Source organism: the organism of the source record quoted next, unplaced genomic scaffold (assembly GCF_019419815.1).
Source record: "Pyrus x bretschneideri cultivar Hongxiangsu unplaced genomic scaffold, Pyrus_bretschneideri_v1 Contig7, whole genome shotgun sequence".
NCBI classification, from domain to species: domain Eukaryota; kingdom Viridiplantae; phylum Streptophyta; class Magnoliopsida; order Rosales; family Rosaceae; genus Pyrus; species Pyrus x bretschneideri.
Genome location: NW_025999809.1, coordinates 5,106,210 through 5,177,588, shown reverse-complemented (window position 1 = coordinate 5,177,588; position 71,379 = coordinate 5,106,210). Strand labels below are relative to the sequence as shown.

The 71,379-nt window shown below is 36.4% G+C and overlaps 6 protein-coding genes, 2 long non-coding RNA genes and 1 pseudogene across 10 annotated transcripts in view; 7 read left to right on the top strand and 2 right to left on the bottom strand.

Moving 5' to 3' along the window:
• LOC125472332 (B3 domain-containing transcription factor ABI3-like) overlaps positions 1-149 on the top strand; it is a 3,234-nt gene extending 3,085 nt beyond the window's left edge. The window contains 1 exon segment of the mRNA XM_048573623.1: positions 1-149. This exon segment is cut by the window's left edge and continues 43 nt beyond it. Coding sequence (XP_048429580.1) covers positions 1-119 — 119 coding nt within the window. The 3' untranslated portion in view covers positions 120-149.
• An 8,335-nt stretch (positions 150-8,484) lies between these two features.
• On the bottom strand, positions 8,485-12,497 carry LOC103941382 (LRR receptor-like serine/threonine-protein kinase RGI2). The gene is made up of 2 exons (XM_009351573.3): positions 9,421-12,497; positions 8,485-9,050 (listed from the first exon to the last, which is right to left on the bottom strand). The coding sequence occupies exons 1-2, from the start codon at positions 12,392-12,394 to the stop codon at positions 8,533-8,535; spliced, it is 3,492 nt and encodes a 1,163-aa protein (XP_009349848.3). The 5' UTR covers positions 12,395-12,497; the 3' UTR covers positions 8,485-8,532.
• A 9,547-nt stretch (positions 12,498-22,044) lies between these two features.
• LOC103941379 lies at positions 22,045-26,092 on the top strand. The gene is made up of 5 exons (XR_007254535.1): positions 22,045-22,522; positions 23,275-23,336; positions 23,512-23,599; positions 24,547-24,622; positions 25,811-26,092. It is a non-coding gene; the product is annotated as an uncharacterized LOC103941379 (long non-coding RNA).
• A 4,979-nt stretch (positions 26,093-31,071) lies between these two features.
• On the top strand, positions 31,072-36,904 carry LOC103941381 (putative disease resistance protein At1g50180). 3 transcript variants are annotated; one of them, XM_048573743.1, is made up of 3 exons: positions 31,072-32,264; positions 35,257-35,879; positions 36,351-36,904. In XM_048573743.1, the coding sequence occupies exons 1-3, from the start codon at positions 31,145-31,147 to the stop codon at positions 36,648-36,650; spliced, it is 2,043 nt and encodes a 680-aa protein (XP_048429700.1). In that variant the 5' UTR covers positions 31,072-31,144; the 3' UTR covers positions 36,651-36,904. The 3 variants fall into 3 exon arrangements, with proteins under 3 accessions (XP_048429700.1, XP_048429701.1, XP_048429699.1); XM_048573744.1 differs by having other exon boundaries at positions 36,382-36,516; XM_048573742.1 differs by having other exon boundaries at positions 35,257-36,904.
• A 6,831-nt stretch (positions 36,905-43,735) lies between these two features.
• Positions 43,736-45,697, top strand: LOC125472534. Its single transcript, XR_007254498.1, has 4 exons — positions 43,736-44,889; positions 44,975-45,052; positions 45,136-45,204; positions 45,308-45,697. It is a non-coding gene; the product is annotated as an uncharacterized LOC125472534 (long non-coding RNA).
• A 5,944-nt stretch (positions 45,698-51,641) lies between these two features.
• Positions 51,642-53,963, top strand: LOC103941378. The gene is made up of 4 exons (XM_009351570.3): positions 51,642-51,873; positions 52,874-52,935; positions 53,061-53,165; positions 53,366-53,963. The coding sequence occupies exons 1-4, from the start codon at positions 51,642-51,644 to the stop codon at positions 53,513-53,515; spliced, it is 549 nt and encodes a 182-aa protein (XP_009349845.2). The 3' UTR covers positions 53,516-53,963.
• A 1,931-nt stretch (positions 53,964-55,894) lies between these two features.
• LOC103941380 lies at positions 55,895-58,281 on the top strand (annotated as a pseudogene).
• A 3,392-nt stretch (positions 58,282-61,673) lies between these two features.
• On the top strand, positions 61,674-64,736 carry LOC103941376 (putative kinase-like protein TMKL1). Its single transcript, XM_009351568.2, is given in 5 exon segments — positions 61,674-61,692; positions 61,695-62,387; positions 62,390-62,637; positions 62,639-63,056; positions 63,794-64,736. Coding segments are annotated over 5 exon segments (2,019 nt in total). The 3' UTR covers positions 64,435-64,736.
• A 694-nt stretch (positions 64,737-65,430) lies between these two features.
• Positions 65,431-70,603, bottom strand: LOC103941377 (probable pectate lyase 8). Its single transcript, XM_009351569.3, has 7 exons — positions 70,362-70,603; positions 70,214-70,267; positions 69,557-69,622; positions 66,778-67,420; positions 66,560-66,663; positions 66,249-66,387; positions 65,431-66,020 (listed from the first exon to the last, which is right to left on the bottom strand). The coding sequence occupies exons 1-7, from the start codon at positions 70,493-70,495 to the stop codon at positions 65,805-65,807; spliced, it is 1,356 nt and encodes a 451-aa protein (XP_009349844.1). The 5' UTR covers positions 70,496-70,603; the 3' UTR covers positions 65,431-65,804.
• Between the last annotated feature and the right edge of the window lie 776 nt (positions 70,604-71,379).

Sequence of the window (71,379 nt, the reverse complement as noted above, 5' to 3'; positions counted from 1 at the left end):
AAAGCAACAAAAGGCCGGGAAAGACACAAAGGAACCAGCATGCAAGCACTCCAGCTGTCAACAATGGATCGTCACCTTCTTCAGCCACAACCGCACACAAGAAAATAACAGTAAAGTAAGAGACAGAGGAAATGAAAGAGGAAATGAAAGAGAAGACCAACTGCAACATAGCCACCTCTTCCGTTTTTTCTTCTCTCTTCCATGCATGAATCGAATCGAAATGGATGGTGAAGATAGCCTAGGGTTTGTTGAATCTCAGTTGATCGACGACTCTCTGCAAATCATAGCTAGCTAAGCCTCCTTATCTTTAATTGGTCAATTTTTCTCACCGGTCAAAGTTAAAGCTACTACTTCATGGATGAGATCATAATGCGTTTGAAAATAGTGAAGCTTTTTACGCAGGTTGGTTTCATTCAGTTGGAAGCGCAGCACTTTTGGTTTTTGGGTAAAATGGTCTGATCAGTTAAAACGTACGGGCAGTTTCCAAATACTGTTTTGGTTAATTAGGGTGGTTAATATTATGTGATATTATATGTGTTTCGGGTGACGCACCCAATTAAGTTTAGTGTATGTTGTGCTTGTTAATTATTGATATGTATTTTGTAGAAGTAAAGCTCGTAAATGATGTATATGTACTATAAAAAGCATGTTTGCATTGCTGTTTGCTAGCTGCATGTTGTTACAAGTGGTCTGCTATTTGATCATATTGACTATATAAACTGAACTGCAGTATAAATGTACAATCTTCATTGGTGGTTATCAGTGATCTATCTGTCATTTTATATATTTTAATGAATATCATCTCATTATACTAGAATCATGGATCCAGTAATGTAAAAGGTAATTGTTCTTTCAGAACAAGAAATATATGGTCATCATTTTGATTCTTCATAGGAAATTGGATTTTATCATACAAGAAAACTTTTAGAAGAGACGACATAAATATCATGGAGAGTGCTTGAGTTCTTTCATGGAGTGCCTACTTTTTCCTCACTTATGATTAAGGTATATGTTAAAAAAAGGGATAATTTCTTATGGGATAGTTTAGTTGCGGTCCTTAGTCCCTAATTGTTATAGACTCAAACCTTATACATTTTAAGTTTTTTATTGAATTGCCTCCCCTACCACATAAATGACATAATAATAAAAGAGATGCAATAATATCAATATAACTCAACCATTTTTTTTTTTTTTTTTGCTTTCATTTACACTACTAATTCAATTATTCAAAATTGCTTATGGGTTTTCATAGATAAAAAAAAAAAATTTAAAATGCTTATGGGTGCATTCTAGGTTATAAAAAAATGGGATTTTATTTTATTTTTATAAAATATGAGTACATTTATATAGGCTACACTTCACAAAAAATGGGTACAATTTGTATATAAAAAATAATGGTACATTCTAGATTAAAAAAATAAATAGATTTTACATTAAAAAATAGATACATTTTACATAAAAATGGTACTTAAAACAAAAGGATACATTTTGCATATAGTAAAGTCGTACATTTGTAACGAAAAATGGGTACATTATAAATAAATTATGAGTACCAAATAAAAAGTTAAAAAAAATTCTGAGTACAAATAAAAATTTTAAAAATAAGGGACAAAAGAAATTAATATATGGGTGCAAATTAAAATTTAAAAGAAAATTGGTACAATTTAAAAAAAGGGTTGCAAATTAAAAATGGGTACAAACTACAAATAAAAATATATTATAAAAGTTTTAGCTATAAATATAAATATACAAAATGTAACGTTTCTAACACTAAATATGTCACATCCCGACCCGGGGCGGATCACTTCCCGGGCCCGACTACACTACCATAGCACGATATTGTCCGCTTTGGGCTTACCATTCCCTCACGGTTTTGTTTTTGGGAACTCACGAGCAACTTCCCAGTGGGTCACCCATCATAGGATTACTCAAGCCCCCTTCTCGTTTAACTTCGGAGTTCCGATGGAACCCGAAGCCAGTGAGCTCCCAAAAGGCCTCGTGCTAGGTAGAGATGGGAATATACATTTAAGGATCAGCCCTGGGCGATGTGGGATGTCACAATCCACCCCCCTTAGGGGCCCGACGTCCTCGTCGGCACACACGCAACCATGGTTAGGCTCTGATACCAAATTGTCACATCCCAACCCGGGGCCGACCACTTCCCGGGCCCGCTCCACCACCGTAGCACGATATTGTCCGCTTTGGGCTTACCATTCCCTCACGGTTTTGTTTTTGGGAACTCACGAGCAACTTCCCAGTGGGTCACCCATCATGGGATTGCTCTAGCCCCTTTCTCGCTTAACTTCGAAGTTCCTACGGAACCCGAAGCCAGTAAGCTCCCAAAAGGCCTCGTGCTAGGTAAGGATGGGATATACATATAAGGATCACACCCCTGGGCGATGTGGGATGTCACAATCCACCCCCCTTAGGGGCCCGACGTCCTCGTCGGCACACACGTGACCAGGGTTAGGCTCTAATACCAAATTGTCACATCCCGACCCGGGGCGGATCACTTCCCGGGTCCGCTTCCACTACCGTAGCACGATATTGTCCGCTTTGGGCTTACCATTCCCTCACGGTTTTGTTTTTGGGAACTCACGAGCAACTTCCCAGAGGGTCACCCATCCTGGGAGTGCTCTAGCCCCCTTCTCGCTTAACTTCGGAGTTCCTATGGAACCCGAAGCCAGTGAGCTCCCAAAAGGCCTCGTGCTAGGTAAGAGATGGGAATATACATTTAAGGATCAGCCCTGGGCGATGTGGGATGTCACAAAATAAATGACGTTTATTAAAACCCAAGGACCTTGATCAAAAATTAAAAAAAAATAAGGTGTTAATCAATGAAGTATAAAATTCTCACTTCTTATTCAATTGGCGAGTGTTGGTTATAATCTCATATGTTTGGCGAGTGGTGTTGGTATCCTACCTTTATGGTCTATCATATTTGTATTTAAAACAATAAAATAGTTAAGATTGTTTTAGTTTGAAAATGGGAAACTGTTTGCATTTCTCATGCTTGATAAGGCCATGTTTGCTATGGAAAATTATTGCAACATTTTCCTTATTCGGTAAGAGGCCATGCTTTGGGATTTGGAAATGATTTTTAGGCCCATGCTAAAAAGGAAAAAAACGAAGCCCTTCATGGTGGATAATCATTTCTTTTTGGGTTTTATCACAAATGGTTTTTTAAATTGACCATGATCATCAAGATAGTTCCTGAAATTAAAAATCAATCGATGTAGTCCCTGAAAATAGGTGTTGCAAATCTATGTGGTCTTTTCGTCACAATTCTGTTAAAAATTATGTTCAGTACTGATGTGGCACATAAATGGGCTCCACAAGATTTACGGGTTTTTATCACAAATGGTCCCTCAAATTGACCCACACCATCAAGATTGTCCCTAAAATTGACCCACACCATTAATATGGTCCTTGAAATTGAAAATCAATCAATGTAATCCTTGAAAATAGGTGTCGCAAATCAATATGATTCTTCCGCCACAATTATGTAAAAATAAAAAGTAAAAAATAAAAATTTGTTATGTGCCGATGTGGTAATAATTAAGTAAAAAAGTTGTCTAAATACCTTTTTGCACAATGGAATTTTTTTTTTCTTATAGTAAGGCCTACTCCGAAGAGAGATCCCTCAAACGCACAAGGCTTAACCAAGGCCCAAGAAGGGGTGTTAAAATAGTTTTCAACCAACAATAGACACACCTCAGTTATAACCTCATTATCTCAAGGCAGGGCTCGTCGTTCTTTGCATCACCAAACCACCAGGGAAGTGTCGAACAAGCTTTCCAAGAGTAAGGTTGTGAGGATATTAATCGCCTATATGTTAACGATGATGTATTGATTCATGTTCAATTCGGTGAAGGGTGTTGAAGTGCGTAAAGATGGGTGTATTGAGATTCTTTTTAGAGAATAGAAAGCGAATGAGGCTAAATAAATGTGGGATGGGATCAGAGATGATTGCAGGACTGGGTTTTTAGTAGACAATTTTTTTATTAACTATTAAATTATTAAGCCTATTTGTAATTTTTGTTTAATTTAACTAGACTTGTGTGATCCATTATGTGTCACATCAGCACATAACAGAATTTTTGATAAAATTGTGACGGAATGACTATATTGATTTCAGACACTTACTTGCGGGACTACATTGATCAATTTTCAATTTCAGGGACCATTTTGATGTCGTGGGTCAATTTCAATGACCATTTGTGAGAAAAAAATGACTTATGGGCCCATTTATGTGCTACATCAGCACTTAACATAATTTTTAACAGAATTGTGACGGAATAACCACATTGATTTGCTACACCTATTTCAATGACTAAATTGATAGATTTTCAATTTCAATGACCATCTTGATAGTGAGGGTCAATTTCAAGGACTATTTGTGATTAAAACCCTTTTTTTTTGGTCAAACGTTTACTTTATTTATAACACAACAGATTACATAAGAAAATGTCCAAATACAATAAGCACAAAACAAAAAAGATGGACCTCTATGGTAACCCAACAGTCCAAAACATAGTTTTGAGCCCTAAACAAAAAAAAAAACACCAAAGCAAACCCTAGTAGCATCCTACCTCCGCCGCCAACCTGCTTGTCACACCAAAGCAAACTCTAGTAGCATCCTAGCTCTACCGCCAACCGGTTTTTCGAATGAACATCCCCTGCACCCATTTGAAATCAAAATAACTAGAGCTCCAAAGTTGGATGAAGAATGAGCCACAGCAGGACCCCAAAACAAAGCCCCAAACTCCTCCACATAGCACCACAGCAGTAGCCACCACAAATCAAAAGAAGCCAGCGGGAAAAAATCCACTAACAACAGTGCCAACAAAGGCAAACCAAAGGAAGAGGTGGTGTGAACAACCAAGCTAAAGCTCTACTCACCTTCCGGGAGAAGCACAATAAATCGTGTTAAAAAAAAGTGGGAGTCGATCTAGATTATGGAGTCAAAGAAGGATGAAGCTGATTCGGATTGGGGAAAGTGGGGAGAAAGACGGGGAAATGGTGGAAAGAAATAAGGGGAAAAGGTGGAAAGAAGGGGAAAATATGGATAAGGTGGAAAAGGTTGAAGGAAGATGAAAGGAAACAAAGGGGAAAATGGAAGGAAGGAAGAAACAGGAAAAGTTGGAAAAGGGACTGAAGTTAAAGAAAGTAGATGCACAGGGGGTTAAGTGGCAAACAAGCCACTGGGAAAGGGATAACGGAAGATGAAGGAGAATGAGAAGGAAAGAAAAAGAAAAAAGAGAAAGGAGAAGAGAAGGACTGCCACCGACCCTGGCCATAGCTAGTGTTAGTGGCTGCGATAAGAACAAGGCGGAGGCCACACTCACACACTGGTGAGAAAAGCTTTCATAATGAGAGAAAATCTCTCCCAAGGAGTGGAGATTTTTTCAGTCTTTCCAGACCTGGATGTTTTCTTGTTTTAGGGTTTGGTTGCAGAGAGAAAGAGAGGGTGGAGAATCATTTCTTTCACCATGAGAAACCAACGTAAATTAATTAATTTTTTTAATGATCAAACTACTCTAATTGATATTGAAATGTCCATCTTATCCCAAAAAGTGATATTATTTCCAAAGCGCTAGGAAAAGATCGAAGAAATTATTCACATGAATTCATCAAACATAGTCTATAAGGATAGGGTTTCTTCTACACACCAAAAGTTCCTATAAGTTTAGGGATGGAGTTTCTTCTAGACACCAAAAGTTTTTCAATCTAAACTTGATTCCATATTGACTTGCTATAAGAGCATCTAAAAGAGGGGGATGTATATGGGGCTGCAAAAATGGTGAATATACCAATATAGCTCATTTTAAAGCTTGAGGAATCTTTGGGACTATAAAAAAGAATCTCTCACTATGGAGGTTGTATACCTTCCGAGTTCTGAGAAATCCTAAGTGACTCTCTATGGTGTCTATGATACTTCATGTTTTTGGCACAATACTTTATAAGTTGACATGAGAATTGACAATGTTAGATTTCATCACTTATCAACCGTTTAATTAGGTTCTTTTATCTCAAATCTCATATGTTAGTTTATTTCGCTATTGGTGCAAGAAATATGAAAGTAAAAAAAGGAAAAAATGATTGTTGCTATAACAAGTTTGGCAAAAGAAACAAGAATTGAGAAGCTTGTGAACGATACAAATTTTTGAAGAAAAATAAGTGATCAATATGTATAGCAGTATAGGCAAATAGGCTCACCCTTTTTTACTTTCTACACACTCTTCTCAATTTCCGATCGTTGGATCAAATGAATTGAAGAAGATTAAAAGACAGAAATTAACAAAGGGTATGTGAGAAGTAAAAAGTTACAATATATCAACAATATTTATACTAATTATAAAATGGTCAATCATGTATGTAGTACATAAATGCATTTAAAATAAACAAAAGTTAAAAAATATGTCATTGCAGCTGTCACTCTCTTTCTCATATTTTTATATTTTTTTAATAGGTAAATATGGATTCCGACACTGCATTGTAGTTTATGTTATGTAGAATTTTTATATTTAGCCTATTCATTACATTTTCTGCAGTACCATAGTCAAATTAAACAACTCTGATATTCGAAGAGTATATTAAACAAAAATTCAACATAAGATGTGACTAATCAAACATGTTGAAGATCAACACCAGCCTAATAAGCCCATGTTTAATCAAGCCCAATCTATTTGTGAAGAAACTCCTACAAAACTCTAGAATAAGAAGTTGGCTAATAAAATAATATTCTAAAGTAATCTAAAATACTTGAGCTAGGAAGAGTCTAGAAGAATAGTGAGGTTTTCACCAACATGCAAGATTGGTGTAGATAATTATAACAAAGGAAGTTAATGAAATTATCTAGATATCTCTAGCTTGATGTTTCCATGCTTCACCAAATTTCCATCCATGCCTATAAGGAGAAGGCATCCATCCCATTTGTATTAACCAACCAAGCAAGAATGAGAACTAAAGAGTGGTCTTCTAAGTGAGTAATATTAGTGAGGAGTGTGAGTGTTTTAGAGTGTCTCTAGCAAGTGAGAGTGTTATAACTTCTAAAGTGTGTCTTTGAAAGTTGTTGTGTAGTAATATTTTGTGAGTTAATACAAGTAATTTGTTTACTTATTTTATCTATCCAACACTTATGTTAGAGTTGTGTACTTTAATTTTTCTCAACAATTTACACTGCAATGAATAGTCTGAATCCACATAAAGACAGAATCACAAAATAGACATTGCAATGTAGTGTCGGAATCCGCAACAAAATTTGCAAATTAACCTTTAACCCTTCTTTGCCATGAACTGATCTTGCAAGTGTCCCAACAATCTCACCTTGATCAGTTCCCCAGCTCTCCAGTTTCCTCTCACCATCTTCCAAATTCGATTTCAATTGTTTTGTGTCTCAATTAATTTTGTTCATGCACTGCTTCCGTAATGGCTTCGACTTCGGTGGAGCCGAATGACGAGTCCAAATTCGGCGAGTCGTCATAGCGAGCTTTACGGACGTTGTTTCTGACCAAGACGTGTCAGCTCGTTAACGATCCCTCAATCGACGACGTCATCTCTTGGGACGGCGACGGATCTAACTTCGTCGTCTATAACCCCCACCGTCTTCTAACTAATGTCAAAAAGAATAATTTTCTTTGTTAAATTGTTTGTTAGGTGGCCATTAATGGATGTCAAGTTCTTGCAGGAGGAAATAAGGGAAGGGAAAAAAGTGAAGTGAGGGAGAGAGAGAGAGAGAAGGGTAAATGATAAAAATAAAACCAAAAAATAAAAGAGAGAAGGAGAAGGGTATGTAAGTCATTCTCTAACCATTTGTACGGGCCTAAAGTTTATATGGCATTTTTCATTGACATGTGTACTAAGTAATACAATTCCTAATTGATTAAGTTCAAAATGAAAATTGGTCATTTATATAACGTAATTAGTAAAGTTTTTATTGATTTTTGACTAAATAACTTAAAAATTGGTTATTGATATATGACTAATTAGTAAAATTTATATTAATTTTTGACTAAATAACCTAATGAAAATATATTATGTGTTAATAAACGCATAGACAATCAAAATTCATAATAATTAGAAATTTACAACACTCATGTTAGGCAATTAAACATGCAATTAGTTGAGTATATAATGGGATGTGTTATCCACACACCCCATTTTATTTCTCACACACCTCTTGATAATTTATGTCTATTAATCTTCTTCAATTCATCCGATCCGACGGCCTAAAATTAAAAAGGTGTGTGAGAAGTAAAATAGGGTGTGTGGACATCATACCCCTATATACCTTTGGTGAAAGGTTGCTTTCAATTTTCACATTCTAAATGGTTCCATGCCACTTGAAATTATGCAACCGAACTTTAAGGATATCACTATAAAGAAGACTAAAAAGTAAATTTTTGCTACTCCTGGTTGTTAAACAATTTGTCCCTTTTACACAAGAAAACCTGAGATTTGTAACCAAACTTAAAGCAGAAAACAAATTTCCTAGCTGAAGTCTGAAACAACTTCTTATTTGATGATTAATTATTTGGAACTTTTTCGGACATTAGGAGAAGGAGAAGTGTTTAGCAATGAGGATGCTGAGAAACTTGCGCTGGTACTCGAAGGGTACGAATGTTGCTGCACCGCCATAGCCGATGAGCTTCCTCCACTGCAAGTTATGTTAATTTCTTGTCCACCATTTTCAGAAGATCCGTTTCGAAGCATGTTAGCTTTCATGCACTCCTCCCTCTCCTGCCTTATTTCTTTGAGCATTGCCGCTACGTCTTTCATGGTTGGTCTGTCATCTGGGTTTGAGTTTATGCAGAGCAACGCCACACCTAGAGTCTGCAGCATTTCTTCAATTTCCGACTCTGGCCTGGCAAGTAGGCTTTGATCGAGGACTTCAACTCCCCCTCTTTTCTGCCTAACCCAATCTACAATGTGCAACCCGTCTGGTATGGTTGGATCAATCGGTTGTTTCCCTGTTAGTACTTCTAACACAACTACACCGTAGCTGTATACGTCACTTTTCTCTGTTATCTTCATCATGTATCCATATTCTGTAAATCACAGGAAAAGGGTACATTTAGCTGAGAATATTGTTTCTTGCTATGAATGAACATTTTTGTGATGGTTTGAAGTTTATATGCCCCTGTGCTTTGATGAAAATATAACTTTTTGCAACTGTGCGACTTTGGCTCATGTTCATTCATTTCATGTTTCACGTTACCCCATTCCCGTCAACCGAGTCAAGAAAATTGTTAACTTAGCTGATGTGGCACAAGGGCGTTTGGTTTTTGGTCTGTCATACAGTTAATGATTTTCTAGACATAGTCAATGCAGTTTATAATCACTTTGTTTATATATAGAAATTGAGAGTATGCAAGGAGGTTTCTGATTGTGATGAAATAATGTATGATTTGTACTAACCAGGAGCAATGTAGCCATAAGAACCAGCAACTGTGTTGGAGGATCGAGCAAAATCTCCTTCGTCAACAAGCTTGGCAAGCCCGAAATCAGCAATGCAGGGCTCAAAGTCCGGACCAATGAGGATGTTATTGGCCTTGATGTCCCTGTGAACAATCGGAGGAACGCAATCGTGATGCAAGTAGGCCAAGCCTTGTGCCGCTCCCAGCACAATCCGATATCTCAATTCCCATTCCAAGCAGTTACCACTTCTTTCGTGAAGTAAACCGCCCAAGCTCCCATTCGACATGTACTCATACATTAGCAGTCTCGTGTTTCGATTCCAACAGCAACCCAAGAACCTAACAATGTTCTTGTGGCGAATTGAGCCGAGGGTCTTCACCTCAGCTGAAAAGGAATCACGAACGCCTGCATTGATTCCAAACCTGTCACGTTGACAGTCATATCTAGTAGCGATCTTTGTTGGCCAGAGCTTCTTTACTGCAATGTCCTCGTTCTCCATTTCCGCCCGGTAAACAACTCCTGAACATCCCTTTCCTATTACATTGGTTTCCACCAAACATTTTAGTACTTGATCCACCGAAAAATTTACCTTCTGGAAGGGAGTAAACTGCCAAGGCCACGAGTCCCCTCCCATCTCAGAATCGTTTTCGTATCCCATCATCTTTCGCGTTCGATACACTGCAACAGCCCCGAAAATTGCTAAGGCAATGGTCAAGGCAATCAACAATCCAATGGCTAACTTAAGCCTCCATGACCTCCTGAAACGGCCACTATTTGTCATGCTCATTGGGGTCCCATTGCTGATGAAACATTGGTCATGGCCTCTAGAGCACAACCCTTTGTTTCCTGCCAGGTCTGTTGGTGACAACTGTCGAAAGAGCTTTTCATCGGGGAGATAGCCGGTAAAATTGTTATATGAGATGTTCAAGGAAACAAGATTTGCAAGCCCGGATAACACCAACAAGTCACCTTCAAGCTTGTTGTGTGAAAGGTCTAGTATGGACAGCTTGTTCAGAGCAGAGATCTGCCGTGGGATTACACCGGATAGGGCATTGAAACTCAGGTTTAGAGCAATGTCAAGAGCTTCAATCTCAAACAAGTCCTCGGGGATTGCGCCACTGAGCTTGTTGCTGCTAAGATCAAGTAGCTGAAGGCTTGAACAATGACCAAGGGAAGAGGGGATCAGTCCAGAGAGGGAGTTCCCGCTGAGGATGAGCCGGTTAAGTGAAGCAAGCTTGCCATAACTCTCGGGAATCTGACCCAAAATTTGATTCACAGAGACATCCAGTACCTCAAGCCGTGTGAGGGAAGAGAAAAGGCTAGGCAATGTACCTCCAAGGGTATTGTTACTTAAGTTCAGCAGCTGCAGTGAACTGCATTTTCCAATTTCATCAGGCAGCGGACCAACAAGATTGTTTTCGGACAGATCAAGGAAGCTAAGGTTGTCGAGAAACCCAATTTCTTTTGGGATCTCTCCACTGATTCTGTTGTTTACAAGGCGGAGACGGATAAGAGAGCTGCAATTTCCAATATCAGAAGGTATTGAACCGGAAAGTTCATTAGAAATCAATAGAAGCTTGGTTAAATTTTGGAGCTGAAATAGGCCAGGAGGTAAGCTACCGGTGAGAGCATTGTGTGAGAGATCAAGAGCCTGAAGGCTCTTACAGCTAGCCAATTCGGATGGAATGCTGCCTTCGAGTTTGTTCTGCCAAGCGAAAAACACTGTCAGCTCTGGCAACATTCCAAACTGAGTTGGGATTAAGCCCGAAATCTGATTAGTGTCGAGCTGAAGTTGCAAGAGTTTTGTAGCATTGGAAAGAACTGATGGGATTGAACCAGAAATGTTATTGTTGCTAAGCATAAGCTCTTGGAGATTCGAGAGGTTCCCGAATGATTGTGGTATGCTTCCAGAGACAGAATTCAAAGAGAGATCTATGGTCATCAAGCTTCTGCAGTTACCAATTTCCTCAGGAATAATACCATCCAGATTGTTTTGCCACAGTAACATCTTCTCCAATTTCTGAAGCTTACCTAACTCTGATGGTAGCGAACCGGACAGATCATTCTCGTACAAAAACAAGTTCACAAGCTCCGAACAGTTGCCAATCTCCGGCGGAATCTCACCCGAAATCATTGTGGTATAAACAGACAGAGTTTGCAGCATGCGTAGTTTACCTAATGAAGCAGGTAAGGAGCCGGAAACTTTAGTATCAGCAAGGCCAAGCACCTGCAAGTTCTTGCAGTTTCCAAGCTCATCGGGGATTTTTCCCGAAATGTCTTTGTTCCCACCGGCACGAATAACTTCCAAGTTTACTAGTTTGCCAAGCTCGGCAGGAATACTCCCGGAGAGATAGTTGTCAAATACGTGGAGATTCTTCAGGCTGGTGCAATCTCCAAGCTCTTCTGGTATCTGCCCAGTGAGTTGGTTAGAATTTAAAATCAAGTCCTGAAGATTTTGCAGCTTTCCAATGGTTGAAGGAATCTCTCCCACAAGACTGTTTGAGCTAACATCAATGACAGTAAGTGCATTGCAGTATCCGATATCGGGTGAGAGTGTCCCGGTTAGGTTAGCACCAGAAATGATGAGCTTTTGGAGAGAGGCAAGGGAGGAGAGATTGGAAGGAAGGGGAAGGGCTAGCTCAAGGGATTGGATATTGATTTCGGTGACAAAGTTTTGAGGAGAACAGGTTATGTAGGACCAGCTACAAGGGTTGGGGTCTTTAGGGTTCCAGTTGGAGAAATCCGATGAGGACGGCGGGGGCAAGGTAGAGGTTTGAAGCCATGAATGTAGCGTGACAACCTCAATGTTTGTAGCTGAAAGCGGTAGAAGTGTGGATAGCAAGAGGAAGACGAGGAGAGGAGAGAGCAAGTGGTGGTGGTGGTGGTGGTAGCAGCGAGTGGTGAGGGATTGCCTCGGCATTTGGTGGTGGTTGTAGGAGAGGAGAGAGGAGTGCATGCTGCTCAGCATTGGCATTGGCAAAGTTTGCCTCAAAACCCTAACCACAACTCTTGGTTTTGCATTGGGTCTCTCTCTTTTCTTGATTCTTTTCCTAAACTCTACTAGTTGCCTAGTGCAATTAGTCTACATTACTATATAATATATGCATGCATCCTTTGCAGTCAAGCAAGAAAAAGGAAGGAGAGAGAGAGAGAGAGAGAGAGAGAGAGAGAGATTAAAGAATTGAGGCAGACCAGCTCCACCACCTTCACCTCGGGGTTCTGTTCTTGGCTACATATTTTAAGTGCAATTGAATTGAGTAGGCCTCATAGTTAGATTAGTCATGAGCACCTACACCATGTGTGTTGCATTGTTTTCCTCAAAAACTCAGTGAAATGGGCTGTTCTTAGTTTTGATAAAAGAGCCCTCTTATGAAGGCCATTGTCACATTCATCTTTGATTCTCTCGCTTTTTTACTACAAATTAAAGGATTTGGTTTCAAAATTTTAAATAATGTAGCTGTTGGCTAACTAATAGTCTTTGAGCAAACAGGCAGCAATGGCCAGAATTATTATATAAACACAGGAATTCGTGTGGCACTGGTAACAATGTAAGCATCACTTAGTACTACTCTTTTAAGTTTTAAGACAAATTCATCTCTGAATGCAAGGTTTATCAATTAGTAATTTAGTACAATCTCTAATTGATTCTCAAAGTTTGCACTGTGCTCTAATAATCCATAATCTCCGGTTCAAATCTTTTAGGGCTGTTTGGTATTGTACTTGAATCCAAGTTTTTATACTTAAAAACAATTTTCAAGTTTTAAGCCTTAAAAACTTGTTTGATAGGACTATTTTTAAAAAATGAACTTAAGACTAACTAAAAAATATAGTTTATTCTCTAAAAATATAAAAAGTGAGTTTTTAGAGTTTTTAAACTTAAACTCACTCATTTCTTTTCTCTCCCTCCTCCCCTCTTAGTCTTACTCCAAATCTATCTCTCTCTTTTCTTCTTTCTCTCTCCTCAATTTTTTTAACCTTTTTCATCTCTTTTCCAATTCGCTCTTTTCATTCTCTCACTCCTCTTCTTCTCTATCTCGTCCGATCCTCTCTCTTCTTTCTCTTTCCTTCAATCATCTCTTACTTTCTTTCCTCCTCTCTCATCTTTCTCCCTCTCCTGCGATTCCCTCTTTTTAGATCTCTTTGTCTAGTTTAAGTTATAAGATTTAAAAATTTTAAATCGTAAACCAATCAAGTTTTGAAAAATGATAAAAATTTCAAATGGGATACCAAATAGGCCCTTATTTTTCGGTGGGTCGCAACTCACAAGTTATAATACCTAAGGTATTGCTAATACAAGATCATCTATAAACTCTTCATCTAGTGATATAGTTGAGTTTATGATGACCTTACAAAGTTGATTACCGTCTTTATAATTTACTTAGATTTGAAGACATTTGTCAATTCAATTTATGTTTTTGTAATACATATAGTCCAATATCTTAGTGGATATGGTATTGGATTTCTACCCATGCATTCATGAAAGATTCTTACTCTTAATGATGTTCATCCGGACTTTAAATTATCGTAATAGTTTCGAATTCTCCGCCCTTCCCCTCTTAAACATTTCCGATTTGGCTAATATTTTACAAGGATTATCTATGAGGTGCAACTTGAAAAATAGACGGTTCGGATTGTTAAAGTTTGATGTAGTGTGGATCCCCACAACTACTCCCCATTTTTATGAAGAAAAAAAAAATGGGGATCCCTTCCCTTATAGATTTCCTATATTTATGGGGTTTTTAAAACTTTAATCCTTCAAGAAGATTGAAATTTAAAATAAACATGGTGTTAGATTATATATTGATTATAGTCCCTTGATGTGTCCTTAATTTAAAATAATTAATGTGCATTTTATTTAATGCAAATTTTAATTTATTTTTTGACCAAACATGGTGTTAGATTAAATATATTAATATACAAATTTTAATTTATTTTTTGACCAAAAGAAGTTTTTTTTTTTAATTTATTAATTTTTTTTTTTTACATTCTTCAAACTTGAAAGACTCAATTAATATACCTAAATGTATGTATCGAAATGTATTATATTAAACTAATGTATTTAAATGTTAGTACCGAAATGTATGTACTGAAATATATGCACTGAAATGTATTATATTAAATTAATGTACCTAAATATGTGTACCAAAATGTAAGCACCAAAATGTATGTACAGAAATGTATTATATTGAATTAATGTACCTAAATGTTTGTATCGAAATGTATGTACCGAAATATGTGTACCTAAATGTATGCACCAAAATATATTATAATGAATTTAATGTAGCTAAATGAAGAAGACAAAGTACATCGAAATATATTGAATAAGACAAAGTACATCGAAATATATTGTATAACAAAAATTAGTTTATCTAATCCGTAGCTGTTGAATCAAATTTCAATGAGCCGGATCCATTGATCTCTAGGCTCCAGTTGCACAGATCCAGAGAGGATCTGTGTTCCAGGAAGAGTCCCACTTTTGAGAGTCTCCTTAACATTTATCTATTAATTAATTAAAGAGAGACCAAATTTGCAAACTAAATTATGTGTCATGAGTAGAAAATAAGCACGTTAATCAATATTTAAGTAATAATCTAATTATCAATAATCACATCATTTGGTTTACAAAATTTAATTTAAAATTTTGGTCTTCCTATCATTACCATTAATTAAATAAAGAAATCTCAATTTATTTTTAAAGTTAACAATATTACACCATGTCTCGCAATGTACAATGTCCAGTTCGAAATTAATCCTTCTGTCTAGTCTAATAATGCGAAGGATGAATGAAAAATAGGCATCTGTGCGGACTACGAGGTCATAAATTTCACTTATTAATCAGCTAAAGAAGAATAAATATTGCTGGTATTTCCTCGTTATTGTAGTTTCCTAGCCAAAAAAAGGAGAATTCTGAATTCCCAGCGAGAAAACAAGATTAGGGTTTTTTTTGGTAGAAGGAGAATAGGGTTTGGACTAGATATACTTTCTTCCATTGAAAATTAGGGAAAATTCGTACGCAAGAAGGCTGCCACCATAAGTCCTCCTCCTTCCCGAAGAAATTGTACACAAAATCTTCTTGAAGTTGCCCATCAAATCATGGAATTGTATGACCAAAAGCTCTACTTTCGTTCACAAACGAAAAGATGATGTTGAACTCGTTCTAGTATAGGTTTCTGAACCGTTCAAACCCGACGAGAGAAAACGTACATACTTGCAAATTGCGTTGAGGTAATGCTGCATTGGACGAGTTTGCAAAGCTTAAGAATCCATTGAGGTGTTATGTATGGAGACATAATAGATTTGGATCGGGATGCGGATGTGATCGGAACTTGTAACGCATATGCCTTGTTGCTCCTAATTGTTGAATGTTTCAAGAATATATATATGATTTGGTGCTGCATTGTGTAGCATGTGTGTGGTGTTGTAGCGCACAGAAAGTTACAGTCGGCAACCTTTACAAAAGGTTGGGTTTCATTCAACCTTTTGTATATCTTGTTGAATGGTTACAATTTTTAGTTAAAAGACATGATACTTACTCAAATTGTATGAGTAGAAGAAAAAGATGTAATTAGTCAAATTTATTTTCTGAAAATTCTAAATAGAAGACATGTCTTTTGGGTCAACACTATTAAGAAAAGTTCTATATCTTCAACTAAAATGAAGGGACTCGATGAACAGATGCTTTAATGCCTATAAATACCTATTGTTACATAATGTGTCACACACAATTTCATAAATTTATTTCTACATTCCTTGCTCTCTTCTTTCTCCATCACATTCATACAATTTCTTTCTAGTTATTTTTAAGGGAATATAATTCGGTTTTGCTAATCGAATCCATATTTTGTTGTATCCTGGAAGTGATTTGCCAAAAACCCTTTAGTAAACTCATTCAAGTGGGACCAAATAAAACTTTAAGGAAACGATTCAAGTCGTATCTCAAAGTCATCATTCAGATTACTCTCTATATTTCTACATTTACTCTAACAATCTTAAAGTGTTATTTTCGTCATGGAGAACAAATCTGATAACATGGCTTTGAAGATTAAATTTCACCCAATGGAAGGACAAGATGCGTTTCATGCTTACTGTTCTAAATGTCATATATGTTGGATCCGAAATTGGAGCCTATTTGTGAACGAAGTGACAAAGACTTGGACAAAATAGTTGTCGATCGAAAGAAGCATGAAAAAGATGAATTGGTATGTCGAGGACACATCTTAGGCACATTATCTGATTACTTATATGACATGTACGCACATATTCAATCTCCAAAGAAATTTGGGAAGCACTTGAACACAAGTAAACAACGGAGAAAAGAGGTACCGATAAATTTTTAATGTTCAAATATTATGAACTCACTATGTTTGATAACAAAGTCATCCTAGACCAAGTTCATGAATTATTGGTCTTGGTCTCAGAGCTTCGTGAACTTAAAATAGTTATTCCGGATCCTATGATAGTTGGGGCTATTATGGTAAAATTACCCCAAACATGGAATAATTATAGAAAGAAACTTCTACACATGGTGGAAGATATTAGTTTGGAGGATTTGAAAAAGGGTATTCAAATTGAAGAGGAAACTCAAAATCGTGATAAGAATTTTGCAAATCAAGATTCCTCTAAAGTTAACATTGTCGAAGGTAACAAATATAAAAAGATCTTCAAAGTCAAAATTGACAAATGAACTTTAAGAAGACCAATTCCAACAACAATAAAAAAAATGCAAATGGTGTCTGATAAAGGCCATTACATTCGTAATTGTAGACACATAAAAGTAAGTGAGGAATATGCCAACAAGACCAATAGCCAAATATGGTGGAAAACCTTGGAATTGATAACCTTGTTGCAATGGTATCAATGAGGCATATTGGCATGATTACCGAATTGAATATGGCAGTGGCAATAAAATCCTCTGATTGGTGGCTCGACTCAAGGGCTACTATACGTGTGTGCAATGACAAGGCACAATTCAAGACATATGAAGCATCAACGGACAATCAAGAAGTTTTAATGTGGACTCATCATTCCGCCAAAGTTCTAGAAAAATGAACCGTTGAACTTGAGTATACTTCTGGGAAGAAATTGACATTGCTAAATGTACTGCATGTTCCAGAAATTAGAAAGAATCTTGTGTTTGCAAATTTATTATGTAAGAACGATATAAAGACTATTCTTAAGTCCGACAAGTTAATAATGTCGAAAAATGGGATGTCTGTTGGGAAGGGGTATTCTTGTGATGGGATGTTCAAACTAAGTATTAATAATAAAGTGAATTCTTTTGCTTATATTGTTGAATCTTCCTCTCATTTATGACATTTACGTTTAGCACATATAAATTTTAGATCTTTAAAATACATGCGCACACTAGGTTTAATTGCTTGCAATGATGATTATAATGATAAATGTGAATGATGTATTCAAGCAAAAATGACTAAGAAACCTTTTCCAACTACTAAAAGAAATACAAATTTATTAGACTTAATACATTCTGACATATGTGAATTCAATGGTATTTTAATAAGAGGAGGAAAAAGATAATTTATCACATTTATAGATGATTGTTCTAAGTTAACTTATGTTTATTTATTGTCTAATAAAGATGAAGCTTTTGAGTGGTTTAAGCACTATAAAGCTGAAGTTGAAAACCAAAAATGAAGCTTCATAGTGATAGAGGTGGTGAATATTTTTCACATGAATTTGATATTTTTTTGTGAAGAGCATGGTGTTACACATCAAAGAACTACACTTTATACACCACAACAAAATGGTTTGGCAGAAAGAAAAAATAGGACACTCACTTAAATAATTAAATCTATGATGATTAATGCTAATAGGTTGCTTAATTTAGACTCAAATACAGTAGTTGAGCCTAGAGATGTCGAATTTATAGAAAATAAACTTTATAACGACTACTTAATGCCTAAAAAACAGAATGATCAAACACCTTCCTCTAATTCGGTTACTAGTCATTCTCAAGGTGAAAAAAGAAAACAGTCTAAAACTGCTAATGAACCAAGGACAAGACAAAGGGTAAGAAAAGGAAATACTCTAGGCTCTGATTTTATTTCGTCTCAATCTATTGTATTTTTAGTCGAAGGAAATAGAAAGAAGGTTCTCAAAAAAATACTCATATTGTTGGATGTTTAGGATGATCTTAAAAGTCTAAGCGAAGCATTGACTTCAAGAGATGAAGCCTTTTGGAAAGAAGCTATAGATGATCTAATCAAACATGGGTTTTAGTAGAAGGATCAAAAGCAATAGGTTGTAAGTGGGTGTTTAGAAGAAAATACGATACAGACGGGTATATTCAGACATTTAAAGCCAGGCTGTTGCCAAGGGTTTTAAGCAGAAAAAGGGAATAGACTATTTCGATACATATGCACCAGTAGCTAGGATAACATCAATTAGAATATTGTTTGCATTGGCTTCGTTATATAATTTGCATGTGCATCAAATGGATGTAAAAACGGTATTTTTAAATGGTGATTTAGATGAAGAAGTCTATATGGAACAACCAGAAGGGTTTGTTCTCCCTGGTAATGAAAAGAAAGTTTGTAAATTAGTCAAGTCGTTATATGGATTGAAGCAAGCACCAAAACAATGACATAATAGTGTTGATAAATGCATATACTCTAAATTCACAAATGATTATGGTGTTGTTATATGTTTATCTGTCGACAACTTGCTAATTTTTGGTACAAACATGAAAGGTGTATCTGAAACTAAAAAGTATCTAAACTCAAAATTCAAAATGAAGGACTTGAATGAAGTAGATACTATCTTGGGAATTAAAGTAAATAAGCATAATAGGGGTTACGCCTTGTGTCTGTCACATTATATAGAAAAAATTGCTTCTTAAGTTTAAGCATCTACAAATAAAAGAAGCAAATACCCATTATGTAGGTATGTTGCACATCTTGAGTGTGCTAGTGTAATCGAAAGTTTAATGTATACCATGCATTGTACCAGGCCAGATATCGCATTTGTAGTAAGCAAACTTTCTAGATACACTAGTTATCCAGGTACTGCACATTGGAAAGCAATAAATAGAATTTTTAGTTATCTTAAAAGAACTATTAACCTAAGTTTAACTTACTATGAGTTTCCAGAAGTACTTGAAGGATATTCGGATGCAAGTTGGATAACAAGAGCTAATGATAATAAGTCTACATAAGGGTGGATTTTTACAATTGCTGAAGGAGCAATTTCTTGGGCTTCAAAGAAGCAAACACGTATAGCACATTCAACTATGAATCTGAATTTATAGCATTAGCGCCATCAAGTAAAGAAGCGGAATGTATTAGAAATTTGTTATTGGAAATAGAGTTATGGCCATAACCAATGCCATCTATTTCTTTATACTATGATAGTGATGCTACTTTGTCTAGAGCATACAATAAGATATACAAAGGAAAGTCTAGACATATTAACTTGAGACGTGAATATGTCAAGCAATTAATAACTAATGGAGTTATTAATATTGTTTATGTTAAATCAAGTAATAACTTGGCGGATCTGTTAACAAAAGCACTTTCAAGAACTTTGGTAGTTAGTACATCTAGTGGAATTGGGCTAAAACCCTTTACTGAAAATTAGCCACCAATAATGGTAACCCGACTTTATCTGGAACATCACTAGTTTAAAAGTTTAATGGGTAATAACAAGCTATTGATAAGTGGTTGTGAAAGCACTGAAAATTAATATATAGCTCATTCCAGAATGATCAGTGCAAGACTGCTACGTTTAGGAGGATGAATTTTATCTCTTAATGAGGTTATTTGTAGTTATGTCTGTAGTAGCAGGGACATGGGAAGAAACCTCACCTATATGAACATAAGAAGTGGTGCTGCTTCTACCAAGAGTTGGGTTTTCTCTCATAAATGTTCATGAAACCAGAATGAAGCATAAGGCCATAATATGCTTAATTAGTTCAGAAATTTCTTTAAGGAAATAAAACATAGTCATGTGTGTAGTGGTTCTGGTTTTAGTATAAGAATGGTTGGTTTAAACTTAGGTCACCATCGCATTCGTTATAACTTTGAATTACTTACACTAATTAAAAGTTTAATTCGAAAGACACCATTATTGTAAGCATGATTATATCGGTATGCTTGTGATTAATTAAAAAGAGAGAAGTATTGTAATACCATTTATTATATATTCTTAAAATAGGAAAGGATTGTTGAATATTTCAAGAATATATATATCTATATATATATATATATATGATTTGGTGCTGCATTGTGCAGCATGTGTGTGGTGATGCAGAGCGCAGCAAGTTACAATCGGCAACCTTTACAAAATGTTGGGTTTCATTCAACCTTTTGTATATCTTGTTGAATGGTTACAATTTTTAGTTGAAAGACATGATGCTTACTCAAATTGTATGAGTAGAATACAAAGTTGTAATTAGTCAAATTTATTTTCTGAAAATTCTAAATAAAAGACATGTCTTTTGGGTCAACACTATTAAGAAGGATTGTATATCTTCAACTAAAATGAAAGGACTCAATGAACAGATGCTTTAATGCCTATAAATACCTATTGTGGCATAATGTTTCACACACAATTTCAGAAATTTGTTTCTACATTCCTTACTCTCTTCTTTCTCTATCACATTCATACAATTTCTTTATAGTTATTTCTAAGGGAATATAATTCGGTTTTGCTAATCGAATCCATATTTTGTTGTATCATGGAAGTGATTTGCCAAGAACCCTTTAGCAAACTCATTCGAGTGAGGGCAAATAACAATTTAAGGAAACGATTTAAGTCGTACCTCAAAGTCATCATTCAGATTATTCTCTATATTTCTACATTTACTCTAACACTAACAATGTTGACTTCACATGCTTCACCATAGTTATTTGGAACCCTTATATAAGAAAGATTATGGTTTTGCCTAACCCCTAGTGTTACCTCGATTAGGGATCCTGGTGATCATGAAGTAAATTATGCCTTTGCTTATGATGTGTACCAATGACTTCAAGATGTTTAGAGGTGTGAGTTATATTCCGAGGCACATAAGATCATGTCGAGTTGAAATTTGTTCATTATCCAGGCCTTTGGAAGAGTCTTAGTGGGATGATGTTCATCCAAGCTTTGGATTATTTTCTTCTTTTTATAGTTCGATTTTTGTCAATAATGCTTGCATTGGGTTCAGTTCTGCCAGAATGGAAATTGCTTCATCCTGTCATTTGATGTGTCTAGTGAACTATTTAGCGAGATGAATGGTATCCGAAGATTTGAGAAAAAGGTTTTTCTGCAATACTCCACCAAGTACTTACTCTTATTGAAGTTCAAAAGGATGTAGAAGAATACAATTCTTCGCTTCATAGATGGGTGATGAAAGATTATCGTGCGGCATTGTCGTGGGCCAAATTATTTACTCTCACTACAAAAAAAATGGGCCTTTGTATATAAATTAAGGACACAAATGAGGACACAATTACTTGATAAAAAAAAACTAAAATATATTATTGTGCCTGTATTTTACGTCTGACACAATTACTTGTTCTTTATTATTTTTCATAAACTTATGGCCCCACACCCCACTTTCTCTCTTTCCCCTTAACCCACCAACACCACCACCCCCCCCCCCCCCCCCCCGGCCGCCCCCGGGTTCCCTCTTATCTCTCTACCTCCCTCAGACTCTCCAACCCGCATTCTCTCTGCAACCCCTCTTCTTACACTATCTTCCCCCAGATTCGGTCCATCTCTCTCTCATATCTCCCTCCCTCCCTCAGACTCCTTTCTCTTACCTCTGTCTCTCTTTCTCCAAGACTCCAACCCCCTTTCTATCTCTACCTTCGCCAGATTCAATTCATCTCGTTTCCTTTCCTAATTTCTCTCATATCTGGGCTTTTCCGCCTGACACCTCGACGATCCGAGTTGTCTTGACTAGTGACGAGGTTCCTATGACCGTGCAAGCATCAGGGCGCTGGAGGAAGGACATGAAAGGCTGTGCAAATCCCCAGGAACTCTGCTTGCATGTTTGCTTTTTGTGGGTTTGATTTTTTTTTTTTTTAATAATTTTTTCACAAATTTTGATTTTTTTTGTATTTTATCCCGCAGGAAACTCTACTTCTCCTCAGTGCATTCGGTAAGTGATTCACTTTTTTTCCCCACTAATTATTTGGTTTTAGAGATGCATCTCAACATTTAATATCTAATCTTACCACTGAGATACAAGTCTAGACTTTGGTTAGGTCCTTCACACATAACTTAAATTATTAGTATTTAACTACTTTTACTTGGCTCATGGATTAGTTTTGCTGGTTTTATAGGATTGTGGCCAATGATTGTTTCAAAGCTTAATGTCAAGCATTACATCGGAAATCAGGATATACACAAAAGGAAATGTTAGTCTTTGAATCAAAGATATTTTGATCATATAGTTATGTATAATGAGGAACAAAAATAGGAAAGCATTTATAATTCCAGGGCTATTGAGGAACCTGCTTTTGGTTAATCACTATATGAAGAGAACTGTCTGTATATTTTTCCAGGGTGAGCGTGGCTGATTTAAAAACAACATAACCTTTTTTATTATTTTCTGCTTGAAAATTATCATTTTTACACAAAAGAAATAGTTGCTTATCTGAGATAATTGCAAACTCATTTCAATTGTTACTTTGATAGCTTATTATTTTGTCTTACAATACAAGGTTAAAGTGTAAAACACATTAACGAATGGGAGAGGTATTAATAAATATCCATTTATTTCCCACTTGTATCCAAACATGTAACTAACTCATGCTGAGCTTCAAATTTAGTTGGATGATTACAATCTTTTAGCTCTCCCATATGTAGAGTAGAATGAAAGTAGCTAATATTAATTTTTTTTTTTGACAGAAAATTTCAATGGATGAGTTTCTGATGTCGGAAAGTTTGACTGTACAACCTGGAGTTGAAGAGTGAGTTTCCAAATACAGAAAATTTACATGGATGATTGCACAATCTTTTAGCTCATATATACCGGGTCAAATTTCTTCTTGATAATTTTACTTTCTTCAATATGAGTAGCGTAGACCAAACCCCATGGGCAAAACCCCTTTATCTGTACTCATTCAGTCATTTGTGGTGTTATAGGAAATAGGATCTGAGTCAACATCTTAATTGTAAGAAGAGGAGATTTGAATCTGTAAGTGCAGGTCTCGGATTGCTCCGCTCTCTCAGTGTAAGTACATCTCTGCATATCTTTATTTCCCCAATTATATTTGACTTTGTTATGTTGAGTTGCCAAATTAAAGCTATTGCACTAACTTTTCGATACTACATTAGATCTGGAACATGCGAAACATTAAATTTTGAGTGTTAATTATTGAACAGGGGCTGCATTTTAAATTTATAAACATCCACAGTAATGGTTTGGGGCTTGATAGTTGTACCAAATCTCTTTTAAGTTTGGGTAGACCTTTTTGTAGCTTTGAAAGTTTGGGTTTTTCTTGATGTGTGCTTACATGGTTTGGGATTACTTTCCTTTGCAGGCCTGGGTATTATATAAAGCTTTGCACTTTCAGATTAATGTAAAGTTTGATTATATCTTATAGTTAATTCTGATGCCCATCGCAAGGTGTATAATTTTTTTCCATTACACTTATGTGTTCTATCAATTAAACTCCAGACCAACTACTAATCTCCTAAGTTCTTTAAATTCGGGTTTGTTATATGTTGTAGGAAATGGCATATTTTGAGATATTCTGCATCTTTCTTTCTTTAGTTCTTTACATTTGAAAGAGTGAGAATTATATCGTTGGGACTTTGGATTCTATTTTTAGGTCCTAATTTGTGTGAGGATTGCTTGCCATCCATGTAAGAATATTACTAAAGTGTCAGGCAAAAGTCTTTATGTTTCAATCACAAACAAGTGCATGTATACATAGCAGAATTACACCAATTAATCTGTGGGAGGAAGGATATACAAACAACTCATGAGATAATGATAAAGAATCATAATTTGAAAATTTGGAAGCCACTGCATGCTCATCTCTTGTTGCTCTGTGTAAATGATGTTTTAAGAGCTTCTTGGTACTCTAAATTTATAGTTCCATCCTTTTCAGTGGTATCCAATATGATAATGTGTTTTAGTGCTCGGTATATTTCTTACTCATGGTCATTTTTTAGAGGCTATCATAGCAGGGGCTATCAATACTGGGTTCTATGTAGAGATCTCAAAGTTCATAGATCTGAGGAAAGAAAGGTATACTCATCTACCTGCACTGATCTAAAGCTTGATATGTGAATAGTGTATGTGCTGCATCTCTGAACATTTGTGATATATTTTTTCCAAGTATTATCTGTAGTTTCTGTGTGTATTTGCCGACACTAGCTATCTTTCTTAGAAATTAATGTCATAGCTTTGAGATTTATCACTGCTTTTGACCTTAACCTAAATGATTCCAAACTTTTATTGTTTTGTACATCTTTTTTGCTTGTAATGTTAGTTTACTAATTTATCTAGGTTCTCAAGGAAAGAATTACTTGGCTTTAAGCTGCTTGTGGTTGTGGGCTGTTTTAATTTTATGAAAAAATAATTTTTAGTTTAGCTTCAATCTCAATTTGTTGGTGATTTCGGTTCTTAATTTTTTTTTTTTTTTTTTTAAATAGTTGACGTATTGGGCACAATAACAATAAATGTGCTAACATGGGTGGCAGCAGTCATCTAACTTTGTCAGAACTGGGCACAAAAGGACTTTGTGCTTACACTTTTTAGCACAACATACCTTATTGTGCTCTTTGATCAAAGGTTACGCCCAGAGGGCACACATAGAAATATAGTTGCTGCACTGTTGCTATTGCTCTATGGGCACATATGTTGGTGCTCTTTGACCTAGGGCACAGATAATTTATTGTGCGTAGTTCCCATATTTTTTGTAGTGTTTACCACTTCGACACTTGAACGTGTACTCAAGCCAGTTGGTTTAGAAAAGAGTGGTGAATTAGTGCTTCGTATGGATGGTAAATGTACAATGACCAATTCAAATGGTCAATTGGTTGTTTGGTAATATTGGTCAAAACTCGAAGTTCTACGTCTAGCATGTGCGGATGAAAAATATGGTGACAAAAGTTAATGATTTTAAATTGTTTACAGTGTGCATAGAAAATCTATATATAAGGCCGGCATGGCTTTTGAACAGTGGTTTTTTGGGTCACGGGCTTCATCAAAACAAATTGGACAAAAATGTCCCTTAAACAAAAAACTTCAAAAGCGGCTCAAAATAATGCATCAAATGTGACATTGGTATTTTTGTCAATATTTAACTATTTACTATACAGTGATAAACAGTGTGTTTAATATTTACCTTTTTTTTTGTGTAATTTTTTTATTTTTTATTTTATAATTAGTACATCACAATGGGCTAGCAATATTTTACTTTTTTGTGTGCAGGGCATGCTAACTAGTCGGCCGAGCTCGGCCGGGAGTGAAATATGCTAATGTGGCTTTGGGTGCACTGCTGACTTCTGCGTCTTGCGATTGGGGCCGAGGAAGGAACTCATCTCGGTTTTTTTGAGTTCTAGAGCCTGAAGACAAGGTTGCTAGTTTCTTTGAAGTTCACAAGTTGTTAGCGCCGGGTTCGGTCTCGGTAATTATATTCAAAAGAGATAAATGTACTTCCGAATATCTAATCATAAAATAAACTCGGCTTTCAATGTGCCGAGCTTGGTAACACCTCACTTTGCCAAGAAGGCTGATGAGATGATCTCTTCCAACAAGGACTCGAAAATCCTTATTGATAGAGACTTGGGTAACAACCAATTAGTCTCAAAGCAGTGCTGTTTATCCAAACTGAATGTGCTCCTTAGTCGGTTGAATCTACGGCTTGAGTGTTGTTTATCCAAACTGAAGATGTCATTGGTTGCCTTCACAATGCTGTTTATCCAAACTAAAGATGTGTTGGTGGGAAAAAGAAAAGTAAAAATCTCAAGGTTGTTGAGAAGCTTTGCACAGGGTAATTTGTGTGTTGAATTGGATGAGGGGCCTAGAATGATGCATTCCCCTCTCTATTTATAGTAGTGATTTCCCCTATGGCCGAATTAGAATTTCACTCATTAGAACTCCTCAACCCAATATGATTTAGTCTCGACCAATCTTAACCCTTATAAGATTCTGAACCAAGCTCTTTAACGAACCAATTTCATCCCCTGATTCTAAGCATCATTGGCTTCTGAAAACTCCTCGTTACGCTAGGGTTTAACCATTTTACCCTTATCTAAATTGAACCATCTCCTTAAAGGACTTAAACAAGCTCCACTAGGCTTGACTTATGACAATATTCCTTATGCTTCTTATTGGGTTGAAAAAAAACCGAGCTCAGCCCAAAATGTTATTTCGAGCCTAAACCTCAGCCCAAAATGTTATATCGAGCCCAAACATTGTCCTCTCGCTTCTGAGGTCTTCGACCTATAATACTTGGCCGAATTTCGATCTTAAAGAAGTGATCCATTATTAAACAAAGAATAAAACCTTAGCATACTCCTTTCAGTCGACCAAAAATCCTAGCGAATCTCAAATATTCCATCCACCCAGATGCATTTATTTAACACTATCTCCCACCTTGCATGGTGAACGTTGTAAAACTTGACATGTGGCAGCTTCTCGTCATGACTGTCTAACTTCAATGATGTTGCCCCCCACGTTCGAGGTGTGCAGACGTCGAAATGTCTCTTCATCATAAACCTCGTCGTGACATGCAATTGTGCAACCTTGATTCGCGTGCTTTTCGGCCTCTTCACATGGATTTTAAAGATCCGTCATGATTGCAAAATTTCTCAATCAGATTTACCCCTCATCTCTTGAATTCAAAACCGTTGATCTTCTTCCCCAATTGCCTATAAATACTTCGTCCAACCTCATTTGAATCTTTACGCTTCTAAACCTCCAGAAACTTTTGTTATTTTGCTCTCAACCCAGAAAGAAAAACCAAATTTTGAAACCCCGAAAACCTCTAAACTCCTGTTTCAATGGCCACCAACACTTTCATTACCAAGCTTGTCAAGGAATGCAATAAATGTTATGACTTTATTGATCAGAATTCCATTAAGACTCTCCAATCCGAGGGAGATTCAGTCGCCTCTCATCAAATTCTGGGACCACTTTTTGAATACAATGTCTCATAAACCATCATCGAAATATTGAAGGCTCACTACCTAAAACCCTTATTCTAAGGGTATGATTGGTCGAAGTAGGAATCGACCGACCCCTAAGAAGCTTGGCCCTCAACTCCTGCAACCTGGGCTGCTTGGGTTAACCAAATGGAAAAATTCTTCGGCGAGGAATGAAAAACTCTTGGCATTTTCAACGCCATCAAGTTCTCGACCATCGAGATCAACATGGATCGAGAACTTCTAACGACAGCTCTAAGTCTCTAGTGTTCGGCCACCAACACCATGGTACTACCCCTCGGCCCCCTTGGTCTAACTGTGCTGGACATAACGGCCATACTCGGCACTTCTCCATATGGTCTTCTAGTTTATGCCACTCTTTCCCAGTATCAATTCGACTTAGACCTAAAAACATTCTTCGATGAATTCACTTAGACTTCGCTTGTTGCCCCGAAACAGGATGATGGTGGCACCACTACTCGATTAATCCAGCTCTACTAGGAGTTGTTGATTCCATGATCGGATTTCTGAGGTAGACGTATTCCAATCAGCCTTACTCTAGCCCTAGAAAATCATGGTCCACAATGGGTAAGCTAGCATTACTCATTATTTATGTAGATGATATGATTGTCACAGGTGATAACAAGGAAGAAATCTCGAGGTTGAAAGATTACTTGGCAACCGAGTTTGAAATAAAAGATCTTGGTAGGCTGAAGTATTTTTTTAGTATAGAAGTGGCTTAATCGAGACAGGGCATATTTCTATATTTCATAAATATGTTTTGGACTTGTTAGCAGAAACAAGGATGCTTGATTGTAAACTTGTCGACACCCCAATATCTAAAATCATCACATTGTCATGTATCCTGATCAAACTCCAACAAAGACCGTTACTAGAGGTTGGTTGGACGGTTAATCTGCTTGTATCATACCAGAGCAGACATTACATTTATGGTGAGTATTGTCAACCAGTTTATACACTTTCAGAGTATAGACCACATGAGTGCAGTTGATAGGATACTTCATTACTTGAAATCAGCACCAGGTAAAGGTATCGTGTTTTCTAAGAATGGAGACCTGAAAGTGGATGGTTATACTGATGTAGATTGGGTTGGAAATATCATTGATAGGTGATCTACTTCTGCATACCTTACGTTTGTGGGAGGCAATTTGATAACATGGTAGAGTAAGAAACAGAATGTGGTAGCTCTGTCAAGTGCAAAAGCGGAGTATACAGGTATGGCAAAAGGATTGTGTAAGTTATTGTGGCTTTGGTGGTTGCTTATAGAACTTGGGTATCTAGCTGATGCCTGCAACAAATTTGTTTTGTGATAACAGGGTTGCCATTGATATTTCACATAATCCAATTCAGCATAATTGAACCAAACATGTTGAAGTGGATAGATATTTTATTAAGGAGAAGGTAGACGTGAATATCATTCAATTTCCATTCGTGAGACTAGAAGACCAACTAACAAATGTTTTAACCAAGGCAGGTGCAAGTCAAGCATTCTACAACTCACTTGACAAGTTGGACATCAGCAACATTTATGTACCAACTTAAGGTGCCGACGAGTGTTGGCGTGAGTTGTTGGCATAACTTGACCTTTGGTGTAATTAGCGGGATTTTCCTATTGGTTTCCTTATAATTAGGTTTGGATTTATTATTGGGAACTTTTATGAAAAGGACTTGGGCTAAGTTTATTTTAACCAAAAACCATGCTATAACTTTATTTAATGAAAAAGAATTAAAGTTTAATGAAAACCCTTTAAATTTTAATAAAAATGACAAAAGAACTTAAATTTTAATGAAAATGACACAATTTGGAAAAAAAAAAAAAAAAAAAAAGATTGATGTGCGGGTCTTGTACACAGTTTATGAAACTAAACACTATTTATAAAATTGAACGCTATTTATGAAATTGTATAATTTATGAAATTGAACAGCACTATACTATTTATAGGTCAAATTTCATAAATAGTGCCTAGTTTGTTGTCCACTTTCATAAATAGTATATAGTTCTTAATCATGTTTCATAAAGAATGCCTAGTTAGTGGGTCCAGTTTCATAAATATTGCCTCTTTCTTGGTACAATTTCATAAAATAGTGTTTAGTTATTTGTCCACTTTCATAAATAGTGCTTATTTCTTGGTCATGTTTCATAAATATTGTCTAGTTCTTACTCGAATTTCATAAATAATGTATAAACCAGTTTCATAAATAGTTTCCACATATTGGTTTAGTTTTGGAAATAATGCCTAATTCTTGTTTTTGTCTCATAAATAGTGTCTACGTATTAATCAAATTTTATAAATAATGTCTACTTATTGGTCTAGTTTCATGAATGGAGTTTACTTTTTGGTCAAGTTTTATAAATAGTATTTAATTCTTGGTTCAGTTTCATAAGGTTTGAAACTTAGACCCTTTTTTGTCCTGTAAAAACACCCATTGCGTTAAAAATGATGAACCCAGAAGTGACCCTTTAGATCAAAACCTTGAGAAGATTATGTTCTCAGTAATTATATTTAAAAAGTTGTTTTCAATTACCAAATTAAAATTTCCTCACAGTTTTTACATACCTACAATAATAACTGTAGCTCTTCATCCAATTTCTTGAGCTTGGGTGTCATCTTGAAGAAATTTTTCCTTGTGCTCGTAACACAAATGGTATACCATGTGTTATTATGTAAGTGATGGAAAATTTTACTTTTTATGTTATTAATTTTTTAACTGACACCTTTTATAGAGACAATGTGATGTACCATCTTATGTACCTGACACATTGAAATTTTTTTCATCATCATGACTACTATTGGGAAACAACACCACAAAAATAAAACTGAAAAATGTAATTCAATTTAAAGTACTTTTCTTATTCTAAGAAGAAAAAAAAAAGTAAAAAAGAGATCTATTAATATAGCTGATAATGGGAAAAAAAAATGGAGTGTGGAAAGAGGGAGGGGGGGGGGATTGGGGGGAGTGGGGAGCGCCCAGCGCAATTTGGGTTTTTATGTTTTTTTTTTTTTTTTTTTTTTTCTTCTTTTGTCCTTATCATTAAATAAAGTTAGTGTGTGATTTTTTATTAAAATGTAAATATTTGATGCCATTTTTATTAGTTTTCATTTTATCATTTATTCTTGCCGTGTAAGTTAAAGTTGGAATATGTATCTTGCCTCCTTTGTGTGAAGAATACATTGAAGAAGTAAACCAAAAGTTAGCATCAACTTTTCCTTTTATTATTTATTCTTGCCGTGTAAGATTTTTTTTTTTTTGAATAATTGATATTATTATCTACGCTAAATGGAAGGGGATGAGCTTAGCTTCACAATTGGCTAGCAATAATGTAGTTCAAATTCATCTTTGGCGAATTCTTGCCGTGTAAGTTAAAAGTTGGAATATGTATCTTACCTCCTTTGTGAGAAGACTACATTGAAGACTTAAACCCAACGTTAACATCAACTTGTGACTGGCTGATGCGAACAGCCTATACCGAACTTGTATAAATAGAGACAAACTCAACTTACTTTCTGCCAAAAGAAGTAGACACAAAATACTTCAGTGAAAAAGAGACAAAAAGGAACTAATTAAGCTTTTACTGCTTTGATCGGCAAAGCGAAATATGGCTGAGAACGTTGTCACTTTTCTTTTGGAAAGGCTCGATGATATGCTCAGGGAAGAAGCCAACAACTTGATCAAGATCCCCAAACAAGTTAAGCTGTTGCAGAAAGAGCTAGAGCAGATGCGGAGCTTCCTAAAGGATGCAGATTCAAGACAAGAAGGAAATGATACTGTACGTACGTTCGTTGCTCAAGTCAGAGATGCTGCTTATGATGCGGAAGATGTCATCGATACGTTTTACGACAAAGTAAAGCCCCAAGGCAACTGGTTAATCAAGAATATCCCCCGAGATTTCTCGTCATTTCTGAATTGTTGCACAAGAGTAAACCTGCTGAAGGACGTTGGGTCAAAGATTGAGGACATCAAGGCTCACATTGCTCAGTTGACCCAAAATTTAGAAACGTTTGGCATAAAGAGACAAGTAGAAGAGGTCTCGAGCTCTTCCAAAAATGGCCTCAAGACATTACGCCGCACTTATTCTCGTGAGGATGATCAGAGAAATATTGTGGGATTGGGGGAAGATGCGGATAGGCTGTCGTCTCAACTTGTAAGACAAGGAAGCAGTCGATTTGTTTCGATATGTGGTATGGGAGGTCTAGGGAAGACCACTCTTGCTAAGAAAGTTTACCATCACGATAAAGTTAGGGGTCATTTTCGTTATTTCGTTTGGGTGTACGTCTCTCAAAAATGTCAAGCAAGAGAAATTTGGGAGGAAATTCTGTTCAAAATTAACGAAGAGAAGAAAAAAGAGAATGAAGAGAAGGACAAAGAGATTGAAGAGAAGGAAAAAGAGACTAAAGAGAAGAAAAAAGAGAGTAAAGAGAAGAAAGAAGAGAAGAGAGAGAAGAAAGATCATGAGATAAGTACAGAGCTTTATGATCTACTTATAAAAGAGAGATGCTTGGTGGTTCTTGATGACATCTGGGATGCTAATACGTGGACAGCGCTGAGTTCTGGTTTTCCAGCGTACAATGTTAAAGCGGAAACAAAGATGCTACTCACATCTCGCAACAAAGATGTAGCATATCGTGCGGATCCGAAAGGTTTCCTCTACGAACCAGCTTGTCTAAGCGAAGATGCGGCCTGGGAACTGTTTCAGAAGATAGTATTTGAACATGCAGGTAACGCCAACTTCTCACCCTAGCACGATCATTAAGCATGGGAATACAAATTAGTGTCCTACATTAATTTTAGGTACATAAGCTCTGTTAATGTATAACTACGTTAATTTTGCATGATTTTTTCTATGTACGGCCTATTATTCTGTTTTTTTTTTTAAAAAAAAAAACTTGATATAAGTTTAATTTTTTTAATCAATATTTGGAATAGTCCATTTGATTAAAATAGGTCTCATCCTTTGAGTTTAGGACTATTATATTATCAATAATTATCTCTTAAAATTTAGTATAGGAATTAAATCTATTCCTAATTATCTCTTTAATTATTTCTCTTATTTCTTTTTGCTTTTTATATTTCTTCTCCTTCTTCCTCGTTTGAACCCCATTCGTATACGTTATTTCTTCTTCTTCGTCCTCTCAACCCCATTCATATCTTTTATTTTTAGTTTTTATAATCAACTATATTACAAGTTAATTGTATTTATCTAATTATATGAGAGATTTTTTTTTTAAGATCAACATGTATCACAAATTAATGTATCTTGCTTGAGGTACATTATATTTTTGCACATTTTAGTTATGCTTCATATCTTGCTTATAGGTATATTATCTATTTATATATTTGTTCCTTGAGTTAGGTTGCATGTTTATGTTAGTATATTAGTTTTTTGTTAGAAGATGTTAGGTGTATTAAAAATAAACCAATTTTCAAATAATCAAAATTCAATTGACAAAAAAAATAAAATACAAACAAAAGGATGAATGAAACTAGAAGTTTTTAAATATCTCTAATATTTTTAAAAATGTAAAATGAGCATTAAAAAAAATAAAAATGTAAAAAAAAGCATACTGAACTTAACCTAGCACATTGTTTTTTTGGATCGAAATCTAAATGCCCCTATTATTTTTATCTTTTTTTTTTTAACAAATATTATTTTTATCTTTTAAAATCCAAATTTATCCACTTTAAAAAAAAAAAACTAAGCACCAAAAAAAAAAAAAAGTTAAGAAACCCACAACCTCTACCATCGTTTCAAACCATCAACTGTGATCCTAGAAGCCCTGTCGTTGACTTCTCTCCCTCCCATCTACCCATTTAAAAAAAAAAAAATGTATATTCCACCCGTGATATGATTTGGTTAACGTGCAATTCCAACCACCCCTAAAAAGTCCTCTATGAGACACATGTTCTCTCTTCAATCTAGTCTGACACAATGATCTCAGTGGACTTCTCTAGCATTATCTCAATCTTGCTAGTGTTTTATTGCTTTCTTTACATTTTTAGTATATTTACATTTCAAATCATGAGGATTGGCTCATCAGCCTAGATTTGCTTTTGTGAACAATTGTAATCTTAACTTCATTAAGAAATGATTACATATGGTTTCTTGGTTTAGTTTCTATTTCTCTTTCATTTATAGTAAAACCTCTCCAACATAATACTTTATAAATGAATAACGTCCTTAATAAAGCCATGGAAAAAAATTTCCCAACTTGTGACCAATTATATATAGGAATAAACTTCACATTGTAATAAGTTATAATTTTTATTGGTCCCATCTTAAGGAAACACATCTTTGCATAGTAATAATTGTCAATAAGTACAAAAATATGCAATATTACAAATAAAAGTTCAAGATAAACTAAAATATATCTCTAAAATTATTTGGGACAATGTTTTTGTTTCTATAGTTAATGTCACATCTTTGAGCTTGTGGGTACATATGTGTGCAAGAAATAAATTACTTGCACCCAAAAGAATCCTATATAAGAAATACAATATTCATTAAGGATAAATAAGTCATTAAATAATATTTCTTTTAACTACATCTCTATTAATTAATAACCTCCCTAAAGTTATAAAACTTATTTGGTCCCAACTTTATAACTTTGTAGAGGTTTTACTAGCAAATACACACAAAATCACACTGAATTCTAAGCTCTCATTAAATCGAGACACTAAAAGAACTTAACCGAACCAGCATCCCACTCGGTGCACAATCATTTGGTTACGAAATCGTTTTATGCGCAACCCTCTAACACACTCAAACACAAACACAATCACTGTCTGTTGGCAACCTCCAACAGTGCACACCTATTCTCTCTTTCTTTCAAGCCATCCCGTAGCACTGACACCAAAAGCAAACACTCGGGCAAATACATGTTCAATCGTCTAGGCTCCATCCGAATTTTGACACCAAAGTTAATTAGAAGGGTTCTTCAATATTTTTTTTCTCTCTTGCTGCCTTTATTTAATTTCTGTTTTCTTGTGCAGTGGGTTTAGAACTTTATCCAAGACCAATCTTTATATAATTAACTGAGTCAAAAGGAGAGATCAAATAGCTCCTCAAATCTCAAAGAATATAATGTCGTACTTTAAATGCTTTAGTGAGAGAGAGCTTGCTAGGAGGCCAGCAGTTGGGCTGGTGGATGACTCCGGCCGGCGTAGTGGTAGGAGGTGGGGTGGGGGGGGTGGGGAGGGGGAGGGTTGAGGACGGCTAGGTCTAGGGTTTTCAATTTTTTAGATTTGGGTTTTTAACACTTGGGGTGAACTTAGATGTATGGGCGCCATTAATTCGTTTTCTACGTATATGGTCCCCTTCGTTGAGAGATTCTCAAATGATTTCATAAAATTGTAGCTAGCTAGCATGTAGCTGGTAGATTTTATATCATTAATTTACCTCTTGAATAAACAATCTCATCGAAATAAATAAATCAAACTCACCCTTATGTTTCTTTGTTTTTATACAAATAATCCATTTCTTTTCTTTCGCTATAATAGTATTCTACTCTATGGCCTTACTTACGTCTGGCTCAATTAGATTATTGTTATTTCTCATTGACGAATTAACAAAATTATTTCTAATTGCTCAAATATATATATATATATATATTTCTTGTAACAACTCATATAATTATATATTTTACATGATAGCATTCACATGAGCTATGTACCGTTTGTGGCTCTTATAGTTTGATCCTTGTTGCACTGTAGATCATCAACAAGATATGAGGCCTCGCAGTTCGAACAACGCTTTTATAACGGTGGAAAACAAGAAAAAGCTAGGGAATGAAATGGTACCACATTGTAAGGGTCTGCCATTAGCTATTGTGGTTCTTGGTGGTGTTTTGGCATCAAAAGATTACATTGATGAATGGGAGACAATACATAAAAACATCAAATCGCAGCTGAAAAAAGACATAGGCAGCAATGAAGATTCGTTGGGACCTATGGATCTGTTAGCGCTAAGTTACGATGATTTGCCATATCAGTTGAAACCATGCTTCCTTCATTTAGGCCAATTCCCAGAGGATTTCGAGATGCCAACAAGGAGACTAATCAATCTGTGGGTTGCAGAAGCCATAATATCACCTGAATCATCAAGTGGAAGAGAGAACGAGGAAACATTAGAGGATGTTGCATATCGTTACTTGAGAATGTTGGCGGACAGGTATTTGGTTCAAGTGGAGAAAAGATCATCAACCGGAAGGATTAAGAGTTGCCGCATGCATGATCTGGTGAGAGAAGTATGTTTGGAAAAGGCTAGAAGGAGTGATTTCTTTCACACCATAGAACTTCGTAACAGCAACAGACAAATGGATTTCTTCTCTTCCATGGTAAGCAGACCAATTTCAGCCAATAGGATACGCAGAGTTTCCATTCATTTGAAACAATTTAGTGGTGCCATTCCTATAGGCACCGAAGACTGTCCTCCTATTAGGTCTGCATTAGGATGCCGGCATGACAACAGCGGAATAGGTCAGGAGCTAATTGATTCCATGGTCAGCAGGTTTAAGTTGCTTAGGGTCTTAGATCTTGAAGACATTAGAGGCTTCACAGTACCCAAAAAAATAGGAGGTTTGATTCATTTGAGGCTTTTGACTGTAAATTCTGCTTATATAGGAGTGCTTTCTTCGTCTATAGGCAACTTGCAGTTTTTATTGTCCCTCAACTTAGATCCATATTATTCAGCTAGAAAAATTCCGAATGTGATTTGGAAGTTGAGGAAATTAAGGCATTTGTATCTTCCTGCTTTCTGTGGATCAGATACCGAGTGTTTGGAATTTGCTAACCTCAATGACCTGCAGACCCTAAAAAACTTTCCTGCATCAATAGCAGATGTGAAGGATTTGACCACACTGCCCAATCTCAGAAGATTGGTAATACAAATACGTGATCAGAGCAAGCTTGATGAGTTCCTTGAAATCTTCCAACTTCCAACCAAATTTCAGCACCTAGAATCCTTGTCAATAAAGGATCCGGACGATTCCCTGGAGTTAACATCAGATCCAATGCCAAAAATTTCAGCATGCTGTCCTCGCATTCGCAAGGTGAAACTGAACAGCCAGAAAATATTCTTGAAGAACTTGAGGACTGATCAATGGTAACTCAGGGGAAGCAACCTTCCCAGGTTGCAAAGCGCCTACTTTTCGACGCTGATCAATAAAATTTGCTTGGACTACTTTGTGTTTGTTTGTGTTATTTTTCTGAATTTGTTTGTTTGTAATAAACTGTTGTTGCATGTCATGCTTGCTTCCATGTATTGGGTTATTTGTTTCATGCTGGTTTGCTTAAGTAAGTCGTGTTAAAGACCTTAGTCAAATATGATTTCAATCATATTTTGTAATTGTTTCATATTGGCTTTTGGGACTTCTTCGTAAGCTTCGTATTTCAGTTACTCTATCAGTTTTGATTAACTGTGACAATCTGGCACTGGCAGACACATATATGGCTGCTAACCCTAAAATTCACTCACACAAAAAGCATATCGCTCTTGACTATCACTTTGTGCTTGAGGGCCTTGCTGCTAGAACATTGAGTTCAATTTATGTGCTAAAGAACATAAAAAGTTCATACTATGCCTGCAGCTGGCCTTTCCTTTTTTTTTTTTTTTTTTTTTTTTTTTTTTTGGCCAATCTGCCTGCGGCGAGCCTTGCCAATTGTAGCAATATAATCACTTCAAGAGATCAATGACCTTCGAGTTCTTGGCAGCTCTAATGGCTGTTTCTTTTCATCTCACCTCTAAAAACGAAACCCACAATTGGCTCCTATGTAATATAATATCCAATCCTAGGTCAATAATCAAATTAGCCCAGACTTGTGACCACCTTGTGTATATAAAAATAGGAAAACTAATGAATATGGCTTCAAAATTTTGCATTTTGACTAAAAAAATATCCTATAACTTTATTTAATAATAAGGAAAAAAAATAAAAAACAAAAAATAACCTCACAAAAGTGCTTGCAAATTCTGTAAGCTTACTATATATATTGCAGCAGCCCACACCTTTTACTATTATTTTCTTTAGTAGCTTCAAACCCTAGCCTCATAGCCCCACGTGCCTCCTGCCTCTTTCTTTATTCCATGTTTATTCAATGCTCCCCTCATGTTCCTGGTTTCGCCATTTTCAATGAAAATGTAATAACTATCTCTCATAATAATCTTAACAGATGATTTCCCATTTTAACTTTTTTTGTGAGAATGGAATAGGCTCTCATCTTTCCTAAAATTAGAGAAAGACATGCCCTCTTCTAACTTCAATTACTATTTGCTTTGGATGACACTTCCTGAAGAGATTCGACCATCATAATACTTTTGACAACATTCTCGTGTATAGAATAATTATTTGGGTTTGCTATTCATTGTTAAAATGTTCACAACTCATCCATCAATCTGTATAACAACAAATTAGAAAACACAACTAATCATTTGTATCTAGTTAATAGGTTGGGGTAACTGAAGTTAAATTGCAATGGTAAATACATGGTATGGGACATGCAGGTCTGCGTGTTTTATTATATAGATTAACGGGTTGGGGTAATTGAAGTTAAGCTGCATTTATGGAATATAATTTATGTGTGATAATATGTAGAGCATGACACTCGGTTTGGCCTTGATAAGATTTATGTCCATCCTGAGCTGTGGTTTCGCTCCCCTTATACATTTTAGACCTTGCAGGTTCGATACAAGATTAAAGAAAGGTAGACGAGCTGAGGTTGTGTTTGACGAGAGATTTAAGGGTTTTATTTTATTTTTTATTTTGTACACCCTGTAAGGATTTTTGAGTTACTTTTATAAGAAAAAGTTTAGTTTTTCTTTTTATTTTGTACTTTTACTCGCACGTCGGTCGTAGGGTTATTTTTCCACCAACCTCGAGTCAGGGGCGTGACAGAATGGTATCAAAGCTCAGCTAGTAAACACCCTTGGGAACTGTGACACAAGATTAGTTTAAGCTTATTAGGCTTGACGGAAATAGTTGAGTTTAATTAGTAAATTTCGAGGACGAAATTAGTCTTAAGAAGGATAGATTGTAAAAGCCTGAATTTATACTAGTATTGCCCAGCCAAATAGGAGACTTTATATTGTTTGCCCATTTATATTTTATTTTCTATTGTTCATTTTATTTTTTTGCATGGCAGTCGACTCACCATGTCCTAAAGTAACTCCACCACATACGTCTAATGACTAAGGTATATGTTTCATCAATTCCATGTGGTTAGGTATCAAGTTTCCTACCTGGCCATATGAAGCGCACGACACATCATCTTGTGATGTGTCAGTCACCTTATCGTGAATTGCCATGTGGCCTTGCATTCCATGAGTCATCAACCACGTGTTCCTTTTAAGGGCTGCACCAAAATTTCTTCTCAGCCCATTTCTATCTATTTATTCCCCTATAGCCGACCTTATCATGTGTCAGTCACCTTATCGTGAATTGCCATGTGGCCTTGCATCCAATGAGCCATCAACCACGTGTTCCTTTTAAGGGCTGCACCAAAATTTCTTCTCAGCCCATTTCTATCTATTTATTCCCCTATAGCCGACCTTTGCCTACTGTAAATAGCATCCAATCTTTAATTTTTATTCGTACCAGTCTTCCAAGTCTTTAAATCTTGTACATTGCATGTAGTTGTCATGCAGAGTACGATGGTTTGTATTATATTATATATATTATATATGTTAGAGACAGAGATTAGGAAAGAAAAGAGAGTGACAGAAAGACATGGTGTTAGGAGCTTGTTTGTGGAGCTTGGCACTCAGGTTGGAACACAAAGTTAGGCTCTAGCTTTGGAACTGAGGTAGGGCGTTTTTTGGAGGTTTTCTTCTCAAAATTTATCACTATCGGAGTATTTGTCTTGTCTAAACTTGGTGAAATATATGTTATATTTGATATATTTGAAATATGATTTATATTATTATTGAAAATGTGGATATTGTGATGATGCTGATTACATGCATATGTCATTTCATATTGAAGGGGATGAATTTTATTGGTTATTTGAGATTGGGTTATGGATATGGAAATATTTTTTTGTTTGGCTGAGTTTGACTCTCATAAGGACCAGCAAGGGTGGTAAAAGTAAAATTACAGGAATGGTATGAAGTAATGGAAACTCTGGCGATCGAGAGGAGAACAATGACCAACAAATGGGAAATTTGGGGATCATTGAGCTACGGGGGTTTGTTTGTATAATAGAGCATTCAGATCACTATTGTATTGGTAAAATGCATGGTATGGGACATGCAGGTTCGTGTGTTTTATTATATAGTTTAATGGATTGGAGTAATTGAAGCTAAGCTGCATTCATGGAATATAATTTATGTGTGATAATATGTTATAGTTGATTATGTGAGCATGACACTTGGTTTAACCTTGATAAGATTCATGTCCCTACTGGGCTGTGGTTTCGCTCACCCTATACATTTTAGACCATGCATGTTCGATACAAGATTCATGTCCCTACTGAGCTGTGGTTTCGCTCACCCTATACATTTTAGACCATGCAGGTTCGATACAAGATTAAAGAAGGGTAGACGAGTTGAGGTTGTGTTAGACTGAGATTTAAGGGTTTTATTTTATTTTGTACACCCTGTAAAGATTTTTGAGTTTTTTTTATAAGAGAAGTTTAATTTTTCGTTTTATTTCATACTTTTACTAGCGTATTGGGCGCGGGGTTATTTTTGCACAGATCTCGGATCTGAAGTGTGACAAAATGGTATCAGTGCTCAACTAGTAGACACCCTTGGGAACTGTGACCCAACATTAGTTTAAGTTTATTAGGCTTGACGGAAAGAGTTAAGTATAATTAGTAAATTTCAAGGACGAAATTTGTTTGAAAGAGGGTAGATTGTAAGACCATGAATTTATACTAGTATTGCCCAGTCAATAGGAGACTTTATATTGTTTGCCCATTTATATTTTATTTTCTATTGTTCATTTTATTTTTTTGCATGGCAGTCGACTCACCACGTCCTAAAGTCACTATATCATCTTGTGACTAAGGTGTATGTTTCATCAATTGCATGTCGTTGGGTGTCCTTCACCCACTCAATTCCTTTAAAGCTTGTAACATATAAGCCATCTTTATCTCATATACATCAAGTTTCCTACCTGGCCCTATGAAACGCACGACACATCATCTTGTGATACGTGAGTCATCAACCATGTGTTCCTTTTAAGGGCTACACCAAAGGGAAAATGATCCCTTATGATTCCTACATTTTAGCCGTTCATTGCATATCGTGCGGTCAGAAATCATTTGAGTTTTATTATTTTAAATTAAACACAAATAATGTCTGACGAAAATTGAACGCACGATACACGATAAACACTTGAGATGTTGGAATCCCTAAGATCCCCACAGAATCCGGAGGGAATCCTTTTCCGCACCAAAGTTTCTTCTCAGCCCATTTCTATCTATTTCTTCCTATATAGCCGACCTTTGCCTACTATAAATAGCATCCAATGTTCAATTTTTATTCGTACCATTCTTCCAAATCTTTATATCTTGTACATTGCATGTAGTTTTCATGCAGAGTACGTTGGTTTGAATTATATTATATATATATATATATATATATATTATATATGTTGGAGAGGGAGATTAGAAAAGAAAAAGAGAGTGGCAGAAAGACATGGTGTTAGGAGCTTGTTCGTAGAGCTTGGCACCTAGGTTGGAACATAAAGTTGGGCTCTAGCTTTGGAACTGAGGTAGGAGGTTTCTTGGGAAATTTATCATTATTGTGGTGTTTGTCTTGTTTAAGCTTTGTGAAATGTGTTATATTTGATATTTCTCAGTGCTTGATATAATTGTGTATTTGAAATATGATTTATATTATTATTGAAAATGTGGATATTGTGAATGATGTTGATTACATGCATATGTCATTGCATATTGGAAGGGATCGGGTTATGGAAATGGAAATATTTTTTTGTGTGGTTGAGTTCGGCTCTCATGGGGACCAGTAAAGGTGGCAAAAGTAAAACTATAGGAATGGTATGAAGTAGTAGGAACACTGGTGACCGAGAGGATAACAAGATGACCAACAAATGAGAAATTTGGGGATCATTGAGATATGGGGGATAGTTTGTATAATAGAGCATTCGGACCACAGCTGCAGTGGTAAAATGCATGGTATGGGACATGCATTGGTCCGAATGCAGTGGTAAAATGCATGGTATGGGACATGCAAGTCCGCGTGTTTTATTATATAAATTAACGAGTTGGGGTGATTGAAATTAAGCTACATTCATGGAATATAATTTATGTGTGATAATATGTTATAGTTGATTATGTGAGCATGACACTCGGTTTAGCCTTGATAATTATCTTTGATAAGATTTATGTCCCCACTGAGCTGTGGTTTCGCTCACCTTATACATTTTAGACCTTAAAGGTTCGATACAAGATTAAAGAAGGGTAGACGAGCTAAGGTTGCGTTAGATGAAAGATTTAACAATTTTATTTTCTTTTGTACACCTTGTAAGGATTTTTGAGTTATTTTTATAAGAAAAGTTTAATTTTTTGTTTTATTTTGTACTTTTACTAAAGCGTCGGACGCAGGGTAATTTTTCCATCGACCTTGGGTCTGGGCGTGACAAGGAAGGAGGAAAAGTGTGTGTGTGTGTGTGTGTGAATGATGTGACACGCACGTCAGATTTTGTTTTTGTTTTTTTTTTATTATTATTATTATGTTAAACTTTTATACTTTATATTATAACTTAAGTCATTTTTATTAAAAAAAAAAAAAAATTAACAAATGATATTATCTACACTAAAAGGAAGGGGGTGGGCTCAACTTCACAATGGGCTAGCAATAATGTGGTTCAAATTCGCCTTTAGTGAGAATCGAACCTAAGACCTCTCATTTACAGGTGAAGAGGAATACCACTACTAAGTGGCAAGTCATTTTTATTAAAATTTAAGTCCTCCTTATTAAATAAAATTAGTGGATGGTTTTTTATTAATAAAAAGCTTAGAGAAATCCTTTTCGCACCCTAGAAAAAGTGAACAAATTTAGACATTTATATATAGACACACATATGTACGTATATTCCAGTAAAAATATTGAATTACATTGAGCGCAAAATTGCAAAACCACTCCACCCTGATTGAAGAAGGGAAGGGAGAGGGAATGGGACGGATGGAGAACCCTAAAAACAGAACCCACTTGCAACCTAATACTAAATCAAGCCAACAAATTCCATTTCAAATTTGACGCAACAAATCGAAAAAGAATAATGAAAACGTAAAAAAATTACAGAGAAACCGATGGGTTTATGCATCAGCAACGTGAACTAAAGATGAGAATTAAAAGGGGAAGAAAAAACGACATACCTTTTCGAAGGAAAGGAAGCACAAATTCTGAATTGTCCACAAATGAAAGATGGACAACAGAGCGAGAGAGACTAGGCGACGAGAGATCTGTGAAAAACGAGAGACACAGAACGTGAAAGTTTAAGAGAAAGAGAAAGATCGTAATTTTGTTTCCCTTAATTAGTTTTGTTTTGGAATTTGAAGAGTCCTAGCCCCAAAAATAAAATCTTTAAATTAGTTTTATGTTGTGGCTAATTAACTCAGGGGGAAACAGAGGTGGGGCGCCAATTGAGAGAGTGGAGATATTGTAGAATGCTTAAAGATTTTTGTGTGTATATCTTCTTAAGCAGTGCCTTTATTTATAATAAAATAAGAGGAGATGATTAACTTGTTCTCCCACTAAATACAATCCTATAGGGAAAAATAACTATAGTGATATATAATCTAGAAAACAAATCTATCTAAGATATATAAAATCACAATTAAAGAATATCTATAACACTCGTGTGTAGATCGTCAGCAGTTAAAGTTGAGGAACACGCTAGTCTTAAAAGAAGGGAACTTGCATATGGAAATAAGTCTCACAAAACCCGGGTATGGTAAAACCAAATATAGGACAAAATCCCAAGTCTAAGGAAAAAGGTGAGACAATGCAAAGCCAATTTAAACTTCTACGAGATATACACAAGGATATGACCAGCCCAAGATGGGTGCCTCGTTAAAACCTCACTAGGTAGCAAAAACTCAAAACGGAAAAATGCTCCACATTGTAGGGAAAAAAGAGTACATTAAGATCAAGTGAATACACTTTAGGATACTCCCCCTAAGTTTGACATAATTCCAAAGAAAACTAACAATGTTACGACTCAAAAAGTTTACGGATGCCAATCCTTGAACAAGCTTCTAGAAAGTAGTCTTCGACATTGATCGGGTGAAGAGGTCCGTCAGGTTGTCCTAAGAACGGATTTGCTTGACTTCAATCTTCCGGTGCTTTTGTTGCTATTGAGAGAAAAAGAACTTCGGCGCATTGTGTTTGATATTGTCTCCTTTGATGTATTCATTGTTGCGTTGTTCAAGACATGATGCATTATCATAATTGTAGGGACGTCAATGACAGAGTGTTTGGTAAACTTTTTTGTAAAAATGCTTTTGAAAAAAAAAAAAAAAAAAAAAGTAGTATTATAGTGTTTGGCAAACTTTTATATAAAACAGCTGTGACAGTGTGAAATGACCAAAAAGGGTATAATACTATGTTATTATTATGATATTTTATTTAATATTACTATTTTTCTGTGAGGATTTTGTGTGGCCGTGGGGCCCACACCCCATTTCTCTTCTCCCCGTGTCTTCATTTCCCTCTACATTCCCAAACTCTCTCGAAAACTCTCAGCTCTCTCTCTCTCTCTCTGCACTATCTCCTCCACCAAGACAACCCCACACACAAACCTTCGATCTCAGACCATCTCACCACCAGATTATCATCATCTCCACCCCTACGAATTTAACCCCAAGTTTGGGTTACATGAATCATGTTTTGGGTCCTAGGGATAAGAAAATCTGAGAACTCAAATCCATGAGCTCTCCAGCAAGAATCAGGACAAAATCAATTAGCCGCCCACTCCATCTCTCATCCTTCTCTCTTTGTTTCTCTCTCCCATCTAGAATTCTGGAGTCATCCTTTTTGCCTAATTTTTTTTTCATCTGATTTTCTCCACTCTAAGGACCACATTGTCCAAATGTTCCTTCTCATCTACCTCAAGATCATCAACAAGATCGACTTTCTGATTCTCATCTACTTCAAGATGATTGACAAGATCGACTTTCCGAGTAAAATCCATTCCAATATTCCCTGTTTTAGGTGTAGTTTGACCTATGGATTCAAATGGTGGTGTTGCATGTGAAGATCAAGTACTCAAAAATGAAGAAAGCCAACCCTTCCCTCTCGGTGAAAAACTCTTCAATCAGTTGACCTAAGGCTCGATGAAATTGGGGTGCTTCAAACTCAATTCAACCTTCATTTAATCTCAGGTACAACTTCTGTATCCTGCATATCGAATTTTGGCATGAAATTCTTGAGATTTAACCCCAATGCCCTCTCTATGTTCATGCCCAGAAATCTGGTGACCTTCATGGTCATTTTTCCGGCGAACTCAAGACTGAATCTACACCAATTGCCAAATCTCAACTCTGGGTAACTCTCTTGACTTTATCTGTGAAGTTTGAGGTTAAATTTGAAGGACAAGAGCTAATGCATGCTCTGTATTTTCTGCCCAGAAACCAATGAAGCATCACCAGTGCCATTACAACTAATCAAAGACCAATTCATTCCTAATTGATGACTGGGTAAATCTCTAAACCTCTATGCGAAGTTTTAATTGGGATTAAATGAAAATTTGGAAGAATCTGTGTCATCTCTCATTTATTTCGACTGTTTTTTTGCAAGCAGGAATATTTTTCTTGCTCGAATTCTGGACTAGTTCTTGCTCGGATTCTGGACTAGTTCTTGCTCGCATTCTAGGTTGATTCTCACTCGGATTCTGGGATTCGATCCAATTGGAAAATTTTCAAAAATGGTTTCTCACAAAGATTGAATCTTTTTCTTATTTGTGTATTTGGAGGATTTGGAAGGAGAATAGGGATAAATGTTGGTGCAGTGGTGGTGGTTGGTGTTGAACGAGAGTGGGCGAGACGGCTGCGGTCCTACTCTGATGCGAGGGAAGGGGTGAACGAGTGTGAGAGATTCCAGTTTGAGTATTAAGGACAAGGTTTGTCATTTTGTAAAAATGACGAGGGTGTTATTGGACTTTAGAAAGTTTCATTAAAGATGCATTATAGCTTCGCGTGCATTGAAAAAAAGCCAGTTTTCCAAAGCAGCATTTAGCTGCTTCGACTTTTCTGATGATTTCAGCTGTCAATCACCACAACTTCCAAAATAATCCCTTTTTTTTCAGTTTAGCAAACACCTTCTGAATAGTTTCAGCAGAAATGGTAAAGTTGATGAATCGAAAGTTGATGAATCGATAGACCTATACCACAAAAGTTAATGATTTTCAAATTAGTGGATGTCACTCCCTCCTACTTTTCAAAAATTGATGTGGCACTCTTCATAAATGAGTACTTTTTTTATGGCTTCTCTTCGAAAAACATAAAATCTTAATGGGAAATGTTAACTGGTTAGTGATGATTAAGTTGAAAATATCATCATAATCTATTTCGTTGGTACATCATGTTATATCAATTTAGTTTTGCTACGTTTAAATCTGCAAATAAAAGAAATAAACAAATTCAAAGGAGTAATTGGAATTCTCTACATAGATCTTTCTGCCATTTTGGGAAATATCTTGACCTTAACTTCTGCTTTGTCTGGGACTGGTGACACTTGCACCTTCTTTCCAATTTATTTAGACTAAACATGTGTTTCTTTGCAAAATTTGATTCAAATGCTTCAATCAATTGTCAACTCAACATTTTTCTATTTATTTTATATATATCCACTTAATCTAGCTAACAACTAATTTCCTACAATATAGAAATTTTAAATTTGTGGCTTATTAAAAATAATAATTTAACTAATTCCTTACTATAACTATAAAAAAATAAAAAATAAATAAAAAAAGAGAACTTTTTGTTTCTGTTATTATATTTCATTAGTCTATTCCTCCATTACATCATTAATACTTTCATAACAAAACTTCATTGATTTGTCAAAATTTTACATATAGTTATAAAAAAATGTATTTAAAATTTATGGTACATTTGAAAATAAACATACCGACTTTTGGTACATTTAGATTCTAAATGTACCAAGAAACAAATTCTACCAAACATCTAAATATACCATAGGCTTTTTAGCCAAAATGGTCCCTGAAATTTGCATAACTCTTCAGTTTGGTCCCTAAGATTTGAAATCAATAGAAGTGGTCCCTGAGATCATCCATCATTAATCATTTTGGTCAATCCATGAAAAATTATGTTAAAATAATCAAAATAACAAAAATAACCTCAATTTAACAAACAATAGGCCAAAATGATTTGACAAAAAATTGAGGGTATTTTTGTCATTTTATTCTTATTTAATGAAGATTTTTCATGGAATGACCAAAGTGATTGATGATAGACAATCTTAGGGACCACTTCTATTGGTTTCAAATCTCATGGACCAAAGTGAATTATACAAATCTCAGAGACCATTTTGGCTAAAAAGCCTATACCATAAATCAAATGTACCCATATTCAATGTACCAATTAAATTAAAAATACCTCTAATAAAATTGTGAAAAAAAAAATATTTAATCAAATTCTTAAAATGAACAGATATTTAATCAATAAATTAAAAAAATGAGGTACATATATCAAAACGTCTCTTGAAAAGACATTTAAAATTGGCCCATGAAAAGGACCCATAGAAAAATAATAACTCTGTTACATTTCACCATTAGTAGGCCCTTTCCAATGCTCCACTTGTGAGGCTAAGAGCAATTTCAGCGTGTAAGGGCTCCCCATGGTAATATGCAATTAAATCCCCTCCGGTGAATAGCAATTGCCTTTAATAAACAGTAATTGCCTTTTACATCTTCACCACTAAACTAAATAGTCATGCAATAGGTAATAAAAAATAATTTTATTTGTAATTTCGGATATAATTTTTAACCGGTCTCGTCAAGGCACGTGTTATTATCCAAAAGTGCAATTTTTGGTAATAGATTTCGATACAATTTTTAGTAATAGATTTCGATAAGATTTTATCCAATTTCATCGTACCACGTGTCGTTACCTTTTTAGAATCATTGAGGATAGATTTCCAATAAGATTTTTAACCAATCTTGTCGCATCACATGTCACAATCTATTTAGAATCTTTTAGGATAGATTTCGATAAGATTTTTAACAAATCATGGCGTGCCAAGTGGTATTATCTACAACCTAATCATTTCTCCTTTTTTTTTTCTCCATATAACCCACCATCCATCCTAAGAAATCACACACCAAAATCAAAATCTCTATCTTTATACATAGTTTCTCCTTCCTTCTTACAATGTCTTCTCTAAGGATGTTGGGGGAAATCGATGAGCAAAAGAAAGAATTGTTTAAGTAAGGGGAAGAAATGTGCAATCTCCAAAAGGAAGAAAATGAGATGGAAGGGGAAGAGGTTGAGGAGCGTAGAAAGGGAGATGATGAAGCAAGAAGTTAAACAGCCTCACATTCACGTCGAGTCATCCAAGTTGTGGCTAAGATCTCTAGGCACAGGCGTTCCACAAACATTGATAGAAGCAGGCAACGACGAGGTAAGGATCTCTTGGACGATTATTTTGACCGTAACAGTGCATTCCCTGATGCGTAATTTAGACGTTGTTTTAGAATGTAACGACATTTGTTCAACAAAATCATAAATTTGCAACCATGATTCTTACTTTGTGCAAAAGAATGATGCTTTGGTGTCATAGGTCTCATTCCTGAGCAAAAAATTAATGCTTCATTGCGGATGCTTGTATATGGACCAAGTGGATAAGATAGCGAGGATGGGAAAAACAACCATTCTGGAGTCCCTGATGAGGTTTTGCTTTGCAATCAAATCTATCTACACCAGAAAGTACCTCCAGAGACCCACGACAATGGACTTGCAAAGGCTTATGAAGAAGGGTGAGATGCGAGGTTTTTCTGGCATGATTGGAAGCATCGACAGTATGCACTGGACCTGGAAAAACTATCCAAATGCATGGCAAAAAGCTTATAGGGACAGAAAATGAGCCAAAAGTATCATTTTGGAGGCGATGTCATCATTTGATACATGAATTTGGCATGTTTTTTCAGTGTTCCAGGAGCTCAAAATGTCATCAATGTCTTTGCTCAATCCTCATTGTTCAACGATGTCTTGCAAGGAAAAGATCCTCAAGTCACATATACAATCAATGGAATCGTACACTTAAGGGCATACTACCTAGCATACGGCATCTACCCAAAGTGGATATCATTTGTCAAAATAGTGTCATGTCCACGAAGTGAAAAGGAAAAACTCTTCGCAAGAGGTCAAGATGGGTGCATGAAGGATGTGGAGCGTTGTTTTGGTATCCTCCAAGCTCATTGGGCCATTGTCAGGGGTGTTGCCAGATTGTTTGATTTAGAGTCACTTCGATCCATCATGATGACATGTATCATTCTTCATAACATGATTGTGGAAGATAAGTATGATTATGATGTCGTTGATGAATTTGAGCCAAACACGATGAACAATTCCAAAACATAGAAATATTGTGCTCATGACACCACCAAAGAACCCGTGCAACACGAGCTATTAGAAAGGGATGGACGTTACAATGTAAGGCTCATGCAACGATATACTTCACTCCAATCCTCATACTATCACAAAGCCCAACAAAGTGACTTGATAGAACACTTGTGGTCATTGAAACAAGCTCACCAAACTTAAAAACAAGCTTGTGGTGGAAGCAGAATGCTCTTAGTTTGTTTGGTGTGTTTTTTAAGTTCATTTAGTGTGTTTTTTTTTATTTGGTGTGTTTATGTAATTTTATTTGGTGTGTTTATGTTGTTTGAATAAAGATTCTCTTAGTTTAAATAAAGTACCAAATTAAATCAAGATACTCTTAGTTTAAATAAAGTACTAAATTAAATAAATATGAAATTACTTAAAGTACTAAATTCAATAAATACAGAAATTACATAAAGTACCAAATTAAATAAATACAAAATTACAACCCAAAGTGATTCAAAAATTATGGGCTCCGATTATACAACAAATTCTCTAGTCCCTCGTGAATGGAAAATCATCACCTAACCAATTTGTGGTGCTAGGACCATCTCCACTTCTCCTTCATCTCTTGTACGCCTCCTTCGCACCACGTCCGTTTTCTCCGAATTCCAAAAATATTTAGAATTCGTATGCATCGCATCTACAGGCATGTTCATAATGTCACAATCTTGTTGAGCCCTTCTTTCTTCTTTAAGCATCTCCCTTTCTTTCCTAAGTAGCTCTCTTTCTCTTTCATTAGCTTGAAATAATCTCTCAGCAGCTGCAAATTTTGCCTCATCTCTAGCCTTATCAACCTCAAATTTAGCCATTTCCCTCACCAAAGTCAATTCACCTTGGCGAGCAAGTTCTTCCATATATTTTGCATAATCATTCTTGGAAGAACTCCTTCTCTTTGAAGCCTTCTTACCTTGAAGCCTGAGTGGATAACAGGTCGACCCCGACACTTGTTCAAGGGTGGCTTTCGGTACTTGTTTTGTGTCGCTTTCATGAACATACGAGTTGTGATTTGACGTAGAGTGTAAAGGGGTGCTATTCATGACAACTTCTGGACCGACAGGCACAACTCTGAATTTGGGACAATCTTTGACAATATTCCAACATTCCCACAGGTTGAATGATTTGTTTTTGTTTTTGGCATTGTACCAAGCTTGTGCTTGAAGTGTCTACAAAATGTGGGAGAAGAAAAAATTATAATCAAAGTAGCTAATGTAAATTTGGGCATAGTACAAACAAATAAATAATATATTGTTACCTAATCCGCGTAATTTTCCCCACTTCGAATATTAGTACTAGATTGTGCCAAGACTTTTCTCTAATGAGTAAACGATTGGCTGAATATTCTCGAACGACTTGAGAGCAATTGTTTTGTTCTTTTGCCACCAATTTTCTCAAGAAAAAGGGAACGAATATTGCTCCACATTTCTCGCAATTGCATCTCATTACTCGTAATCGAATCATGAGTAACTTTAACCTAGATAGAACACAATGCAACATCTTTAATAAGCGTCCAATTCATACCTGCGTTATTGGCCTTTTTTTTTTTTTTTGAAACAAAAGTAGATATAAACTTTGAGAGAAAGATTGGAATGTGGTTGAAAGTATTTGAGAAAATATAAAAGTGTGGTGTAAGGTGGAAGATAATGATAAGGTATTTATAGAAATTAAATATTTTTTTTTTAAATTTTTTCGGATTTTTATTTAATTTTTATTAACTTAATTAATTTATACCGTTGGATTACACAATATTTGAAATCCAACCCTCCAGATTGTGACACGTGGCATAACGGTAACATATCATTTTTTTTTAAAGCCGAAAAACTTGGACTATTGATCTGGATTCAAAAGGACCAGATCGTGCCACGTCATCTGTCGTTGGGGGAATTTTGAAATTTTTATTTACCGTTAAATCGAACAATCCAGAAAGAAGAGTCGTTGAAATCCAATGGCCGAGAGAGTGCCACGTTGCACCCAACAACGACTACAGACAGCCTATCCAGCGCGGGCCCCATCGCCTGCAAATCTTTTCAGTGATGCACCCCCACTCGCACTTGTGTTGCATGCGCCTGACGCAAAATTTTTAATAACTTAGCTGACGTCAGTCCCCCTAAAGCGCTTGGACCTTGGATTTGCGCTTGAGCTCCCCCTCAACCCAATAACCCGAATGTGCTTGAGCTACTTAGTCTGGCGATTTGAGTTGTTGGAGCAGCCGGTCCCCTTGGTGTTTAATCAAATTCTTAAAATGAACAGATATTTAATCATCGAAATTAAAAAAATAAGACGCCTATATCAAAAAAAACCTCTTAGAAAGACATTTAAAATTGGCCCATGAAAAAAGGCCCACAGAAAAATAATAACTCTGTTACATTAGGCCATTCGTAGGCCCTTCCAACGCTCTGCTTGTGAGGCTGAGAGAGAGTCTTGAACTATCTCCTCCTTATCTGTGTAAAACCTCAAATGGCGGTTGAAGCTCTCCCAATTAATCTTCCGTGACATTTTTGCAGAAAGATAACTCAATGGCCGGTTCGCTTATGCCGCAAAGCCTGTGCTGCATAACCCCACAATCCCCAAATTGTTACAAGAATGAAACCCTAGCTTTCTCCAACTCTCAGCTCTTCTCCTCCAGTTCATCTTTTAGATTAAAGAAACAGACTTTACCGTCAGCTATTCGGATTAAGAGGCGGAGGAGTCAGAATCATCGCTCTGTGGTTCCTGTTGTGTTTGCTTCACAGTCCAACTTCTTCAAAGGTTAGCTGCATTTCGCTGCTTTTGTTGCTGTTCTACTTTCTCTTTTGATTTGGTACTTGTTGATTGGCATCCCTGAACATTTTTATTTGATGGGTTCTTGTAATTTTCTGTTTTCTGAATTGAGTTTTTTCTGTTTTTGGTTTTTGGTTTCTGGGTTTTGATAAATAATGCTATTGCAGCTGAACGGTAATGGTGAGTAGGAAGTAATGTGCATATTTATGCAGAAAGCATGCTGGTTTTCAGTTAGATTCTGGAATTTTGTAGTCTCTAGAGTTAGATATAGTTTAACAATTCACTGCGTTGTCCAAAAACTTTAAAAATTCGGGTGATTTTTGGTTAGTAGAATGTGACTGGCCCGAAAAACAAATGCGATGATTTCTACATAGAGGCTCTTGTACTGAAGTTGTAACTAGAATGATAATTTTTGTGAATACTAGAATCTTGTTGCCGTAAGATTAAAGAGCCCCGATTTTAGACTATAGTTGAGGGAACTGGCTAATTATGCATAATCCATGAGAGCCTAATATTTGGCGGGTGCAAGACTTAACTGATTACTGATGTGCAATGTGTAGCAAGTGTGATTTTCTTGGGGCAATTTTGGTTATGTGGCATTTTTTCTTTTACGTTTATAGGTTCATAAGAATAGGTCCCCTTATTAGTTTTTTTTCAGTTTTCGTCAACGGAAAACTTGTATGGAGGATCCACTTCCAATTGCATGAAAAGTAGTCCAAGAAGGTATTTCTATTACGACCCTTAAATGCAGGCTAATTTTGAGTCAGAATTTTTTAAGTGTTAGGATAAGATGTTAGGTTTGTGGTTGAGTTACATTATCACATGGAGGAAGTTATTATGTTCTTAAAACTTAAATTCACATCAAATTCAATGTTGTTAGCATCACATGAACTACTTTCGTTGCTGTCCTGCTCATACAAGAGAGCATATAGTTACTGTTGTTTATTTTTACATGTGTGTTAACTGCTGGTGTAAATTATGTAAATAGTTCTGCAAACGGCATGGAAGGTTGGGAGAGATGGAGTTGAGGCAGGAACCAATCTTGTCCCGGTAAGTTCTGTAGGGTCTCCCCTTTCTTGCGACGATTTGCATTTCAGTGCCTGCTATTTTTCTTTCTTTCTGTACAAATTGGAGATTGTTGATATTTTGTTTTCATTTTGCTTTGGGGGTGGTAGAATTCAGTACCGAGACCAGTTGCAAGGGTTTCTGTGACTATAGTTGCATTGACACTTTCACTGTTTGTGCTCAAATCTTTCCTGTCTACAGCTTTCTTTGCACTGGTATGTTGTCCGTTTCTTTCCTCCTCCAAGAACAGTAAATTGCGTATTTTGCTGCCTTACTATAAAGAAATGAGATAATACGTAGACAATTTATCGTCAATAAGAGAAGATTGTTCTTATATAGATATTAGATAGTCCTGTATTTGTAAAGTACATATATGATATGTAATTGTATTGAAGTAAGCATTGTATGATAACAGGCTACGATGGGACTTGTATACTTTATATTCATTGCTTTGAATAAGGATGAAGGGCCCAGGGGGGGTGGAGGCACCACTTCAACGCCAAAGGAGGACGGGATAGACGACAGTCTAGAAGAAGCCAGAAGAATCATGGAGAAGTACAAGTAACAGACACATGGGTGGACCGTGGAATGGAACAAGGTATCTTCATTGACAGAACAAAAATCTCTCATTTGCTGGTTTATGCTGTTAGGAAAGGCCTAGCATAGCGAACCTGACTGTGAGGAGCCGTCCTTTTCGGAAAGTTGACGGGAAGTTAATTAGTTTTAATCTTTGCAAAGCTCATGGAGATCTTATTATACACAAAAGAATGGTCTTTTCTGTAGAAGTTGGCATTGATGGTAGGAAATTGCCACGGTTAATATAGTTATTAGTGGCAGCATGATAAAATGAGACGGAGAGAAAGGCGTATACGATAAGTTACAAGACAAGAGGGAGACAGAGAGAAATGAGTATACGCTGCGAAGTGATTATCGCACTTCCTTTTATGAGCCGTTAAGATATATGGTTTACAATCTTATTTTCTCAAAAACTAAAGAATTTAATCTTTGAATTATTTTCTCTTTCTTCTTGTTGAATTAGAAATTTCAGAATGCTACTCACCGGGAATCACAACTGGATTGATGAGTAGCACAGAATGAAGGAGATAGTAGAAAATCACGCATATGCAGTAGATACACAAACCATTACCCTAGTCCTAGACCACTTCTCTTCCTTTAGCCATTCCGCGATCGCCGGATTATATTTCGGAACCATTTCATGTTAGAACCAATCTTATTTCCATCATTAAACAATGACAATGTAACTTGTGAGGCAAGTAAACATACATCATGAACACATTCATAAGTAGACATGAGGGGATTGATGTTGCCGGTGCGCTCTATGCTACTATCAACCCCACCGTTGGTCATCTCAGCAATAACCTGTTGATTTCAAAGATCAACATATAAATAGTAAGAGACCAGAAATTACTAAAAGAAAAAAAAAGAAACAATAGCATATAGATTTGCAATGCTGACCCGGGCCTTCCAGATGTGGACATCAGTGTGACAAAGTGAGGTATATTTGATCTTGATCCTTACCACATTGGCTTGGGGTAGAGCAACCTCCACATTCTCTATTGTCAATGGCTTCCCACACAACCATTGCTATAAGACCTCTCACTTACAAGTGAAGAGGGATATCACTAAACTGTAGTACTAAGTAGCATGTTTTTAGAGAATTAATTTCTTAGATTGATGTGCAAGTGGAATTCACAATGGAAACGTAGCTAGCATTCCTTTTCCACGTAACTCAACTCAAACTCTTTCTCCTTCACCAAGTATCTTCACGAAGAAGATTTTTGGTCACTTAGATTTAGGTTTCAAATATTAAATTTCACTCTCATAAACCCCTAAAATTCCGAAACCTTCCTTGTTGTCTACTCCTTGCTCCAGCTTGGGGTCGGCGGCAACCCAGTGCCTATCCCTCCTTGCCCTCTTCCTTCTTCCCCTTTCTCCCATCCTCTGATTCCTCCCTTTCTCCCATCACTTATAAGACCTCTCCCTTTCTTCAACCTTCTATTACCTCTATATCTTCCCTTTTCTCCCTCTGTTTTCCCCTTACCTCCCCATCCTCCCTTTTTTTCTCCCGACTCCATCCCGTTTTTCACTTTTCCAAACCACCATGGTTAATGATTTGGATTTACTTTTTATGCATTTAGCTTTCAGCTTTTTCCTCTCTAAGCATTTTGTGTTTGAGATTGCTTTGAGCTTGGTCTCAGTTGTCTCTGAGTTTATCTCAGATCTGGCTTCTATGCCTTGCTCCTTTCCAAATATCACTCCTCAACGTGAAATTACAACCATCTACTCTTGCTGCTCGTTTCATTAGGTGTCTCTTCCTATGATCTCCTCTGGATGTGCGCTTTGGTGGCTCGTAGCATTTAAATTGCATTTTGCACTATTTGGTAGGATTATGGGAGTGTCAACGCAGGTAGATCTGTGGTAGCGGTGGTTCTGTTTTGGTGGAGGCGTCTGCTTTACATTTTCATGTCTAGGCTTTTCTGGTTGTTTGTTGCTTCGGGCTGCTCGCTTTGGGCCCATTTTATTGTAATTTTCTTTTATCGAGTTAGGATTTTGCTTGACTTTTATGCACTCTCTTTTTGAGTTGTCCTTACCATATACTAGCTTTCTTTTTTAATAAAATTTACTTGCTATTTAGTACTACGGTCTAGTGGTATTCCTCTTCACGTGTAAATAAGAGGTTTTAGGTTTGATTCTCGTCAAATGCGAGTTTGAACCACATTATGCTAGCCCATTATGAGGCGAAGCCCACCCCCTCTCCTTTAGTGTAGATAATATCATTTATTCCAAAAAAAAAAATTTAAAATAAAATTTACTTTGATTAACCAAAAATAAAAAATAAAGTCGTTGTTAAAGAAATAATTATCGTCAATAGATGAAATCAAAATTAAAAAAAAAAAAAATTAATGAAAATGATTTGAAAACTTTGAGTTTTAACGATAAGGACAAAATAAAGAGTAAAGTAAATAGTACTATAATTGACTTTTTAGTGTAAAAATATAATTTTTTGTTAAAGTAAACAGTACCGTATGTTTTTCGTTAAAACTCCTTTTAAAAAAAGCCTTATGACGCATCATGGGCTAAATAGTTTCTAGCTTCAGCATATTCCTTAAATTTAAGATTTTTCTTAATAATTATTGAATCCTAAATAAAATCTGAACCGTCCAGTCGAAAAAATAAAAAATAATCTGAGATGGCAAGTTTCATGATGATACTGTAATACCCATATTCTACAGAGCTGAGCCTCACCAAACATTCCCAGCTCCGCCATGACCCCCACCATCTGCAACCCCACAATTCCGCCTCCCTCTCACCCATCTTCCCTCTTCCCACAAATTACATCATGCAAAATCATCAGAGACCTGCACCAAGTCCACGCCCACTTCATCAAAACCCGCCAAATCCATGACCCCCTCGCCGCCGCCGAAATCCTCCGCTTCTACGCCCTCTCAACCCACCGCAGTATCCAATGCGCCCGATCAGTTTTCACCCAAATGGAGAAGCCCAATTGCTTTTCTTGGAACACAATCATCAGAGCTCTCGCAGAGAGCCCTGTTAACGACCACTCGCACGATGCCCTCTTCTTCTTTTCTCAAATGGTTGCTGATGGTTCTGTGGGACCCAATAAGTTCACCTTCCCCTCTGTGCTCAAAGCCTGTGCAAAAATGGGGAATCTTGAGGTGGGTAAGTGTGTTCATGGCATGGCTGTGAAGTTTGGATTGGAAAATGATGGGTTTGTTGTGAGCAATCTTGTGAGGATGTATGTAATGTGTGAGGTTATGGAGGATGCAAATTTGTTGTTTTATAGGAGTGTTGGGATTTTGGTGTTTTGAATGGAAGGAAGCAAGAGGGCAATGTAGTTTTGTGGAATGTGATTGTTGATGGGTGTGTAAGACTTGGGGATTTTAGAGCTGCCAGGGAGCTGTTTGATAAAATTCCTCAGAGAAGTGTGGTGTCGTGGAATGCGATGATATCTGGGTACACACAACACGGGCTTTTTAAGGAGGCTGTGGAAATGTTCCGGGATGTGCAGATTGGGAATGTGTGTCCAAATTATGTGACTTTGGTTAGTGTCTTGCCTGCGATATCACGGCTTGGTGCACTTGAACTAGGGAAGTGGATGCATTTGTATGCCGATAAGAATGGAATTGGGATTGATGATGTGCTTGGTTCTGCTTTGGTTGATATGTATTGTAAGTGTGGGAGCATTGAGGACGCTCTTCGAGTTTTTAAGCAACTGTCTAAAGGGAATGTGATTACTTGGAATGCCATAATCAGTGGGCTTGCTATGCACAGTCGAGTTGATGATGCACTGGATTATTTTTCCAAGATGGAACGAGCTGGTGTGGTGCCTAGTGATGTAACAAATATTGGTATCTTGAGTGCTTGTAGCCATGCCGGTTTGGTGGAGAAGGGAAGAGCATTCTTCATCCATATGATTAATGTAATTGGCTTAGAACCTAGAGTTGAACATTATGGTTGTATGGTTGATTTATTAGGTCGTGCCGGATTGTTAGAAGAAGCTGAAGAGCTTATATTAAACATGCCAATTCAGCCGGATGATGTCACATGGAAGGCCTTGCTCGGTGCTTGCAAGATGCAAGGGAACATCGAGATGGGCAAAACGTGTGGCAGAGATTTTGATGGACTTGGCTCCTCATGATAGCGGATCCTACATTGCTCTCTCAAACATGTATGCCTCTTTAGGAAATTGGGAGGCAGTTGCAAATGTGAGATTGCGGATGAAAGATATGGACATTAGGAAAGATCCTAGAGGTAGCTCGATTGAGCTTGATGGAGCAATTCACGAGTTTGTGGTGGAAGACGAATCCCATGCTAGAGCCGGAGAAATCCATTCAATGTTGGAGGAAATTTCCGAAAAATTGAGCTTGGAAGTCCATAGACCTAACACCACACAAGTGTTGCTCAACATGGATGAAGAAGAAAAACAAAGTGCATTACATTACCATAGCGAAAAGATTGCAACTGTCCTTCGGCTTAATCAGTACAGCCCCTCGAACCAGTCTTCAAATTTTTAAGAACCTACGCATATGCGAAGATTGTCACTCTTCGATAAAGTTGATCTCGAAAATTTATAAACGCAAGATTGTTGTCAGGGATCGGAAGCGCTTCCACCACATCGAAATGGTTTATGCTCTTGCAAGGATTACTGGTAAATGCCTACACATATCAATTCAATTGTATTCTGATTCTTATTCTAAGCTAACCGTTGTGTTATGTGACGAATGTACAATATTGTGATGTTTGACAGAGTTAGGAAGTCTTGTATGCATACTTATTGCCGGGAGCTATTATTTACACTTCAAAATAGTAATCATGCACTCTTTCTCGAGTGAAAAAATTAAAGAGGAAAAGTGCATGATAGCTTTTGCTAGTGGTTTAACACTTTTGTTTCCAGAGCTAGACACACCTGATTAGCAGAACACGAAAGTTACAATCCCAATATCTTCATGCAGGTCGCATGCAGCCATAGACCAAAAAGGCTTTTTTCATAAGCACTTTGACTTCTAGCCAAAAGCCATAATTATTAAACATAATGATTAAGCAATTCAATTTGGGGGAAAACAAGAAATATTATGGTGGTAATCTGGATTTACTTATGAATAGTCAACATTTAAAATTTAAATTGGAGGAATGCATGATTTATGCTTTTTTGTTTTCAGGGCTAATTATATTTTACATCATTGAGATCTGGGGTGATTTTTAAAAGTGTTACGAAGTTCTAATTTTCTCATTTTCATTATAAAGTATTGAAATTGCATCTAGTATGCTTTGGCTAGATTGATTGTTTGATCCTTCATTAAATTAATGACATCATGAGCATAAGATCCTTTTATGGGCAGTGTCTAAGCCACATTGATAGAAAAACTTATCAATTTAATCAAGGCTTAAATGTCAAAATTGTCCCTATGTTATAGCTATTTAGCCAATTTAGTATCTGTGTTTTCAATTTGACCAATGGTTATCGTGTTTTATCTATGTTAGACAATTAGGGACATTTTATCTAGTCTTTGTTAAAAAAAATAAATAAAATAAAAAAAATCATAAATTATTATAAACTTATATATAAGATTCTCTATTTAATTTAAAATTAAATTATATTAAAATTAAAAATTAAAAGAAAAGTACTCTCCTTTTTCTATGTCACAACCTTAACAATTTTTATTAGATTGAAAGTTATATCTTTTATATGTGTTATTTCTCATTGATTTGCATTTTTTTGAAAAATTAACTTTAAATAAATGGCTCTCTCAATTGCGGTATGTTACTCAATTACACAGTTAGAGAAGAGGTGGTTAGATTAATTTTCTTAGGACTACTGATGATAGGTGGGATTGAAGTGGATCTACAAACACATTCGTCGAGTTGCAAGCGTGTGTTGCTAGGATTGGGGTTTCAATTAAAAATATTTTTCTATAATAGCTTGTAATATTTTTATGAATTTTTTAACAGAGATTAGGTGAAATGTTTTTAATTCGCTCATGAAGATAAACACGATGACTAATTGGCCAAAAATTGAAAACGTATAAATTAAATTGGCCAAATAACTATAATACAGAGACCATTTTAATATTTAAGTGCTTAATGAATGATTAAATATTCAAAAAAATAAAAGGTGCAAGTTAATACAATTTCAAGACTTCGGGGTGTGGTACGAAAAAATTAAAACCTAGTGATCAGTTTTGGAAACCAACTGTTTTTTTCTTGACTGCATGCATGAGGTGCAAAACCAAAAGAGGCAATCAGTGTGTCGCCATCATGCTGAACAAGGAAGTGCTTTTAAGTTTCATTAGCTGCTGACCACTTAACAAAAAACAGCTTCTGATAATCTCGATTAATTATCTTAAACAAAACAAAAAAGGAGATTCTTCCAAATAGTAGATGGATCGATGATGAAAATCATGCAATTAAGGGAATGATTAATTTGAAATTGACTGGCGTGAGCATGAACAGAAACCAACTCCATCAAATCTTTATTTCCCTAATCATCAATTTGAACATTATTTCACTAAATTAATCGATACTAAATTTGATTGTGACCCACATGATGGAATGGTGGAACTCACCACATGAGAACATCACCTTTAACACCCTCACGCTAAAATCTTTTGCTTTGTATAATCTAACCCTGACCCACCTGTCAGCCACAAAGCATGCGGACCCACCGGACGCGGCGTGTGGAACACCATCAAAACCGACCCTCGCTCTCCATCTCCAACTTCAAATCAAAGATAATCGACACGTGTACGGTTGTATATCAAGGACCACCACAACTACAGTACAGCCGCGCCTACACTGTCCCTTGAAAAGACAAGACTCGGTGGCTTGCTGCTCAGCCAAAGCTTTCTTCTCAAGAAAAGCAACCGTTGCTGCAACCCTATGAGATTTTAAATAAATAAATAAAACCAATTCGAAAGGTGGGCGTGCACAGCGCAGGCAAAAATTAAAATATCAAAAGCAAATCCCCAATAATTTATTGAACCAAGTGGAGGAGTGTTCTGCTAAAATTTTAGTTATTTTTGGTCCCTCAACTTGAGTCTTAGTTTCACTTTGGCCCTCAATTTTCCTTTCTTCTCAAGTTGGTTATAAAATGATACTACATATTATTTCTCCTTCTGCACACATATATTTGTTTCTGACAATTGAATTAAATAAATAAGCATTAATACTGAATTTGTCAGCAAGAAACTCTGTTTGGATCAACATCAAATCAATGTAGCTTCGGAAAGCCCAATTAAATTGAGACACGTTTAAAATCAAATGTGTAGATTATTGTTTTAGCACTCATTAATAAAACAACTAAGAACCACATCAATCAGCTTGGTTTGGTTTGGTTTGTTTGTATTACTACCCATGGGCATAATTGGTCACATGTAAGTAAATGGAGGACATTTTTGTCAAAGTAAATGAATTTTCTAGATGCAATTCAAGAAATCAGATGTGTTATCTAAACTTTCGTAACAAAAATCATTTCTGTCTTTATTACTTATGTTATAATAAATAGGCGAATCTCAATGAAAGTGAAGTATTCATTACGAACAATAATGTAAAAGGATTCTATGATGTTGTACGAAGAGAATGCTAAGAAAACTTTCTCAAAGACGGGACTCTCTATGAACTTTCTGCCATTCATAATTTTTACACAATATTTTATGATGTCGGCACGAAAATTGATGTTAAACTGTAAGATAATATAAAGTTCTTGAAGAATCTCACTTTGAGTCTCCTTAGTATTTTTTTTTTAGTATAACGACATATTTTACACTAAAAAATAAAAAAATTTGACTAAACTACATAATAGACAACTTAACGGTAGTCTTCTTAGCATTTCTTGTTGTAAGAAATCAAATAGTTAAGTACAGTTACAAATATTATACGCACATTCAAAAGTCTAGGACCTCTTTTCAAAAAAAAAAAAAAAGTAGTCTAGGATCAATATGAGACCAAAATAAATGTGAAGGCCGAAAGTGATAAAACCTCAAAAATTTAGGAGCAATTACAAGAAATTAAAACTTTATGCTCCAATCCAACGGTAGATAATTAACATAGTACGGATGTGAAATCAAATCAAAGGCCCCTATACATATACTAGGAGATCACTTGTAGTTAACACTCTTGTCAGCTTTTCCAAAAATAACAGAGCTTCTTTGAACCGCCCACCACCTTTCCTCTCTGCTCCTTCCATGGAGGTTTCGAAACGTTTCTCCTCTACATTTTCCTCCTCTGCTTCCTCCTACCCTTGAACAGCAAACCTACCGACTCTGTTTCTGCAGATGTCGACCTCCTCCTGGGAAAAATCAAAGCTTCACTGCAAGGTAACTCTCAGAACTTGCTCTTATCTTCCTGGAACTCCTCTGTGCCTCTCTGCCAATGGAGGGGACTCAAATGGGTTTTCTCCAACGGCTCTATTTTGCTCTGCACCGACCTATCCTCCCTTCAGTGGACCAACTTGTCACTCTCCCGAGACCCAGCTCTCCACCTTTTTTCCCTTCAGCTCCCATCTGCCAATCTCTCTGGTTCTCTTCCCAGAGAGCTGGGGGAGTTCTCTATGCTCCAAAGCTTGTACCTTAACATAAATTTCCTCACTGGGACCGTCCCATTGGAGCTTGGGTACAGCTCTTCCCTCTCTGACATCGATTTGGGAAGCAATTTGTTGAATGGGGTTTTACCGCCGTCGATCTGGAACTTGTGTGACAATCTGGTTTCCCTTAGGGTTCATGCGAATTCGCTGTTCGGTTCGGTTCCTGAACCTGCATTGCGAAACTCTAGCTGCAAGAATTTGCAGTTTCTTGATTTTGGTGGGAACAAGTTTTCTGGGAATTTCCCAGAATTTGTAACCCAGTTTGGTGGGCTTAAAGAGCTTGATCTTGGAAGTAACATGTTTTCGGGTCTCATTCCTGGGGTTTAGCGCAGTTAAACCTCGAAAAATTGAACCTTTCGCATAATAATTTTAGTGGGGTGTTGCCTGTTTTTGGTGGATCAAAGTTTGGTGTGGAGGCTTTTGAGGGTAACATCCCTGGACTTTGTGGGGCGCCTTTGAAAAGTTGCAGTGGAAGCTCTGGATTGAGTCCCGGTGCAATTGCCGGCATTGTTATTGGTTTGATGACTGCAACTGTGGTTTTGGCTTCATTGTGTATTGGGTATGTGCCAAAACAAAAAGAAAAACAGCACGGAAGAGAGTGAAGATGAAATAGAGGAAGAAGAAGATGAGGAAAGTGGGGGCGGAGGCGGTGGCGGTGGTGATCAAGGAAGGCTTATTTTGTTTCAGGGCGGTGAGCATTTGACGTTGGAGGATGTGTTGAATGCAACAGGACAAGTGTTGGAGAAGACCAGCTATGGGACTGTGTACAAGGCAAAGCTCTCAGATGGAGGGACCATCACTTTGAGGCTGTTGAAGGAAGGTAGTTGCAAGGATGGGAGCTCTTGTCTTCCTGTGGTGAAGCAACTGGGGAGGATTCGCCATGAGAATTTGATTCCGTTGAGAGCTTTCTATCAGGGGAAGAGAGGGGAGAAGCTTCTGATATATGACCATCTTCCTCACAGAAGCCTTCATGATCTTTTACATGGTATGCATATATTTCGTGCTTATCTCTGTCTTTTGTTGCTATTCAGTTGTTCTGTGAGATTGAATAGTTTTGTTTGCCTATTAAAAAATTAGCTTTGAAATACTTTGTTTTGTTATTGATACATCGTATGTCTTTGGCCTCTTGTGATTGTTGAAACATTTCAAATCATCAATGTTCGATGATCGCCCTAGATATTTATCAGTTTCTATTAATAGTTAATTGTAATACCGGAAAATACGATCAAACGAGAGTTTGAACGGTTCACTGCCCTTGGCTTAGTAGGCCTCTGATACGTGAAAGGATTCACTGGCATGAAATGTCTCAGGAGATGGATTGATTTCACTGTCCGGCATATGATTACAGGTTTACTTTGTACAATTTACATGGATATGAAAGAGTGGAAACTTAGTTACATGGATCTTGCGGTTAACTGTTATGTAGGAGTTGTTTTGAGAATTCATAAAAGCCCTTTGGAAGATTTGGAAACAACAGATTATATTTAGGCTGTCTCACGTTAAGCAACTTCAAAGTCTCTTGTGCTTTGCTAACCCTATGTTTCTCAAATTGGAATCAACATATCTTCCACAACCAATGACCTATAGAGTTGTGAAAGCATCTTGAAGAAAATGCACACATCCTCAAAGGGTTCACATATTATTTGCTGCCTATTTCTTAACTTATCAACACTCCCTGTGGAATTGTTTAACTATTTTTTCATCTGTTTTTGTTGGATGCAGAAGCCAGAGCAGGGAAACTTGTGTTGAACTGGGCTCGGCGACACAAGATTGCACTGGGAATAGCTCGAGGACTAGCATATCTTCATACTGGTCTTGAAACACCTATCACTCATGGGAGTGTAAAATCTAAGAATGTGCTAGTGGATGAGTTTTCTGTAGCTAGGCTCACAGAATTTGGGCTTGACAAGCTATTGATCCCTACTGTGGCTGATGAAATGGTGGCGGTTGCAAAAATTGACGGTTATAAGGCACCAGAGCTTCAAAAGATGAAGAAATGTAATTCAAGGACAGATGTTTATGCATTTGGAATTATTCTGTTGGAAATTTTGATAGGCAAGAAGCCTGGTAAAACCGGGAGGAGTGGTGAATTTGTGGATTTGCCTTTGATGGTGAAAGTTGCAGTCTTGGAGGAGACGACACTGGAGGTTTTCGACGTGGAGGTACTGAAGGGGGTGAGGAGTGCAATGGAAGAAGGTCTGGTTCAGGCATTGAAACTCGCAATGGGTTGCTGTGCGCCGGTTGCTTCGGTTAGACCCTCCATGGATGAAGTTGTGAGGCAGTTGGAGGAGAACAGGCCAAGGAATAGGTCTACTTTGTACAGCCCAACAGAGACAAGGAGTGAGATTGGTACCCCGTTTTGAACCTTCCATTTCTTAAAAAATGTCCAAAATTATGACTTAATTGAAGATGTTATCGATTAGCCTCGGCGTCTTCGCAATTGAAAATGTTGTGTATCTCTGATTCAGTAGAGAATTGTAGGAGTTCATGGTGATAGGATTTCTTCATCTGGTGGTTCTATTTTTAGGATGAAAAATTAATTCATGGTCGCTGTGTATTTTATGATGGCATTGCCTCTCTTTTAGTCTTCCTTTTCAAGCAAGTGTGCTGGAATGTGTACCAAAATCTCAAATATATTTATGTGTATGCTGCAAATTTCAATGCAGAAGAACCCAAATGTTTCACTATAAAACAATCCATTAAGACATAAACACACGTATTTGTAATAATCAAGAATGTCTAATTCTTTTTTATTTATTATTTATTTTTGTTTATTATCAATTTAGCTCATGAGAAAAATGTATTTATTAAGACATAAACACACATATTTGTAAGAATCAATAATAATACCACTATTATTATTGCAGCAATCTTCTAAAGGAGAACTTACTGTTGTGTCCGCAACATTTGATACTTTATTTATTCTATAATAAAAAAAGATTGAAATACTCTCATTTTAAACTAAGCGGGGTTGTGTTTTTACAAGAAATCTCTAGCCAACCTTTTGCGATTGATATGTTGTGATTATATCAACAACACATCGATATAGGGAAATGGTTTTTGTACTACTTTTTAGTTTACGATGTTTGAACAAGTAAATCAAAGAAAAATTAAGAAGAATGAATAAAGGAGAACAGTGGAAAGAGAAAACGGAAATTATTAGAATTAAAGAGCTAAAAGAAAAGAAGAAAGTGGAAGGAGAAAACGAGAATGACGAAGTCATTTCATATGGATACAATGAGACCATTTGTTACTGTAATAGTGCTATTTGGGAACATTAGCCTAGCCTAGGTTTCTCCTTGCCTAACCACATGGCAAGAACAAAGAGGGTGCCAACTGCGTAGCTTATACATGCAAAATCTCAAACAAGCTTAGTTGGATAAAATGTGCCCATTTTTTTTTAGGTCACATGCAAAACAATGTGGCCTTGTCATCAAATATTTCATTGCCTAAAGTGCAATTACAATATTATATGGACCAAAGAAAATAGAAAATTACAAACAAAAAAGAAAATGTGACTAGTAAAAAATGTACACTTCTTCAAATACTTGATTGGGGCAAATAGGGTGGAAGGAAGGGATGTAAACTTAATGGCTCCACACCAATAATCAAGGGAAAGAAGAATGAGTAATAATTTCTTTCTTCCTTCTGTTCTTGTTTCTTTTCTTTTTCTTTTTTTTTTTTTTTTTTTGTTGTTTTTTTTGGGGGGGGGGGGGAAGGGATTGAAACATAATTAACATTGGTAACCCCTCCGGCAGCTGAGGACGCCGGCGCTGGCCGTGATGGAGCCAACCATTGAAGATGACTTGGCCCCCAAGCTAGAGGCCCTGGCATAGCTTGCTCCAGAACCAGTTCCCGATGCAATGAAATAGGCTCCATTGAGCATCAGGTCTCCTTCTGATCTCCAGTTCCAGTGCGTCCAGTCATTTGGATCAACTCTATGTGTGACCTGCAAATTATCAATTAAACAAATTGCAAATGTTGTCAAATTCCAACCTCATCATCTTAATCAGAAAGACTAAATAGACGGGGTTGTAAATTGCGGTTTATATATAGCTTATTGTTTATTTACCGTCTTTCAATTCATTTTTTACTAATAGTTTGTAGTAGGTTTTATTTGTGCCTATTTCAATCGCTTTATCAAAATTAGCTTCGTTTTTGTATTCCGAAGTTATACCTCCTTTGCAAAAGCATTGTTAGGGGCCAGATATCTGTTGCCCTGGCTGTTAATTGTGGGTTCAGCACTTCCACCAATGGCATACATTTCCCAATGTGTGTAGTCATTGTTCACCACATGGAAATACCCGTGCCTACACCTGCAAAATTAATTCAGTTGGCGACCAATTAATAAATTTAGAATGTGTGACTCTTTATGGTTGCGGAATGTGATCAGCTGGTAGACCGGCAGAGTACAGCCAGTCGACCCGCAACTCACAAACTGCAAAGTTTATTAAAGAAACTAAGAGTTAATCACTTCAGAAATGTTACCTTGGCATCCTTTGAATAAGTCCCTCACCAAAATGGTTGTAAGCAATTGTCACTTGCATAAGTTTGTCCCTTACATAGGAGTCACTATGACCCAATAACATAACCTGTTCCAATCACCAACATAAATGTTCGTTAATTTCTTATTGTGTTTTTAATGAAAGTGTTTATGAGTATAAATGCTTCTAACGAAAACAACCCAGACGAGCCTAGTTATGTACCTCATTATGATGGGTGAAGTAGTTGTTGGAAATGGTAATTGCAGTAGAGCCCATAATAGCATCAATGAGCCCATCAGCACAATTAGAAAGGGAATTGTGGTCAATCCAAATGTGGCTAGATCCAAAAATGGAAATGCCATCCCCGTCCGCCATCGTCCTCCACCCGTAATGGCTTGGCGAGCTCCGGACGAGGGCATTTCCGGTAGATTTGCAGTCATGGATATGTAGCCCATGGATGATGACATTAGTAATGTATTGAATCGTAATGCATGCCCCATATGCAATGTGCACATTGACTCCACGTGCATCAATTGTCTTGAAGCTGTTCATAATTAGCTCTTGCTTTAGTGTGATCATCATGTCACGCTTGAACACAATCCACAACGGCCTGTCCTGGATGACGGCGTGGCGGAGGGTTCCGGGTCTAGGGTTGACGGGATCATCATTGCCGGGGTCGTTCACGACGTAGTATCTCCCGTCGCGGCCGCCCACGGCGTTGCGCCCAAACCCTATGCCGCAGTTTGCAAGGCGCTTGCGGTGGAGCTGCCACTGTGGGTCACATCTCCAACAATCATCAATTGGATTCCCCGTCGCACATGAAAAGAATCCCAAATTTCTTCTCTCTGTGCTATTACGAATGGTCCTGAAAATAATTACAAATAAACAAATAAATCATCAAATTTATATAATATAAATAAATAGGCATGTGAAGCAAATAATGTAATGTCACATGCATAAATAATTTTAAGGGGCCTAAGGGCCATGTGAATAAATGGTAGGGACATACTATATTTGGCAATAATAAACATCAGGGATAAGAAGGATACGGTCCATACGGAATTACGCCTTTTTTTATTATTTATAATTATTTTAATGTTTTTCCTAAATTTAGTGACACAAAGTAATAAATGGGGAGGTGCACAGTTTGTTTGTTCATATTGCAGTGTCGGTGGAGAATTAGGGTCTTATAAAAATTGCATGGAAGTATTTAATGAAGTTGCGGCGGACCCATTGAACGACGTAGTTTCTGTCAGTAGGGTTAGCTGTTATATCAGCTAAAAAATGAAGCAGAATTCTGTTGAGAGAAAGTTTTTTGGTACATAAACCAGATCTGCGATCTCTTCACCAGGCTGGTGATGGGGGGCAAAATTGAAGAAGAATAGACCCCACTAAATTGGGGAGTTATGATCTTTTTTAAGTGAAAGGAACAGTTAATTGAGTGTTTAAACATAAATTTAGGGGAAAATAATGTAACTTCTGACTTTTTATATATGGATGAGACAAATTGTTCATATGAGATGGATTGAATGATGAGAGCTTTTGACTCTTGAGTGCATTGTATTCATCACAGATGAGGCATTGGATTCTAAGGTGTTGACGATGCTAATTTGGTTCCCATGATTGGCTTATGGAAAGGCAAGAGATCGGTTTGAGTGAAAACTAGGAGATGGTTTTGTATGGTATGTAACTAAAGTGTGGTATGTGATTGATATTGAAAGGGTATAGCGATTTTATCACTCTGAATTTAGCTTCTCGTACTCCAAATTGAGTACTTCATAGTTTTATAAACTCTAAGGGAAAGTATCAAAAGTTAAACTACGAGTGCTCAATTCGTTGCTATGAGTAAAGCTATGAATACCATACTTGTGAGACAAATTATTGTGTGGTACTTTAACACTATCACGTATATATATTATCAGTTCACATATGATAGTATATAAGTATGGTTGCCTATTGATATCAAATGATAAACTACCAATGTTCATTCGTACAATTTGTGAGCTGGTTACACCACGTAATAGTGTTCCACCATCACGCTAACAATCTTTCCACATGAAGAGGAGGGGCTTTAGACTTTAGTGAGATAGAAAAACAACCCAAAGGTGCACAAACAAATGCATTGGCACATAAAGCTAATGTGAGATAGAATGAGATTTGGATAAGGGGAAGGAGAAAGAAAAAAAGACAAGAAAATAATAATGCGAAAGCGTGAGGAGCGGATCTGGCGACATGGGCATGTGAGGAAAAGAAAGAGAGGTTGCTGCCGCAAGAACATGCCAACAACATGGGTGGTTGATTCCCCAGAAATCTATAAAGTTTAAACACAAATTCCTATTTAAGTATATGATATAATAACATAATATAATATAAAAGATAGATTATTTAATCATTAAAGACGCAGAGAAAATGGATCTTTGTAGAATATAAGATGACAAAGAATTTGTACCATCAGAAATAGCAGCTTATAATAAAACAATGTAGTTTTGATTCTCAGTCAGTTACTTTTTAATTACGTTAGGTTAAATTTACAAGAAGTGGTCCTCGGGATCTTTTTCGAACAATATAAGTGTACCAATCCTAACCCAGCATGGTTATTTTTGCTTGGAACTGTTGACCGTTTTTAATTTGACTGGAGTTTTTGGCGGTAAAATCTAAATTGTATTTGACTAGATTTAATCTACATATCGGAAAACAATAGAATAGACTTGTATGAAACCGGATGCATTCCATTGTATCCTCTCTCCTTTCGTATATGTCTCTCCTTTCGCGTAACATGATACATAAAAAGAAAGGCAAATACATAACAAATTGACGTTTTGTGTAAGTTTTAACCGGAAAAAAGGTATGCGGAAGGACATGTAATAAAACAAGTTGGTTTGTAATTGAAGCAATCATGCATGACGCCATGAAGCACTTCTTTTATATGACCCCATGATATCTTAAAACATATTAATTAGGGTAACATGCAAATCATAAATGAGAGAAATGAGAGACTTACATGTCAACCATGGAGGCTATTTCATCTGGATTATCTACTGCGTGCTCATCCAAAGCTTCATCAGACCTGCAAACACAGAATTATTTCCACCAAGTTAGAATTCTTTTTTTAATTGAGAAAGAGTTACTAAAAGTTATTATTAACGTGAATCACCTAATTAAATAAGCACAAAGTGATACACACCGCCCGATAAGCGTGGAGAGAGAATTGGATTATGGCAAAAATGACATGATTAATTATGACTTAATTTGATTAGTGCAAGTATTCAAGATTGCTATTGGATAACTGTACATGATATGAAAAAGGTAATTTTGGTATGTAAAAAACTAACATTTCTAAAAGAAGGGGAAAACTATGATCACCAAATAAAGGGTCTAGATTTTTCAGATCCAATCTCAGTTAATGCCTTAAATTTGCACTCTTAGCCAATTCGACGATCCAGATCAAAAGATCTAAAACCAGCCGGGGCAATCCTTGGTTGTCTCTGAAAATATATCTTTATTTTTCTATCTCACACATTACGTTACCATTTTGTTAAAAATTGTATTATCGAAAAACTAAGAAGCTTAGGAAGGAGGATGTATCCCCAATTGAACGCTAGAACCACCTTAAAGCTGAGAAGTTGAAAAAAATAGCAAGTACTACTGAAAAACTGACCTTTCTGCCATTGATGAGTTCTTGGAGCTCAATGACTCCTTTGGTTCCACAAACCTACCACAAAAAAAAATAGCCCTAATCCAATGAACACCCAAAACTTAAAGACTCCACAGTGAAATGCAGCTCAAATTAAAAATAAAATGCATACCTAGAATTTACATTCTTGTCAGTCTCTGCAGAGGCATTTGTGCTTGCAACCAGAGCTAGAAGAACCGCCATTGTCGAAAGTAACAAAAACAAGTTCAAAGAGACCGCCATTGTTGGTTTAGAGCAAGCTCTCATGCTCTAATTTCTGTATTTATGTTAATAATGGCGCTCGACCGGTGTCAAAAATTGAAGAAGAAGAGGAGGAAAAATGGAAGGCAAATGGAGTCGAAGAAAAGTTGTCATGGCGCTGTGTTTATATAGTGAAAGGGCCGGGCCTAATTACTTTTCTAATCTCACTTAAATTAAACCCTGGTTAAGTTAATCACAAAAGTAAACAACATTTAACATCCTTTATCACCACCCTTAACTGCCACTAACTGATTCTCTCACTCTCTCTTTAAAGTCCGCCACCTGTCAAAGGTGTGTGTCGGTCAGTCACGTGCCGCACCCTTTCTGGTCTCTCTCCCTTCACACTTCCTCCAACCCCGAAAGCCCACGTTACCGCATTTATTTTCATTTATTTTTATATATTTTTCTATTTTTTTTAGGGTGGTCTGCAAACACTTTTTTTTTTTCACCTCACGCATTTTTTATTGAAGTATGATTATCTCTTATTTTATTCTCATCTTTTTCTTTCATTTTCTTTTACATATTGTTTTTTATTTTCTTCTGGCTATTAAAAAACTAACACACAACGTCAACATAGCTTAACTGTAACCGTTCAAAATGAAGGGAATGGAAGAAGAGGGAAACTATCAGAAAAGAGAAGATGTGACTTAACATTAACCGTTCAAATAGAAGAGAAGGGAAATAAAGAGAGACTAAAAGGGTGAAGAATCTTACTTTTCTTTTTGAACATTTTAATTTTTAACTATCAAATCAAATGAATTAAAAATAATAATAACAAAGAAATTAACGAAAAGTGTGCAACGTAAATTGAGTGTATAGCATAATAGCACCACTTTTTTTTTACTGAAGCATATTTCTTCATATAACGTAATCGCGGTGCTTTTTAATCT

Bases quoted from the DNA above. Each gene is read 5' to 3' on its own strand.
- LOC103941377 (XM_009351569.3), bottom strand. From the start codon at position 70,495: ATGAGAGCTTGCTCTAAACCAACAATGGCGGTCTCTTTGAACTTGTTT. The intron at 69,623-70,213 runs GTCAGTTTTTCA...CTGTGTTTGCAG, and splicing joins AACTCATCAATGGCAGAAAG to GTCTGATGAAGCTTTGGATG. The intron at 66,388-66,559 runs GTAACATTTCTG...TTAATTTTGCAG, and splicing joins CTTATTCAAAGGATGCCAAG to GTGTAGGCACGGGTATTTCC.
- LOC103941381 (XM_048573742.1), top strand. From the start codon at position 31,145: ATGGCTGAGAACGTTGTCACTTTTCTTTTGGAAAGGCTCGATGATATG. The intron at 32,265-35,256 runs GTAACGCCAACT...GTTGCACTGTAG, and splicing joins GATAGTATTTGAACATGCAG to ATCATCAACAAGATATGAGG.
- LOC103941382 (XM_009351573.3), bottom strand. From the start codon at position 12,394: ATGCCAATGCTGAGCAGCATGCACTCCTCTCTCCTCTCCTACAACCAC. The intron at 9,051-9,420 runs GTTAGTACAAAT...TGTGATTTACAG, and splicing joins TTATGGCTACATTGCTCCTG to AATATGGATACATGATGAAG.
- LOC103941378 (XM_009351570.3), top strand. From the start codon at position 51,642: ATGGCCGGTTCGCTTATGCCGCAAAGCCTGTGCTGCATAACCCCACAA. The intron at 52,936-53,060 runs GTAAGTTCTGTA...TGGGGGTGGTAG, and splicing joins CAGGAACCAATCTTGTCCCG to AATTCAGTACCGAGACCAGT. The intron at 53,166-53,365 runs GTATGTTGTCCG...GTATGATAACAG, and splicing joins CTACAGCTTTCTTTGCACTG to GCTACGATGGGACTTGTATA.